The sequence below is a fragment of the Dysidea avara genome, chromosome 1 (genome assembly GCF_963678975.1).
Source record: "Dysidea avara chromosome 1, odDysAvar1.4, whole genome shotgun sequence".
Classification (NCBI taxonomy): domain Eukaryota; kingdom Metazoa; phylum Porifera; class Demospongiae; order Dictyoceratida; family Dysideidae; genus Dysidea; species Dysidea avara.
Genome location: NC_089272.1, coordinates 27,643,059 through 27,702,669, shown reverse-complemented (window position 1 = coordinate 27,702,669; position 59,611 = coordinate 27,643,059). Strand labels below are relative to the sequence as shown.

Genomic DNA, 59,611 nt, shown 5'->3' with positions numbered 1-59,611 from the left:
TCAGCTACAAACAAATTACCTTGTAGAGAGATCGGCTACAAACAAATCAACCTGTAGAAAGATCAGCTACACACAAATCAACTTGTAGAGGGATCAGCTACAAACAAATCACCCTGTAGAGAGATCAGCTAGAAACTAGACACAATGTAAGGAGTTCAGCTACAAGTAAATTACCCTGTAGAGAGTTCAGCTGAAACAAATCAACCTGCAGAGAGATCAGCTACAAACAAATCACCTTATAGAGAGTTCAGCTACGAACAAATTACACTGTAGAGAGATCGGCTACAAATTAATCAACCTGCAGAGAGATCAGCTACACACAAATCAACTTGTAGAGAGATCAGCTACAAACAAATCACCCTGTAGAGAGACCAGGCCTGCGAAAACAGGGAATGTGGGCACAAACTACACCCCGTCACACAACAGGTCATATCTCAGTGCTGGAACTGAATATCTGCATTCTGTAACTTGCATAATCACGCCCATTAAATGTGTACCTAGAGCTAAAAATTGCATTACAATAGCATAATGCTATAGAACGTTATGAGTGATGGACGTTTTAAATAGTAGGCAAAAATCATGTGCCCACATACCCTATTTTCACAGGCCCAGTCACATAATAATATATATGGTTTCAGTTTATTTATCACATTACCTGAAATAGCTTATATCCCACACTATACCATCACATATGTGGTTTCAGTATGTTTAACACATTAACTAAAGCCTTACATGAGATTGTTTTGTTTTTTTTTGTTTTTTTTTTGGGAAGACTGCATCTGTAGAAAACTACTGCTTTTCAGCAATGCCCATACATAACATACAATATAACTGTATACACATTAACATACATGCAAGTAGAAATTAGCTAAAATGAGATTTATATAAGTGTTTAAATTGTCCAAGAGTAGCTGCAGTGTATTGCTAGTATATTACAGGTTATACCAAGCTTTTATGGATTCAATAAGCCACTGGAAATACCATCTTATATTCCTCATTTTTAAGTGTTGATGCTTAATTACCTCTACTCTTACTACCCCTCCACAATTAGATTATGGAATGGTTTATCCATGCAGCAGTGCTGTCAAATCACCTAACATAAGCAAATATTAAGTAATTAATTGTATTGTGATCATTGCTGTACTATATACTCCATATGGAGGTTCCTGTGCAGTAAAACATACAAATACAATACAATTTTATATAGCTATGTATGCACACACAGTCACAGAAAAAGCATCTATATAGCTAGTGCACATTAACTAAGCTTGTAACACTATGGTAAATAAAAAACGCCTTTCGGAATGTTCTATGTCCATAAACTGCTCCTGATATTGTACATACACCATGTACATATAAGGGGTACATGTGTACGTGCATACATACATATATAGCAGGCTTTGTGATGCCAGCACACATTCCAAACAAACCATACCACTTCCATGTGTTGTCTAACATTAACTATAGAACTACCTTGCAAAGTTTATTAACAAAAGGCATTTCCTTAAGGTGCGACAAGTAATTAGATATATACGCTGAAAGTTAAAAGAACTACTAACAAGAAAGGGTGACAGTCATAAGAAATAGATAGGCATAATTATACCATTGATGTACGGAAATGAGACTATATACTTTTAACAATTTGTTAGAGTAGCTACATATTTGCCTGACTCCAAAAAAGTAACTAATCTGTTAGAGTATCTTGATCTTGATACATAGCTAAAACGTGTAGAAAAAATCCCAGATCCACGTAATTTAACTATCATTACATTCCACATTCTGTATGATTACCTCATAGATTGGTAATAATTATACTGTAGATCATCATCTTTGACAATAATTAGTTAACTGGATGTCAGTGTACATGATGTCTGACTCTGACTGTCTGGCCGACACTTTCATAACATTTCAAAGGATGATATAGTTATTATGTCATAGAGGTACATATTAAATATATTACTGATTTTTTGAAGTTTGGTGAAAACCATATTTCTCCCTGTTACAAATATTCTTATACTAATGCACAGAATGTCAAGTCAATGTAGATCATCAGAGCCATTTTGGCTTCAAGATAAATATTGTATATGTAGCTATATAGGTGCTGGCAATTATTTCTTTAAAAGACGGTGCATGGCCCACTGAATGAAAGAAAAAGGCTTGCATTACCTGATCCAATAGTTCTCTAACACTATCTTGTAGTATAAATTGACAACAGGTAAACTTACATATCTAACTGCATGTGGAACGGCTAGTCTGTATTGGTATTGGCAGTTGTAGATACAGACAATATTATTACTCTCTACTATACAAAAAAGGAGGAGGAAGACATCTTATTGATCAAGACAATATACATACAGGGGGAGTGTACCATGCACTGACAGCCACAGGCCAGGGTGGTCAATACAGGAGCCCTGGCAAGGCTTACACTAAATTACATTATTAAAGAATATATATAGAGAAAAAGTTCAAATCAGGAGATCCACTAGATCCCAGTCCAGGGAGGCTCTAGAGTTAAAAATTCTATCTGAACAAGGCACAGCAATATGAGCAGCCTGCTCAAACAATGATCTTACAGTCTTCTTTGCAAAACCAGAAGCGCTAGCCACTTGAACATGCAAGTGTGTCTGACATAAAGTGACCTAAACATCCAATCTCAATAGAAATAAGATCAGCACTTAACCCAGAATGTTGGAGGTCATGTAATAAAGAGCCATACCGATCTTCCCTCCGAGCCTTGCAGCCAATATGTGACCGGATCTGTTAAAAGGGGTCTTATAGCCAAGTTTTATGACTATGATGAGTCATAACTCATCATGAGTTTAACCTATTGTCTTAAAATTACATCCAGAAATAGTACTGTAAAGTGACAGGCTGGTACCATACTCACAAGTCAAGTTATGGATTGCCAAGTACATGCAATTGGAATGGTTTTAAGACCTCTTTTTGCAGATCCAGTCACATTACATGTTACTGGGTATTAGTGGGAATGGTTAGTTCAAGGATTAGTTCAAACAAGTAAGGGTCTACAAAGGGTGGTAGAAAGATTGGTAGGCGGGATAGTGCTAGGAGGGTTGACACTGGCTGTTGGAGTCCATGAAAAAACCTGCAAGACTGAATCATGCCTCCAGGCCCTGATCAAAAGTAGCTCGAGGAGTAGCTAACAGACTCTGACATACAGTCAAGATATGGTTCGCCTCGTTTTGGGTTGGGGAGCAGAATAAAAACACCTAGCTCTAGCTACTGCACATACCGTTAGGGTTTTTTAAAAAAAATACAATCATGACATTTCCACGAAAGTTATTACGTGGGGTTGGTATACGTCATTTTACGTCTAAATTGCGTACTTCAAAACCGAAATCCCTGAGCGTATACGGAGATGTACGATCCAATTCCACGTATAAATTTGACTGCTCTTTTACTAGCTAGCATGCAGCTGAAACAAATAGTTACAGAGAGGCTTAACTAAAGTTGATCATGGAAAATTCAATAACCTACGCTAGAAGAATTGCTAAGACGTTTGATGATGAACGGAACTGCAACATTCACTTAGCTTACATTAAACTATGGAGAATGTACAATGCTTCACTCGTTACAAGTCCCACACAGAAGTTTCAAGAAAGAAGGGTACTGGAAGCAGCTCAGAACCTGTTAAGCATGAGAATGAAATCACCTGAAGAGGACCATTGGGCAATCAAAATGAAGATTTGTACTAAAGAAAGAGCCCAGCTAATTGACAATATGAATGAACTGATATTGAATATAACCTTGAAAAACACTTTAAACAGAGTATTTTTATAGAATAGCTACGGTAGCTACATGCCTTATCTATGTAGTTAGCTACTGTTGCTTTACTACAGAACGCACCGGTTGTAATTCAAATTATCATGTCATTGATATCGCTTATATATAAATGATAAGTATACTTTCACTACACTAGCTACTGCTTCATGCATGAGCACATGGCTACAGCAAACACGTGCCTGTCACAGATGTGCAACTTGCTTCGGTTAGTTTCTCTAGCCTCCTCACTGTTTAATCCCATGCATGCACGCATGCAGCACACAGAGTCCTCTCATTTTAGCTGTGATAGTATATAATTATTATATCATAGTGTGGCAATGTGTGCATGTACATGTGTTTCTGTGTCAAGTTGTACACATATAGTTGTAATTTTAACACTTGTAGAGTTTTTCTGAAAATTGTGCATAGATCAGACATCATCCTATAATGGCATCCTTACAGCTATACCTGGTATTCTGTGACAATTGAATTCATTATCTCACATGGATATTGCGTGGTACTGTCATCACTTCAGTAGAAGAAATCATGATCATAGTAGTTACACCTACTGGTGTTAACAAACATAATAACAATATGTTACTTAAAGCCTCTGAGTTTCATTCACCAGTTTGCTAGTGTTGTTTTGATAAAAGACTATTATATACTGTTAGGGAGATATTGTACTGTATATTTGGTTATGCTGTATTTATTTGGGTCTTCCACACACACATCCAATTTACCAACTTCATAACTACAGATTGGAAAATGCTATTGACTTGACATTTGAGCTAAGTAGATGAAGAAATGTTGTATGTCTCCAGTGAGTTATGGTGTTCTGAGTTCATAGAATTGGATGTGTGTGGAAGACCCTTTTGCAAATCGACTCACAATTATAGGAAAGTTGGTATCGGTTGTATCAGTAGCATTTGTAATCTAGAGTAATTATTATGTTCTTGATAATGTTTCATGGTTGAGTTTCAGACCAGGTTAGATGTTGAAGCCAGCATTGAAGTGACTAGTTCTATATCTACCATAATCCATCACTACGGTGGTTATCATTGGGTCTTTTCAAATCTGTTTTTATCAGCATTGTAAGATTGATCACAACCTATACAGCACATTCCATTTGTGACCAGCTTGTTTACTTCTAGAGAACAATTACTCAAGTTACACTTAAAGAAACCATACAGATATGTGGTGACGTGATGCTGCCCAGTTAATGCTTTTTTGTAAGTATGTCAATCTGCAGTTGAGTGTTACGACAATTCATAGTAATGATGTGGGTGTATGGTGATTGGTGAATATAATCTGTTGTATACAATCTGTTGTTACAATCTGTTGTATACAATCTGGTGCATATAATCTGTTGTTGAATATAATCTCATTACTGCACACTTCAGTTGTAATGTATTATCTAAGTTGTCATTCTACATCCATTCTAACACTGCAGCTGGTCAAGAACTTGAATTAATGTTTTCCCTAAGAATGAACTTCAGTCTTGGTTAGTGTGTGGAGTCAAAGTGAACAGATACACTCAGTTCATGTTGTGTATACGTATTTTCAGTTGCTAGTACACATTGGGCTAAGTCCTGAGAAAACAGCTATAGAAAAGACAAGTGGATTTTCCTCAGAGAAATAGCATGTTAGTTGATATGTGATGGCAGTAAAGGTGTCAAGAGCAGACATTTTGTGGTTTGCAACTGGCTCCATTATAAGCTCAGGAAAGTGTTGTAACCAACCATACACTTTAGCTTAAAACCAGTAAAAAGTAGATTTGTATTATAAAGTTTGTGATTTGATCATTAAATATTTTAGGTGTTAAATACACCCATAGGAGTGATTTTCCAAAATTCAGTCACGTATTTAAAATTAGTGATGCTTATACTGTCACATCAATAACTGACTGTCATATTCCAAACAAATCACTAGTATACATACATACATACATACAGTGTATAGAGTTAAAAGCCATTTCATTGGAAGAAACAACTGGGATATGCTCAAAAAAAAAAAGAAGTAAAGAAAATTGTTAACCAAGAATGGATGACAGTAGTAGAAGCTACATTGATTAGTATAATCTAATTGTATGATTAGCTCACAGATTGTTAATAGTTGTTGATGTATATTGTACATAATACAGTATCTTGCTGTGAAATTCTACATACAACTGTATTTGTTAATCTCATATTAAACTCTGAGCTTGAATGATATATTCATAGATAACAGAGTACATAATTAAGTCTCTGAGACACACTCTGACTATTAAAGTCCCAGATTATAAGAACATTCAATTCTTTGATTATTACATTTTGCGCTAACACACAGGATGTCAAACATACACCCTGTACACATGGAGTACATATGTACATGCATGCATACTTAGCAGGCTTTGTGATATCAACACACATTCTAAACAAGCCATACCACTTCCATTTGCTGTCTAAGATTAACTATAGAACTACCTTGCAAAGTTTAGTAACAAATTAAAGGCATTTCCTTAAAGCATAAAAAGTAATTAGATATGCTGAAAGTTAAAAGAACTACTAACAAGCTTAAGAAAGGATGACAGTCATAAGAACTAGGTAGGTATAAGTAAATCAATTGGTGTAGTTTAACTATCACTGCATAACACATTCTGTATGATTACCTCATATAGATTGGTAATATACTGTTATTATCTTTGATGTTAACTGCATGTGTACATGATGTCTGGCTGATACTTTCATAACATTTCAAAGGATGATAATATATTATATACATAAAGTTATTAGATCATTTTGCTGTGAAATTCTACATACACCTGTATTTGTTAATCTGAATAATCTCATATTAAACTCTAATTGGCTAAGCTTGAATGATATGTTCATAGATAACAGAGCACATAATTAAGTCTCTGAGTCACACTCTGACTCTTTTTAAGCCCAGATTAAGAACATTCAATTCTTTGATAATATTACATTTTGCACTAATGCACAGGATGTTACATTTTGCACTAACACACGGGATGTCAAGCATTTCTCAACGTGATAAAGCCAAGTGAATTGCATAGCTAGCTTTTAAGATACGCATATTGTAGAAGGAAATTGGCTAGGAGTGATCGATAATTTGCTAACATGCTCTCCACCATACAAATTATTGTGTGTAATACTACAACACAAAATCATTAATGTATATTCAAGTCCCCAAGTTGAAAGTGGAAACTACTTAATCTAAACAGAAAGCTGTACGCCGGACCATAACCTACGATTTTCAGCCACACTCAAGAATTGCACTGTGAAAAGGGTGGGATATATATGGTATTTCCAGTGGCTTATTGAATACAAATAAGCCTTATGTTTAAATCCTGTATTATACTCATTTTATACTTTAGTATAATCCATACTATACTATTGTATATGTGACCGGGCCTGTGAAAACAGGGCATGTGGGCACAAACTACACCCCATCACACAACAGGTCATATTTCAGTGCTGGAACAGCATATCTGCATTCTGTAACTTGCATCATCATGCCAATTAAATGTGCACCTAGAGCTAAAAATTGCATTACAATAGCATAATGCTATAGAATGTTATGAGTGATGGAAGTTTTAAAAAGTAGGCAAAAATCATGTGCCCACATGCCCTATTTTCACAGGCCCATCACATATATGGTTTCAGTTTATTTATCACATTACCTGAAATAGCTTATATCCCACACTATACCATCACATATGTGGTTTCAGTATGTTTAATACATTAACTAAAGCCTTACATGAGATTGTTAATTTTTTTTTTGGAAGACTGTATCTGTAGAAAACTACTGCTTTTCAGCAGTGCCCATACATAACATACAATATAATTACATACACATTAACATACATACAAGTAGAAATTAGCTAAAATGAGATTTATATAAGTGTTTAAATTGTCCAAGAGTAGCTGCAGAGTATTGTTAGTATATTACAGGTTATACCAAGCTTTTTTGGATTCAATAAGCCACTGGAAATACCATCTTATATTCCTCATTCTTAATAAGTGTTGATGCTTAATTACCTCTACTCTTACTACCCCTCTGCAATTAGACTATGGAATGGTTTATCCATGCAGCAGTGCTGTCAAATCACCTAACATAAGCAAATATTAAGTAATTAATTGTATTGTGATCATTGCTGTACTATATACTCCATATGGAGGTTCCTGTGCAGTAAAAAAATACAAATACAATACAATTTTATAGCTATGTATGTACACACAGTCCGAAAAAAGCATCTATATAGCTAATGCACATTAACTAAGCTTGTAACACTAGTAAATAAAAAACGCCTTTCAGAATTTTCTATGTCCATTAACTGCTCCTGATATTGTACATACACGATGTACATATGGGGTACATATGTACATGCATACATACATACATAGCAGGTTTTGTGATGCCAGCACACATTCCAAACAAACCATAACCACTTCCATTTGTTGTCTAACATTAATTATAGAACTACCTTGCAAAGTTTATTAACAAAAGGCATTTCCTTAAGGTGCGACAAGTAATTAGATATATACCGGTGCTGAAAGTTAAAAGAACTACTAACAAGAAAGGGTGACAGTCATAAGAACTAGATAGGCATAATTATACCATTGATGTACGGAAATGAGACTATATACTTTTAACAATTTGTTAGAGTAGCTACATATTTGCCTGACTACTAAAAAGTGACTGATCTGTTAGAGTATCTTGATCTTGATACATAGCTAAAACGTGTAGAAAAAATCCCAGATTCACGTAATTTAACTATCATTACATTCCACATTCTGTATGATTACCTCATATAGATTGGTAATAATTATACTGTAGATCATCATCTTTGACAATAATTAGTTAACTGGATGTGTACATGATGTCTAGCTCTGACTGTCTGGCTGACACTTTCATAACATTTCAAAGGATGATACAGTCATTATGTCATAGAGGTACATATTAAATATATTACTGATTTTTTGAAGTTAGGTGAAAACCATATTTCTCCCTGTTACAAATATTCTTATACTAATGCACAGAATGTCAAGTCAATATAGATCATCAGAGCCATTTTGGCTTCAAGATAAATATTGTATATGTAGCTATATAGTTGCTGGCAATTATTTCTTTAAAAGACGATGCATGGCCCACTGAATGAAAGAAAAAAAAGGCTTGCATTACCTGAACCAATAGTTCTCTAACACTATCTTGTGGTATAAATTGACATCAGGTAAACTTGCATAACTAACTGCATATGGAACGGCTAGTCCGTATTGGTGTTGGCAGTTTTAGATACAGACAATTACTCTCTACTATACAAAAAAGGAGGAGGAAGACATATTATTGATCAAGACAATAATATTATACATACAGGGGGAGTGTACCATGCACTGACAGCCACAGGCCAGGGTGGTCAATACAGGAGCCCTGGCAAGGCTTACACTAAATTCCATTATTAAAGAATATGTATAGAGAAAAAGTTCAGATCAGGAGATCCACTAGATCCCAGTCCAGGGAGGCTCTAGAGTTAAAAATTCTATCTGAACAGGGCACAGCAATATGAGCAGCCTGCTCAAACAATGATCTTACAGTCTTCTTTGCAAAACCAGAAGCGCTAGCCACTTGAAGATGCAAGTGCGTCTGACATAAAGTGACCTAAACATCCAATCTCAATAGAAATAAGATCAGCACTTAACCCAGAATGTTGGAAGTCATGTAATAAAGAGCCATACCAATCTTCCCTCCAAGCCTTGCAGCCAATATGTGACCGGATTTGCAAAAAGGGGTCTTATAGCCAAGTTTGACGACTATGATGAGTCATAGCTCATCATGAGTTTAACCTATTGTCTTAAAATTACGTCTGTACTATATTAGGAATGTAAAGTGACCAAATTTCAGGCTGGTACCATGCACACAAGTCAGGTTATGGATTGCCAAGTACATGCAATTGGAAAGACATTAAGGCCCCTTTTTGCAGATCCGGTCACATATATGTTGCTGGGTATTAGTGGGAATGGTTAGTTCAAACAAGTAAGACCAAGTCGAGTCTACTAAGGGTGGTAGAAAGATTGGTAGGTGGGATAGTGCTAGGAGGGTTGACATTGGCTGTTGGAGTCGATGAAAAAACCTGCAAGACTGAATCATGTCTCCAGGCCCTGATCAAAAGTAGCTCGAGGAGTAGTCGACAGACTCTGACATCCAGTCAAGATATGGTTCGCCTCGTTTTGGGTTGGGAAGCTGAATAAATATACCTAGCTCTACTGCACATACCGTTAGGGTTTTTTTTTTTTGTATACAATCATGACATTTCCACGAAACTGTATTACGTAGGGTTGGTATACGTCATTTTACGTCTAATTTGCGTACTTCAAAACCGAAATCCCTGAGCGTATACGGAGATGTACGATCCAATTCCACGTATAAATTTGACTGCTCTTTTACTAGCTAGCATGCAGCTGAAACAAAGACCTACGTAGTTACAGAGAGGCTTAACTAAAGTTGATCATGGAAAATTCAATAACCTACGCTAGAAGAATTGCTAAGACGTTTGATGATGAACGGAACTGCAACATTCACTTAGCTTACATTAAACTATGGAGAATGTACAATGCTTCACTCGTTACAAGTTCCAGACAGAAGTTTCAAGAAAGAAGGGTACTGGAAGCAGCTCAGAACCTGTTAAGCATGAGAATGAAATCACCTGAAGAGGACCATTGGGCAATCAAAATGAAGATTTGTACTAAAGAAAGAGCTCAGCTACTTGACAATATGAATGAACTGATATTGAATATAACCTTGAAAAACACTTTAAACAGAGTATTTTAATAGAATAGCTACGGTAGCTACATACCTTATCTATGTAGTTAGCTACTGTTGCTTTACTACAGAATGCACCAGTTGTAATTCAAATTATTATGTCATTGATATCGCTTATATATAAATGATAAGTATACTTTAACTGTACTAGCTACTGCTTCATGCATGAGCACATGGCTACAGCAAGCACGTGCTTGTCACAGATGTGCAACTTGCTTCGGTTAGTTTCTCTAGCCTCCTCACCGTTCAATCCTATGTATGCATGCAGCACACAGAGTCCTCTCATTTTAGCTGTGATAGTATAATTATTATATCATAGTGTGGCAATGTGTACATGTACATGTGCTTCTGTGTCAAGTTGTACACATATAGTTGTAATTTTAACACTTGTAGAGTTTTTCTGAAAATTGTGCATAGATCAGACATCATCCTATAATGGCATCCTTATACAACTACAGTATACCTGGTATTCTGTGACAATTAAATTCATTATCTTACATGGTTATTGCGTGGTAGTACGTACTGTGTACAGTCATCACTTCAGTAGAAGAAATCATGCTTATAGTAGTTACACCTACTGGTGTTAACAAACATAATAACAATATATGACTTAAAGCCGCTGAGTTTCATTCACTAGTTTGCTAGTGTTGTTTTGATAAAAGACTATATATACTGTTAGGGAGATATTGTACTGTATATTTGGTTATACTGTATTTATTTGGGTCTTCCACACACATCTGATTTACCAACTTTGATGACTCATAACTACAGATTGGAAAAGGTTATTGACTTGACATTTGGTAAGTAGTGAGCATCTGCTTGGCTAAGTAGATGAAGAAATGTTGAGATTAATATGTTTCCAGTGAGTTATGGAAGTGTTCTGAGTTCATAGAATTTGATGTGTGTGGAAGACCCCTTTTTGCAAATCCACTCACAATTATAGGAAAGTTGGTATCGGTTGTATCAGTAGCATTTGTAATCTAGAGTAATTATTATGTTCTTGGTAGTGTTTCATGGTTGAGTTTCAGACCAGGTTAGATGTTGAAGCCAGCATTGAAGTGACTAGTTCTATATCTACCATAATCCATCACTACGGTGGTTATCATTGGGTCTTTTCAAATCTGTTTTTATCAGCATTGTAAGATTGATCACAACCTATACAGCACATTCCATTTGTGACCAGCTTGTTTACTTCTATAGAGAACAATTACTCAAGTTACACTTAAAGAAACCGTACAGATATGTGGTGACGTGATGCTGCCCAGCTAATGCTTTTTTGTAACTATGTCAATCTGTGGTTGAGTGTTAAGACAATTCATAGTAATGATGTGGGTGTATGGTGATTGGTGAATATAATCTGTTGTATACAATCTGTTGTTACAATCTGTTGTATACAATCTGGTGCATATAATCTGTTGTTGAATATAATCTCATTACTGCACACTTCAGTTGTAATGTATTATCTAAGTTGTCATTCTGCATCCATTCTAACACTGCAGCTGATCAAGATCTTGCATTAATGTTTTCCCTAAGAATGAACTTCAGTCTTGGTTAGTGTGTGGAGTCAAAGTGAACAGATACACTCAGTTCATGTTGTGTATACGTATTTTCAGTTGCTAGTACACATTGAGCTAAGTCTGAGAAAACAGCTATAGAAAAGACAAGTGGATTTTCCTAGAAATAGCATGTCAGTTGATATGTGATGGCAGTAAAGGTGTCAAGAGCAGACATTTTGTGGTTTGCAATTGGCTTCATTATAAGCTCAGGAAAGTGTTGCAACTAACCATACACATTATGGCTTCTCTATAGGAAATGTACAGTAAAGATTTTGATTGGTCATAATAACATGTCAGAGATTTTTAAAGTCCTTTTAGTAGGTCAAGCAGTACTGCAATGGGCCAAATTTCAAGAACTTGTATAATTCCATCCATGAGTTATTAAGGGCTTAGCTCAACATGTACATGCAGGTACTATTATAGTTGGAGGAATTTACAGTATTGTGAATTATTTTTACATTTGCTGAGAAAAGAGATGTGAGGTGGCTTGTTGTACAATAGAGTGCATGGATACAATTTACAGATCATTATATACATAATGTTAAATACACACCACTTTGACTCCTCTGATCAAGGGAAACCAAAGGGTTATTATATATACAGTAAATTTCCCTGACCAGGTTAGGCAAGATATACGTAGCTTTTTGATGCTGAAGTAGTACAAAGCATTAGTCCCCTTTGAATACATTGTTGGTATGAGTTTAGCATAACCTATTATATTAGTTAGGCCACTGTAAGTTTTATCTCAAAGGAAGAAGTATTGTGTTGTGTATTTATTAGTTCAGCACCGAGGGGTCCGACACTCTTGAAATCTCGTACGCTTCGTCAGAAATCACATTTGAAATCACGAAATCACATACTCAAAAGAAATCAGAAATCGCACTTTTGAAAATGAAAATCGTAAAACTCCGTATATTTCCGTAAATTACAGACGCATTGAATGACGTGATATTATTAATTGGAACATAACAGAAGTGATTTAAAGGCTTGAACCACTTGATCTGGCACTGGTTCGGCTGCCAATCTCTTGAATTTTACAGCCCAAGCTGAGTCCACTAATGGTCAAAAGCTTCCATTACTGGAGCCACACGAGTGATCAGAGAATCTATCTCGGAAGCTTTTAAGTGTGAACTAGCAATTTAGGCTCTATTCGCAGCCACAAGTGACAGTACATGACTGCATGGGTTAATGATGAAACGGGTAGGGCTGCAAACTATAAGCACACTTTTGCAAAGAAAGTAGTTCCCAGCATTATATTAGCTTCAGGACAAATATGCAGCATTGTCTAGAAAGCATGTATGTCAGTACTTTTTTTTTTTTTTTTTTAAAGAAAGAAGAACCGGCCCAAGTTGGCACTCCCATCCACCACACTCTATTCTACGCTAAGATGTTCTATAAAATGGGTTTAGCCTTTTCCTACACCTACAGAACTACTGAAACAGAACCTACAGAACACAGAATAGAAAAAAAAAGGAAATGGGGCTTAAACGGCCCCAAGACGCCCCTCCCTCAGTGCAAGGTCAATTGATGCTGGAACATGACCCTTAAAGGGATGACCAGAGGAGGAGCGAGAACCCCTTATGCACATGATGGCAGACTGGTTAGTAACTAGCTACTAGATGCAACTTTTCAAAGAATAGCTCACATAATATGATTCTGCTTGTTCAGCTGACCCACTAAACACCTTTGCACAACTCGCAAGCAAACATTTCGTATAAAACAATCCCAGCATACACAATGAAGACCATGGATGATCAGTCGACTGTGTACTAGAGTGTTTCCTGCCACTGTGGTTGTTAGTCAATATGAAATGAGATCAGGTTTGTTAACAGAGCGTCATTCCAGTTTCCAATACCATTGTGAAGGAAGGGATGTGCATGTTACTGATGTTAGCAGAGTTATTGTTCATGTCAACTTTCAGGTGCGATATAATTTATTGTGTATTATCAAACTGGTAGGTAGTATATACAAGTAGCTATCTTTCTGCATAAGTCAGCTTCATGCAGATTAAATCACATATTGTTCAGATGAGGTATACATTCTTATTTCTTGCTAATAGCTATTTATGAATACAATCATTGTGCTGTATAAGGTTTATAAGTTCTGCTAAATTTTGCAGGTATATTCATTGCTGTCAATTCATCATACTGGTTAGCATTATATTATCTGAAGAACTGATAACGCAGCTAACAGTGTGTATGATAACGGAGCTAACAGTGTATAACACATAAATTTTGCTGAGTGTATGAGAACACTTACCTAATCATTACTGATTGAGTCCAAGTCTATCTACCTACCAAAGATACTGTTTTAAAATTCATCATGACTCAGTGATAAAAGTGTAACTGAAATCATGTGGACGGTCCGACCCACGGGTGACACATAACCATGTATGTAATAGTACCCATGGCCAATTCCAATATACTTAATTAATTACATGCATCACCATCAGCTACTTTTATTATTATACTACTGGGCATGCCGATGTGCCAAGGAGTGAGTAATGTTCCAAGGAAAAAAATTACACAAGATAACAACAGTACTGCTTAATTATATCTATCAGTAAAGGCAATGCTGGCTATACCATTTTTACTTTACAGCACAAGTATATAGTAACTATATGCTAATGCTTTCTGACTCAATTACTGAAATTGGCAAATTATTCCAGTCAATGACAGTTCTTGGAAAGAAGGAATGCCAGTCCATGTAGCTATGTACCTGGATGAAGTGGTAAGGGTAGTGGTGTCTAGTTGAACATTGTGTGGCTAAGAGGACAATGGTATTGATAGGCCAGAGAAGTTGTGGATTGCCTCGTAAAAAAAATCTCATTAAAATGCTAGCTATATAACCAGGCCAATGCGGCATCCTTCATCCACGCCTATTATTTTTCACCCTTGTTAGAATATAGCTTATGCACGAAGTTCTGGGACGGCTTCTAGCATATTAAATCCATTTTTAGACAGCCTTTTTACACTGTTAGCTTGCCTGTTAGCACTACCGTACGACCACAACCACGAACCATCACCACTACTGGTGCCGCGACTGGTGCCTGGAACTCGGCCTGGAATCATCTCAGCCAGCCGGCTATGCATGGCCCCAGCATCTTTGCTTCCCAACTAGACTCTATAAATGATAATATAACTTTTACCATCCAGTTTACTGATGACGAAGCCTCTGGACCTATTCTAGCTCCATGAGAGTCAACCATGGTGAAATCACGGAAATCATGAAATCAAAATTGAAATCACGAAATCACAACTGAAATCATGAAATCACAACTGAAATCATTGATTTCAGAGAAATCACTGTGATTTCGAAATCTCGTACGCCCTTCGAGAAAGTGGCGGACCCCCCGTTCAGCACTGAATAATTGTTTTTGTGATGTGGGGATGGTACCACAAAACAGCGAAACTTATAATATCTTGTTTAATGGAGAAGTACTAGGTACAGGCTGTATATGTGACCGGATTTCATACAACAAGGCTTCCACACTCACAAAATCAAACTTACGATTTTACCAGAAATGGATTGCTGGTCTAATACACTATCATATTTCACACTGTACTTCCTTCAGCACTGGCAAGTCTGGTTTCTTTAGCAGCTTTCTTCCGACCCTGTCAAAGCCACGAGTGGGAGATTGGCGCCATTGAATGGCCATGGCTTTGTGATAATGGTGTGTAGTGAGCTGGGACTTCACAGAGAGCTCGCCAATAGTGTTTCCAGTCAATTTGGAGTAATTTGAGGGCCATGGAGAGCTCAAACTTGGCCTCTGAATTCCAATCGTCTTCATACTTCATTTTACTGATACCCCTATATTAAGACCACCGTCCACCCCCACCCTCCCACCCTATTACTTCCCCCACCCTCCCACCCTATTACTACCACCTGTGATATTATTACCCGCTCGAAAAAAGCTGCCCAAAACAGGGCAAATTTTGGGTATCAGAAATGTATACACCCACTCAGTGATAGCTAGTGAACAGACGAACAATTGGTGCAAATTTTGTTTGCACAGCTGTAGGCACTGGGAAGTTATTACACAATGATTCCTTGAAATCGCCATATCTCCTAACAAAGCTTTGTGCGTAGAAGCCTTGTTTTGTCAAATTCAGTCACATATGTAGAATATGAATAAAAGATTGGGACACTTTGGTATTCACCTTTTTCTTTAATCAATCATGGGTTGAACGCATTGACTACAGCACACATGAAATGTCAGGTCAGTTTATGCACTAAAAAATGTTTGCCTTGACAAAGTACATAATGATCTGGATTATGTAAGTGTCCTCCAATGTCCACAATAAGAGATTTCACACTGATTTTAACCTCTCCTCCCTTCCAAGCAGCACACACTAGAACCCAAACCACAACATTACAAAGGTACACTTTGCTGAGCTGCTTCTGGATTTGTCTAGCCATTGACAAACAATCGGAATTCAGTGTGAATAATAGGAATACAGCTAGGCACCAGCCTATAATGCTGGCACAATTTTGAGCATAATTACAGTATATAGATGCACTGAAGCAGCATCAAGCATAACGCTAAGCATAATAGGTAGAATAAAGTTGATATTGCTTGTGAAAATGCCTGTCATGGATTAAAAAATTGATGACTCCAGTATAGTTCGTAACAATGTAGAACTACCAAATGTATAATTTTCTATTTATTATTACTCTTAACAGTTGCCGACAGATATATATATATATAAATATTTAACCAGAAAGTGAGGATTTTTTAATACGAATAAAAGGAATTAATATTGAGCACAATAGGTTAAATTTTTGTGCAATACAGCATAAACACAACAGGCTGGTGCTTATCCACAGGAAGAAATTATTAAAGGCCATAGTTTCCAAATGTTTTACTAAACAATTTCCTGAAATAATTTTTCCTTACAGTGGCTAATGTACTAACACCAATATAGCACAGCTCAGGATCTTGTTATAAGCTACTAAGGCACATTCCTTTTGTGACCAGACCATCGATAATTTTCCATTTACTCCTTTAGAGCAATTACTCAAGTTTATCATTAAACAAATTCAAGGTAGTGGATGCCATGAATGCTATTTTTCATCTGCGTATGTGATGACATGGTTAACACTTTGATGTGCATAGTTACTGATTAACTGTTAACCTCATGATGCCATAACAATTATACGGTTGATGACATAATGATCTGTTACATCTTGTTATTGCATACTTAAGCTTTGTAGTGGTAACACTTTAAGTTGCCAGTCATTATATAGCCATTTGTAACATATCTATTATATTTCAGGGAATTAACTTGGTTATTCTGTATCAACTAACTGATCCTCAACTTGAGGTTACTATTATGGAGTACACATTGTGTATGTTTAGTTAAGCACACTCCTAGGTGAAGAATCAATCTGAATTATGTTTTCACTTTGTTAGGAGTGTATTCCCATACACACAAGTACATTATATGTACATACAGTACAAAATTACTGCATGTAGAACATATAGTACCTACATGTACTGGGGTGTATGTATAACCCATAATGATTGAAATGGAAGTACCCACATGGAAAAATTATAATTATATAATGAATTACATTTACTAAGAAAACAGATGTGAGATAGCTATAGTTGTGTAGAAGAACATATGAATATAATTTTTACAGATGTATGGATTCTATGGATAAGTAAACATTGAGAATAACTAAAGACGTCATGTTGACCAAGTTTAACATACAGTATATAATGACTATAAACAAGCCGCCTGAACAAATATTATGATTAACAGCTGCAGTACTACTCTAATTAAAATGTTTCTGTTTTCTAGTGTCTGCAGTCATATGTGGCGAGGGTTTATTCCAGCTAGGTTAAAGCAAAGTGATACCACTTTAGTCTTAGGTATTTCAACAACCAGATATAGCAGTATAGAAAAGCCATAGGAAACTGCCATAATAAATACCCACAACATGTTAAACACAGTGTCTGTGAATATCAAACTTGACTGGAGTGTTCCGGCAACATATACAATGATGATAACATGGAACAAGTACACTCCATAAGATAACCTGATTAGTGGATCCCATCCAGGCCAAGAGAGAACACTGTTCACTACTCCTCCATAGCCAGTGTTACAGAAAAAGATAATAATGGAGATGCCAATACTCCAAGCCAATCCTGAAAACATTAGGAATATTGCATTCTCCCATTCCGTGAAATGTTGGGTGCCACGCATGTCCTCAAGTGTTCCAAACATAGTAACCTTCAACAAGTACATTGCCACAAACCACAATGCCATACATATAAGATGCCTTACGGACTTTCTAACTGGTAGATCATCAATGCTGTATTTCTTGTAGAGAATGTAACCCAAAATAATGCCAGTTAAATAAGGAGGAAGTCTGAAGTGAACCTGATCGTGCAACCATTGAAACTGAACTTCATAATGCGGTCTCATATAAATGGATGCCCAGTAGCCATTTTTGATAGATACAACTCCAATGGCAATTGTACTTCCAGCCATGCACAAAGTAATAATAACCAGTCCTGCAAGCGGTGCATAATATAAACTTAATATGAATATCGGGGATATAATAAACAGCTGCATGTTAGCACCCAGAAACCATGTAGGAACTAGGCACATATCGTCAACAGGAAGTAAGTTGCTAATGAAAAGTAAATTATACCACCAGTTGGATTGACAACTAACAAAATTGGGTGAATGCCATAATGGACCTTGTGAAAAATGTACTAGCAGTTTGAAATGCACAAATGTAGCTAGATAAAGCAATGGTGCCAGTCGAAAATATCGGTGAAGGTAAAAGTATATTACTCTAAATCTTTTGTGTTTCTGGATGTCCTTAAATGTCAGATAGGATGACAGTGTGGCACTCACAACAAAGAAAGTATCAACAGCAAATGTCGTGTTCATAAAAAACTGATTGAACACTCTAGAAGGGAAAATATTAGTATCCAAATACTGTGGTGTATTTTGACTCAATTGTACATGAAAATATGCAAAGACAATGTAGACATGAGATCCAATAATACAATAGTTGGAAAACAATTTTAAGGAGTTCACTGCTTTAATTGAGGAGGGAGACTGCTTTGTAGAGAGAAGGTCAGGAACTGTCTTATACAAAGAAAAAGCCAGAATAAAACTTAAACTTATGCTAATTTCTTTGTCATCATCTTTCTTATTAATATTTCCTGAATCATATGAGAATAGCAACCGCCATATAATATCCAAACAAGTTCCCAGTATTACAAGCCCAACTAGGGCTCCACAAAACACCACAAGTGTTACTGCTCCCATATCAAACTCCACATCAGTTTGCGGACAGAATGTAGGGGAATCACCAGTATTGGTTAACTGTATAGTAACAGTTTGTGTACTATTACTAAATGGATTAACAGTCATGCTAGTAACACTGATAATATTCATCCTTGACAACACTAATGCAAATTCATTTGGAGAACATGTTGAAGGATAACACACTCCAACCTGAATGTTACTGGACACACTAGTATTTATTGGTACAGGACAGTCTGAAGAATAGCACACTTCATCTTGATACTCTGATGGGTTATAAAATGTAGTGATATTCATTTGCATTGTATATATACAATAGTTTGTTTCACCCACTGGTGTGTTCTTCAAATCCATACACTCATCATAGTAACCAAGAAAGGTAGTGTGACCATATACTATACCATCACTTGGTTTACCCCAGGAGTCCCAATACTGAGCCATTAACTGGGGATGGATTGATTGTAGTGTTGACAGCCTCTGAATTGTTGCTTGACAGTTACTGCTCACATCAATAGTAGATGGAAATTTCTGTTGTAAAGCATCGACTGAAATGTAATTCATTAATATGAAAAATAGGATCAGTAGATGTATCCGTGTTGTCAGCATCATCACTGCACACAAACACAGTACATGTATATGCTTAAAGTTAATGTTGTCAGTACAATATGCATTACTAATATGCAACTCTCTGCTGCTGGACCTATTACTGCTTGTACAATATCAAAGAGTCTACAACCATATTAGCACACTTTTAAGAGATAACGTTATTTTTTAGTTTAGTAAAGTAGTATCCATGAAACATAAGATTGTCTTATGGCCTGTCCTAAGGGGTCTACAAGGGTCTAGATTAGTCTTTTCATATACTTTACAAACGTTGACATAAAATGCAAACGTGTGATTCCATTACATTGAAATTTGGTACAGATAAAGAGCACAAGGTGAATTCATGAACTAGTATAAGTATGCAATGAATCTAACAAATATCCACAGTGCTATGAATATTTATTCATGTAAAAAGAGATCAAACTTTTGTCATGGCACAAAGTAAACAGGTTATAGGAATAACATTTTCAGATTTTGTTTCATAAGTATTAAGGGGTGTAGGGGGCCTAGAGTATTTGTTTCGCACACCTTGTAAAATGTTATAAAAATTAATGTGATTCAATAATTACCTTGAAATGTGGTACAGATAAAGAGCATGTAAAGGTGAATTTACATGCCAAGTTTGCAATCTGATAAGTGTCTATGGTGCTATGAATGTTTATTCGCTTTGAAAGATCAAAATTCTGTCATGGCTACAGGGTAAACAGCACATGGGTATTACTTGAAATTTGTTGTGTGCATAGCCTAGCCATCATACAATAGCATTGCCTTTTGCTGAAAAATAAAGAAGAAACAGTTACAAAGCTACAAGACAAATCCCAAACAATTGTAAATCACTGAGACAAGATACTCTAATAGAACAGTCACCACAGGGTAAAAATGAAAAACTTACCAGATTTGAACTAGGGACCTCCATACTGAACAATCAAGTACTTAATTGCTGAGCCACTGCTATGGACTGTATCACTGCTGTTCACTTCTGAAAATTCCAGCTACTTAATAGTATAAGTTTATAATTTTGTAGATCTTCCTAGATTGTTCTAGAACACTCTATGTGCATTTTATTAGAATTCCTCAAAAATGTACATTTTTACAGAGAGTATTATGATTATAACTTTACAACTGATCACCATTGGTTGCTGGCCACTCGTAGTACTCATGCACATGCATTGGATTGAACAATAGATCTTTCTGTGGACCATGCATGGCTCTGTCTACATTATGATTGAACAAGCTACGACATTGCAACTGACAGCTGTTGCTAACACACTGACATGCTGGTAAACCAAGCTAGCTGTATGCTTTTTCATTCATTACTAAACTATTAGTTTTGTGCTTCAGTATTCCATGGAGATGTATTGAGCAACACCTGCTCTGGGTACTGTGACGAACCTGAATGATGATTTCTGGCCTCTGTAGCTAAGGTCCTGGCTGGATCAAAGTGGTGATACAAGGGTGGATGGTTTTGCACAGATCGCCAGACAACCTCTGTGTTAAGTTTGCTACATTACAGCTAGTAAAGAGCCACCATAACTCTATAATTTATCTATAATAATTACTATATACATGTATGATTCAATTGTTGTCCCCATCCATTTTGAAGCTTAGGTGCACGCATGGTACCCATTCTGATGAGTTAGCTACGTATATGGCTTGAAATATTTATCTCAAAACTATTCAAGTACAATTTTATCTGTAAAATCCATCTGGTTTCTATGGAGCCCAACCTTCAGAAATTCGGCCAATATTTGCTAATTTAATACCTTGTTTCCTGTCACCCACCCGCATCCAGTTTTGTCACCCGTATTGGTACTTATTATAGTAATTGGCATTTAAATAATTAGAAATATTTGTAATTTGTATGCCTCCAGCATTTGTCTATAAAGCTAGCATATCTTAGCACACAAGTATGATTGTTTATTGGAGTTTTACAAGCATTTTGCAAGTTGCTTGACCCTACAGACTATGGTCCATTTCTCTCACTGAGGCAGCCAGCTGGCTATCTGATGCTTGTTTTTGCAGTGTTTTTGACGATTTTCAAAAAAAAAAAAATTTTTTTTTGTGATAACCACCCACCTGGCACTAGTTGAATGTTCTTTTGGGGATAGGAAACAATGAATTAATAAATGTTGGCCTTACTGCTGACTCTGATACATAAACCAGACATCTTTCCAGTAGTCAAATAAACTTGGTAGGTAACGTGATCGCACATGATGCCCCCATATAGCTATAAATTTATACAACCAGATTTTACAAAACCAATTTTAATCGTAAGAGTACCATGCATGCACCACAGCAATTAATCCTCAAACTAAACAAGGCTACTTCTAAAAGCAACCTGTTCTGGGTGTTGTCACAACAAGCTTGAATGATAATTTCTGTATTTGGTAAGGACCTGAAAGTAGTGATACTGTGGTGGGTGGCTTTGTACAGTTGGCCAGGTGATTTTTGTGTACATCAGTTTTGCTGAACCAGTAAAAAGCCAGCACACCCATCTTCAATAGTTGTTCCTCAGAAACCTATAGGTAGTTATTGTAGATAGTGTCCGTCCTCCACCCAGCTGGGGTGATACAAAAGGCAGCTGGGAATGCTCTAGCACATACTGAACAAGTGCTCAACTTGTAATAAATAATTTTTTTACTGAGTAGGCATATTTTAACAATATAAACAATAAACAACAATCAATTGCAATGTGATGGAAGCACCTGACCCTCAGATATTGCAAGGTCAAGTGCTCTGACAGTCACTGGGCTGCCACGATGAGACCTGGCTCCACGCAAGCAGGTTACCGAGCTGACCTCAGTAAAGAAAAACTGGTGGAGCATCTAATCCAGGACACCACACTACTATAGCTCTGGTCTCTCTTAGCAGCAAGCAGAGGGGCAATTGGAAACAGTGGAAATGGAAACCGGAAACGGAAAGTGGAAATGGAAAACGGAAATGGTCAAATCGTCATATAAATATACCCTAGGGTAACACATTTGTTTAGTGGCCACCTCTTAACAACCACCTTCTTATAAAAACCACCTCTGTACAAAGACCACATTGTAATTTAATCTCAAAGATGGCTAAGGACCACTTCATGGTCGCCTTTGATAAAGACCACCTCTTTTTTACATGTTAATATTTGGTAAGCTTCAAACATGTATTTCATGACTCAAATCAATGTCATCTCTTTGTCCACACTTCACTCAAGTCATATACCATCATCGCTTAGTTTGTACCAGCATAGATATGGTACCATACAAAAAATATAAGTGAAAATATGTAGCTAGTACACTACAACCTACTGTATCAACAAAAAATGAGGTCTCATAGGAGATGATGACCTTAAGAGCCTGGTCTTTTTAGCTGTATAGATAAAGCGGTCATGACATACGTAGGATATTTGGAACCTACTATAGCTATTATTACAATGTGAAGAGATGGTCTTTGTAAAGAGGTGATCTTTGACCATGAAGTGGTCTTAGCCATCTTTGAGGTCTAATTACAATGTGATCTTTGTAAGAAGGTGGTCTTTAAGAGGTGGCCACTAAACAAGGGTTTTACTCGAGGGTGCATTTATATGACCATTTCTGTTTTCCATTTCCATTGTTTCCAAATACCCCAGGCAGAGATAACAATAGCAAATTGATGCCTAACGACTGTGGTATTGCAACTAACTACATATTTGGTGCATGTGATCATGAAAACATGTCCCTGTGTAGTTACTGTTATTTTTCAGCCCTTCTAGGTATTTGTCCCATTTCACTTTAGGATATTTAGCTCAAAGATTTTCGCTTAGGCTCCTAGGCTATGGGTAAACACCTCGAACAGGCTCAGCCTTCCGTGTACACCCTCCAGTGCCTAACTGGTAAAGTAGATAATAACAATAATAACATTAACGACTGTGGTATTGCATATTTGGTGCATGTGATCATGAAAACACGTCGTTGTGTATCATCGCGTTGGCGTTACATTCCAACTCAGCTACAGTGACTGTGGCTATATTATACTGAGCTAATGCTTAAGTATTAAAGATGGGCCAGCTCTACTTAGTTTATGGCCGAGTTTATGGCACTAAAGATCATATCATCATAGATATTAATTCCGGTTGGCCATTCCGTATACGTGCCGACGGGGCAAGCTGATAAAGTATCGAAACGAAATAGCTAAATGAGAAGTTTATATATAAACTGACTTACTAATCTAATTCTAGGTATTCCAGCACGCTACCAGTCTCACTCCGGCATCCCACAATGAGTGATATCCGCAATTACGTTTCTTGACGTAGCGTGCATTATCTGTGATGTCACAAAACAAAAATGGCCGCTGTAGTGTGGGGACTTTGTACATGGAAGTATTGGGCGAGATGGTGTTTCCCTATGATAGCGTTTATAAATTCGAATAAGGGCGGAGGTGAGGCTTATAGTATATAAGGCAATACAAATAAGCTTGTGTGCGATTTTAAAATTTTCGGTCTGCTTTCCTTGTTGGAGCTCGTTTTGCACTGTCACGGTACGTGTACTACTTCTTACCTTCATTATCTCGTAGTTCCATGAAAATATACAGACAACATTGATTTATTTGATTTATAATTTAAACTCAAAACCAGTCGGCCCCAGCCGTTCTTCCCTGGTTCAGTACACACACAAAAAAAAAAACACTACAAACACACATACATTATGGTATATAGTACATGACACATGATACAACCACAAGAATACAACACAACATACAGAAAATAATTACAAAATCAATTCATTTCGAATACTGTGTGCCAAAGTCTCTAATGCCCCCACACTAACACGGCCATTTTGTCAATTATGACATCAAATTTTGTAATCGTAACGTCATTGCGGGTATCACTCATTAAGAATCTGATTTAATTAAAGAATTCAGTCTAATTATTACAGCTAAGTAGTAAACATAAGATAAAAAGAATTAAAGGATCGATTGTGGGTTCTTGTTGGTTGTCATTAGTAATGAAGTATTAATTGTGGGATGAGCTGTATCAGTGATGTTCATCCATGGTTCATCTAAGGATATATCAAGAAGGGCACTTGTTCTTACCAAAGTTAATAGTATGTGAGCTTTTTTTGACTTTAGAAAACAGTTTCGGTTGGCTTCTCAAGTCATAGGTCAGTGTACAAATAAAGCAAGCAGGAAGACACCGGTAACAGGAAGAGCCAACTGAATTAAAACTTGACAAATTTTGTGCAGTGTGTGAGGAGCAAATATTTTGGCACACCATAAGGAGGCTATATTCTGCAAACATCATTGAAGTGTATGCATGGAGTTATTAACAGCCGGTGCAGTGGACTAATGCCAGATGTATTCAATAGTGAGCTGATTTTTTTTTTGTTGCATATAAACTCAAGGATGAGTCTGACTGCTAGCCTTGAATCAGGCTAAATGCCAAAACTCCGATCAACCAGATCTCAATTATAAACCTTCTATGCATGTGAAACCTTGCCCATAACCACCAGGAAAACGTGATTTGGACCAAGATGTGTGTGTGTGATTTTAATGTATCTAGTCAAACCTGAAATGGAACGCTCACATTAATTACATATCACCTAAGAATCCTTAAGTGTAATATTTCACATGCTTCACTTCAAACAAAACAGGTTAAATTGGTTCGTCTATTTTCAAGTGATTCCCACTCCAACTGGTCCATGAAATTACAGTGGTATTTGTTACAATGTGGGCTGCTTTGTATTGGATCTACTCTAGAGTTGAGATTTCAAGGTAGACTGCCAATGTACTGACACTGTTGTAGCATATTTAAGTGGAGGATAAATGAATACAGTAATGCTAGATTATTTACGTGTATATACAAATTTTTCATAATGAAATTGATATCCCATTTTGATTTGTACATACCTCCACTTTGCAACATATACCACCCTTTAAATCTCCAACCACTGTCGTCAATTAACCAATTGCAAGATCTCACCAGTCTTTGTTTTTTCCATCTACAATTTTGCTTTGGAACAATTATCTAAAGGCTAGGCTATAATTCATATTAAGTGTTTAAATCTGTAATTCACCTTATTGTAGTTGTACTAATTTTATTGATTTATCTGTATTTTTCTTCCTTTACCCTTGAAATTGTACAGTATAGGTACACAAAAATAAGTTTTCTCTCCCATGTTATTGATTTCTATTGACTAAGAAAAATTTAACTATTTGTATACAGGCTCAAAATTAGAAAATATAAAGAAAGTGAATTAACATTATACAGTCAATTTGCTTTTGGATATTTAATGTCTCCAACTGTTACTGACAGTAACAAAAATTTGATGAATCCATGCATCTCATCGCTGGTTGTCTGAAAGTGGAAAGTGATACCTCACTCAATCAACCATATATTCTGTTTACTAGACTGAATCAAGTCCTATAGCCTTTTCCTGTCACCAGTAACTTTCTAGTTAATTTCTCTGTGGATACTGTGCTCTGAAACTGAAGAAATTGAGTGGTCTTCTAAACTATTTATCTTGTCAAGATCAGCAGAAAAACTGACATCCACTGAATCGACTATTGTATTGTAGTAACAAAACTTGCCTTGGTCATGCAATAAATGAATTGAAGAGACATGCTTGATATATCAGGTAGTAGAACAATCACTGAATGAGACAGCTATTAATATTTTATTATTATCCTATTCCATTTTCCTGGAGGTTCCACTGATAAAATGCAATTTTAGCAATGATAGCGGCTAGCCAAAATGCAAGTTTTGATTCAGAAAGCATTCCGTTCTGTAGAATAGATCCCATCCTGGATTCAACTCACTACTCAGGCTGAGATATCTGGCATTAGTCCACTACACTGTTAATGAATCATTGATGTTCACACAATGTAGCCTCCTTGAGGTATCTGCTCCTCACACACTGCACAAAATTCTGCTAAGTAGACTGAGCTTGTCACCATACTTGTTTCCTTTGTAGTGTAGCTAGCTAGCTACATACTGATTTATGCCAGATTGTACATTCTAAAGTCAAAGTAAGCAAAAACAACTCACATACTAGTAAAAACAAGTCATGCATTAAGTTCCCTACTTGATACATCCGAAGATGAACACACTGAGTCGGGTATTCCCACAATTAGTACTTCGTTACTAATGACAACCAACAAGAACCCACAATCGATCCTTAAATTGGTTTTATCTTTCTTGGGGTACGTTTGATTACCTGCTGTAGGTGCCACCGATAACTTGTACAGCAATGGTAAGCTGCAAGCTTCAATTTGAGAAAGCATTCCTTTCCGTAGTTTAGTCCATCATTCCGTTCCGTTCCGTAGAATAGACCACACTTCTGTGTGTGTGTTTGTCGTGGTTTTCTTTACACAATATCTTTAGTAATTCTTACTGGATATACTATTAATTATGCCAGCTGTCTACAACACAGTTATTACACTTTCATACACAGCAGGTGAAAGCAAACTATAGCTAATGAATTGAAGGTCACTACTAAATCAATGTCACTAGCTACTTATGTCTGCCACAATACCGGGCTCACTATTTTTGTGTAGTGGCATTCACTACTACTTTTGTAGTGACCATCATTACCATCTAGTGACATCATTCAGTACTATGTATGTACATAGCTGAGTAGTGAGGATCACTACAAAAGTAGTGAACATCACCACACAAAAAAAGTGAGTATTGTGGCAGAAATTAGTAGTGAATTCATGCAGTACTAATTTTTTTTACAGTGTAGCTAAGAGTGAGATTTTTAGCAGTCTATATATACAATCAACATTTCTCACAGGCTAGCTAGACTCTAGATGTTAGATAGACTATTTAGACATGAGAATCAGTCTGGTAAGTGATTTGCATGATTGTTATAGTTTGCTATTACTTAGACTAAGTCTTACAGACATGCCAACTCTTACGCATTAGGCGTGAGTCTCACTCCTTGGCTAGTGATCTCACGCTCTCACACCTAACCCTCTGTTTCTCACTCTTTCAGCTTAGTTATCATGTATTTATCACGTCTGATCTGCTTCATAATTAGCCCTGTGTTAAAATTGGACAGCCCTGTGCTTATTTAAATGTAACATGAGCATGCAGCGACCTTTTTCTTTTTTTTTGGTCTTCACTACCAAAAATTCTGGAGCTGCACTTGAGTCTAGTACACATTGCTGGTAGTGTTTGAAGTCTCACTCCTAAAATTGTTGAGAGGTTGGCATCTCTGTTACTAATGGCTTCCTCCTGTGCAGAAAGAAGATAGCTTCAACTGATTTCCAACACAATTTAATGTTTTTTGTGAGTCTAGTAATAATATATGATTGCATTTCACTGCATCATATTAAATTATGTGTTTAGCTACAAGCTAACTTCTGTTTGTTCTAATAAAAGTGTACAAATCCACTAGTGATTGTATGCAGCTTCTATTGTTATTGAGAGCTTTTCATCATCAGTACAGTACAATGTAGTTTATGTAGCAAACAAACTAGTACAATGTAGGTGTACCTGAATGTGATGGTCAGCATTAGCAGCTACACATAGCTACAGTATACTTTGAATTTATCAGCATAATTATAGTGTTGTTCATATATCTCACAGTACTGTATTGTCTTTTATTAGGACATACATCGTGACCACTTATATCACAAGGTAAATTCTTGGTCCAATACTAGCGGATTATCTGATAGGTTCGTCTTAGATATTGACTTTTGATCAATGTTATTTTTTATCAATAATGCAGGATTAATTATTGAGGAATTTGGTTAAGGGAATTCTTTCATCTCAAAATATATGAGTAGTTACACACATATGCACTTACATTTCTTCTTGACTGCCTGTCCAAGATTCTTCTTCAATCTGGTCCCCACCCTCCATATACCCACCTAGCCAAGGGATGCTGGGTAACCAAATTACAAGAGATTTATTTAGGCCAGATGAATGAATGGACTCCCAAGGAGGGTGGATGGGCCACTGACAATAGCAGAGACCTGAGCCTCTCCTTAGTCCATCTTAGATGCAATGTATGCAATGTGTACATGGTGTTAACTCTGTCGTTGGCTTACAAGGCCAACTCAAGGGCACTCTGACCCTGCCTGGTGTCTGCCACAGAGTCAGGGCCAGGACTGCTACCATTAGCCACACCACCAGAGTGGCATGTTACCAGACCCTCCATGAGGAGGTTGGTAACATGGGCACCACACACACACACACACACACACACACACACACACACACACACACACACACACACACACACACACACACACAGAGCACAAAACATAATAGTATAGCAAACATAAAAGGCACAACACTGCTATGTATGCACACTACTAAATCAGGTTGATTGAAAATATCAAGCTTTATACACATGTACACATGATGCGACAATGGCAGATAAATATCAAGTCTCAGAGGTGTCCAGAAACTTTATGGAGTCTAGGGCAGAATATATAAAAACATGGCACTACAACATGGGGGAGTATGGTAAGGACACAGACACACACTCTTGTCACAAAGGCAAGCTGAAAGTTTATTTTGTTACTGATCAAGCCAAAATTCTGATTATTATTGAGAAAATCAATAATGAAGACACAGACGCAACATTTTATAGGGTATATCTCGTAAGCTTACGTCATTATAATTATTATTTATTGAAATGTATTAGAATGTTCAAGTCCAGCTAATCTCAAGGATAAGCGGATTGAGTCATTGAGCCCTCACCAGGCCCCAATTTCCCCCTCTCTAGGTGGCCCTACTGAGTGTTAACAATGAAGGCTACAGTGTATTATAGTAAACATCATTAAATATTTTAAAAAATTTTTAATTTAAAAATGAAGTAGGGATCTATGCAAAAACAGTAGTGAAATGATGGTATTACAGCATAGGAAATTCCCTACTTTGGCACATTAGCTATAGCATTACTTAGCTCAATGCCAAAGTAGGGATTTTCCCACTGAGCTATGTTGTAATACCATCATCCATCTCTGACTTGTTTCATTACTTTGTTGCACAGATCCCTATTTCATTTTTAAATTAACACTTTTTAAAGATACTAGTTAAATAAAGGCTTTATACACTTCCACTCACCAAGCAACTACGTAGCAACAAAATTACAGCATATAATAAAATCAGATAATCACAGCCATAAATTTTATTTTATAGAATACCATACCTCTGGAATGCATTACCAATCATAAACCATGAACCGTTGTGTCTTGCTACAATCAAGTATGTACTAGTAATAGCATTGGTAGCAGTGAAATTTGGGATAACTACCACGAGTGTTGCATTGAAATTTCCATTTTCAATGCAACAAGAGTGGTATTTATCCCAAATTTCACTACTACCCATGCTATTCCGAGTTAATACCATACTCGTACTTTGGTTGGACAGTGAAACAGATATGGTATTAGTGACTGAATTTCACAAAACAAGGCTTCCACACACATCCACTTTTATGACTTTGAAGCACAATAACCCAATATAGGAGTGTGCCATTAGTTTCAAAGTTTGACCCGCTATTTTACAATGCTACGGAAGAATGGTTGAAAAATTTTAGGTAATTAGCTTGCTGAGCAGCCAAGTTACAGTTGGTTAAAGTCAGATAATTGGATGTATGTGGAAGCCTAGTTTAGTCAAATTCGGTCACAATTATTATAAACTTCAGAATTATGTTATGACCACTTTGAGCAGAATTTTATATCTACTAATCCATGTACATACTGTTTTCTGTGTCCATGCAGTGGATGTAGCAAATCACCTACTGTATCAAATTTTGATAACTTATAGCTTTAACACTTTTAGCTAATTCAATTTTATATTGTACTTAATTAGCCTGGCCACTACTACTACTACAGGATACATTAGCCTGGTCACTACTACTACTACAGGATACTGGTTTAGCCTGGCCACTACTACTACTACAGGATACTGGTTTAGCCTGGCCACTACTACTACTACAGGATACTGGTTTAGCCTGGCCACTACTACTACTACAGGATACTGGTTTAGCCTGGCCACTACTACTACTACAGGATACTGGTTTAGCCTGGCCACTACTACTACTACAGGATACTGGTTTACCTTCAACACATTTGTACGATCTGTGTAACAATCATGACCGTGCTTTAAATTGTAATTTTGTGTGTTGAAAAACATTTAAATAATAATTGGTGCAGCCAAGGTTATAATATTATTATGTGATTTGGTAGTGCAGCTCCCAGCCTTGCCACATGCATTTAGCTAGTCCTTTACCAACATGCAAACAACTATATGCAAATTATATAATACTGGTGAAGTCCATTCAGCTTGCTATACAGTACTGATGGTGCTGTGATGTTATAATTGCATATCTCTGTCTGTATATTCCCATCAAATTCCCAAAATGACAGGGTAAGTGTATATTTACTGCAGTGTCATTGCAGTTGATGTTTGTTGTGCATGAAGTATACACAGAGAATTTGAGCAAATTAAAAGTGTAATACGGACACACCATAATGTTTCAGTTCACATCCTATAGTAGGGCAGCAGAGTATGGACAATGTGCTATTTGTGATACGATTGTGAAACTTTCTACTGTGCTCCTTATGACAATTAATTTTTTGATGTACTGTAGTACCATCACAGGTTTGACCTTTGATGATCTTTATAGCCACATGCATTGAAATGTTTATCTCAGTGAGGCATTATTTAAATTGTCAAAACATGGTTACACAAATTAAAAATCTTGCTGAAAGAAACAATTCGGAACTCATTATGTTAGTAATATTGTTATATATATTAGCCATGAAATTCTATAAAGTTATACTTGGCCTGTAATATATACCACTTTAATGTGGGTATTCAAAGGCACCACTTGGGGTTAACTTGACAGTTGCTAAGGCCATCTGTAGTTAATTTTATGTTTTAGATCCCCGCTCGCATTACCATGTAAATTTGATTATTATTACCATTATTTCATTATCTCAATGTAAATGAGCTTGCATACATAGCTAGGCATAGGGAGATGGGCTGAAGACCAATCTTGATGTCAGAAGAAGGGAACCCTTTCACTTCTTAATAAGTTAAGATAAAGATTTATTAAAGATCGAGATACTTTAATAAAGCATTCAGCTAACTCAAGCAATCAGGTGCATGTAAGACTGCATTGAATAATGAATAATGAGCTGCCTTCCCAAATTGCTTTAGGCTAATTTTCTGATCTGAAACAAAATTAACAATGAGTAGCCTAAACGATGAATGATCAGTAAAATAATTGTTTGGGCAATGCATGGATTAGTATTTCTACCTACCATGTGCCTGCCATTTAGCAGACCACAGAGCACCACAAAGAGGACAACTGTATTAAATAGGTGAGTAACTTATAGTCCTAACTACTTAATTTACTATATTAACTTATTACTGTCCCAATATAGCTACTGTCCCAATAGTAAAGTTAGTAGGCTTAATGTAGTATAAATGCAAAACTAAAATAAATTTAAAAAACATGATCACACAATTGCAATTTTTCTGGTGCTGTGTGTAAAGCATAATGGCGTACACTGTAAAAGAATGAAGTGTGTCTGACACACCAAAATGCCACAATATTCACATCACTTGCCAGTTGGTGTGTATATTAAGACATTTTGGTGTGTATGCAGGACACACTTCATTTTTTTAATAACGTTCTAACAGATATTAGCCCATGCTATTAAAATCACTATCGATCATTAGATACTGATGCATAAAAGGAACAAGGTGAATGCTCTGTAGTTCTTTCAGAATGCACCCATAAAGTGACATATTTGTGCTTTGGGTGTATCAGCAAAATCCCTTGCAGTCGTGGTATAACTCTATTAACTACCGTAATTCACTTTATTTTTGTGCAAAAAACTTTTGTGATAAAAATTTTTGTGTAAAAATATTTTTGCATGATTTACATGAATGACCTACTATCTCGGTTAACCCCAAGAGTGGAAATTCAAGGTAATAAAATTGATCATGACTTTGGAGTGGAATAAATTGTTCACTTCAATATTATTTTTTAGGATCAAATTCTTTATTTGAAACCATGCATGTTTGAACAATGTAGCTAAACCAATGGCTTCAGGAGATAAAAACAGAATTTTGAATGCAAAAGATGACTGAAAGGTCATCAAAGGTCAAATAATCATAAGGAGTGTATTTGTGTGGAAAGTTTCATAGCTATATCACTGACAAAGTATACAAAATACTTATTTTGCTCTCTACTGATACTAATAATATTTATAGGTTGCCATATAACTATCACTGCAACGTGCATGTACGTTATTCTGCAGAAATGTTTGTATTGTAACTTTATGTGAACATATCTGGTCTGCACAAACTCTATTCCACCTTGTGGTCCTGTCCAATAATGTCAAAAATCATTTGCACTCTAATTACCATAAATGCACAGGAACAATAACATTGATAATCATTTGTGAACTCATATATATCAGTGCCTTCCACATGTTAAACTTGTGGTTCTTGCTATATAGCTAGTAATGCTATTATGTATGACTTCATCTTGGAGCCATTAATGATTTCCACTATAATAATATTTTACTAGGCCAAGCAAGCAGTACACTAATTTCAAGAACTTGCCAGTGTGAAATTCTATAGTATGTATGTCACGTGTTGAGCTGGATCCTAAAAAAAAACCTAATAACTCACAAATGGAATAACCCACAATCTTGATATTTGGCTCATTTGTAGCACTGCTTGCATGACCTACTAAAAATATTTCAAAATCTTTTTGTGACAAATGCCTGACACAATATTACAGTCGATCAAAATTCTACCATACATTTCCTATAATGAAGCAATATAAGTGCACTCACTATCCATTACAGCCCTTATAATGGAATCAAACCACATGTGTCTGCTTTTGACACTTTTACTGTCACCACTGATTATCTGGTAAGCTGAAATGTTAATTTTCTTGAGAAAAAATCCACTTTTAATTTTAGTTGTTTTTCAGGATCCAGCTCAACTAACTGAACTTGTACGTATACTATATCATACAGTACAATAGTCCTGTATAGTACAATAGTCCTGTATAGTAGGGACCACAAATGAGTGGGCGTGGTCCACGAAATAACATCACCCAAAAACCAGCCTCGATTTTCCCAGATGACGATGAGGCAGTATTGGTTAGGTAAAACTAAGCCCAAACAAGCTTTCAGATCAACCCGAAACACTTTCAACAAGTTGCTACAGAATTTTTTTAATGGAATTTTCACTGACTGACTGAGTAATGGACTGATTCCTTCAGACAAGCATAACTCGACAATGGCTAAGGCTACGGTATTGATTTTTTCACTGTTTGACATCGCTTCAGCCCGAGAGGTGCCTTTTGGTATACTGCAGTATGTACAATGCATTTTTCATGGACATACCAGTGTCCTCCTTTGTGTCCCATTCATCTTTACTGACAGCAAAAAGTATTGATTTGGTGGTAGCACGTGATGGCTTCCCGGAAATCATCCGTATTTTTCATAGTGGCTATTTTGATTGCAGAGGTGCTTCTTGATTTGTACTACTGTGTAACAGGTTGAATATAGCTGACAATGAAGCATAATTTTATACTTCACTTTTCAGACAGTAATTGATATAACTGGGGTGCACATCGCCATTTCTTTCTTTCTTTCAGTCTGAGTGGATTGCAGAGGTACTTTTCCATTATGGTATCTTGAGCACAGTAGGGATATAACACTTCTTATTGTTTTACTGTGATTTAATATTGTGCACTACTCCAGCTTGTTTCAGTACTTTTTATCGGTGTGCTATATAGTCCCTACTCTAGTTGAAAATTCCAATATCTTTGTGTACTTGTATATATATGAGCTATTCAGGACTCACATATTGTACTGTGCATACATATTTTGTGTATTTTCTATATATGATCAAAAGTATTAGGTACAACAATAATTAACAGAGAAGATTATTATCCTACAACAAATCCTACATGTTCCATACTACACACTATATAGTCACTAATAGTTCTAGTCCAGGTAGATATCTACCACAATGTATTTAATACGATATTTTTCCAAAGGACTATGGCGGTACATCTCAAGGTATAATCCCTTGGTAAGGTCTAGGAGACGTTGATAGTTAGCAATATTTGTATATCCTGCATCATGTTCTGTGTGACAGGATCCCCATTTCTCTGTTGGTCTGATATGAATCTTTATCTCACCAGAGTAACGCCGAGAAGCCACTAGTGGGCCACTTCCTCCAGCACCATTTTGAAGAATTCCTGTACTTATGTCAGCTTCTCGAAGGACGCATGGTGAGAGAGAAGGATAATTGTCCTTATCATAAGCTAAAAATCCCACAAAAGAGGCTTCATCACTTATTCCTATTTGCAGGTCATGGTCTGCACTATTAGCTACTTGAGTGTCCATGGCAACAGTGATTGTCACAACAACACTATCAGTAGATGATAAGACATTAGGAGGTACCAGTTGCTGTCGTAACATTCTTTCATAACTTATACCAGAAGGAAACTCAATATATTGAGAATAAAGGGCATGTGGTGTGGTTAATGTGGCATGATCATGTATCCATTTTGGAGTCATCAGTTGATGGTAGGGTAGAATGGTGTGTACCTCCTGAACCTGATCATGAGAATAGGAACATTAATATAGTTACTGTACTATGATATCACATTGTAGCAGCAGCAGTAAGTGGCAGCAGCAAACAACATTGTATATTTAATAGTTATACCATGGCCATGAGGGATTTGCCTGATATATAATCCCAAGCCTGAGGGCCACAGATATATATGCTCAAGTGGCCATGGTATAAGCAATATATACCACTTGGGTATGCTCACCTAACAGGTGAAGAGACAAACCTACATTCAACACATTACTTATATACAAAGGTATCTAGATATCGATTGTGGGTTTAAATTTAGACTGTGGTATTCACTAAAAAGAAATGATTGTGGGTTTTGCTGGTTATAGTGGTACCATTTCTAGCCAAGTAACTCAGTTAAGGATGTCTAAAATACTAAAGTAAGTGCTGAATAGTATAGGTTACTGATGGTTGAAATGTGCTGTATAGCAAACCATCCCCAACACTACACAAACAATTATTTAGTGGTATTTAGTAGCTGGTGATGACTCATTCAATTATTTTTCCTTGAAGAGAATGCTTGGCCAGCTAAGCCTATATGCTAAACTCAAACCCACAAGCAAAACATTAAGCAGCTCAATAGAATCAAAAAGAACTGATGCTTTGTGGTTGCCTCAACATCAAAGGCATTTGTGGTCAGGGCTATATCATGATATTGCCCTGTCTTCAGGGCAATAAAATTATGTGAATATAACTCTGTGGTTTCCTTTGATCTCAGGTGTCAAAGTGGTATATAATTTTATGTACCATGAAGCCACCTAACTTCAAAGGCAAATTTCAGGGTACAAATCTTATTAACCCACATACAATGTAACACACCTGTGGTTATAATTTGTACTGATTGCTGCACAGTAATTATTATACTATAATATATAAACCCTTGCTGGCCATGGTACATTTAAGTTAAACCATGGCTGGCTATGGTACATTTATGTACCATGTGGGAGCAGTATTGCCAAATTCTTTATAATATAAAAACTCTAGCTGAAATCGGTTGTGGGAATTTATCATTGGTCATGTGATGAAAACCATGTTTTCAATTTTGCGTCCTACAGCACTCAGACAGAAGCAATTTTTCACCCTTGCCATCCTATGAGTTGAGAAATGTTGGTTTAAGGTAAGAACTAATCACAAGCAGTTCATTGCATTTTTTAATATGGACACACCCACTTTTGAGTAACATGAGATAAACACTCTACAGTGAAGCTTACCCCTATAGATGTTTAGTAAATGCAGTAAAGTCTGTAAAATGATGCAGTGGCTTTAAAATGCTTGTAAAATTGCTTAGCTGAACTTTTCTGTGATACTGTTAGGATTTCTCTGTTCATGTTAACAAACATAGTCACAATGTTAGTTGCTGCTGTCCCATAATCGAATTTCACAAGTTGGTCTATATAATGAATTCAGAGGTCGGTCTCGTATTGGTTTGGGTGATTAATTGCCCACCAGCTCTTAGCCTGCATTGGCATGATACATATCAGTTGTATCACGTTCCCTCATGATTTGCCTGATATGTACACCCATGCTCTCGGGCCTGATAACTCTCGAGCTTGGGTGTACATATCAGGTAAATCAATTGGGTACATGATACAAATAGTACATATACACTAAGCATTATTATTACTAACATTGTTGTTAGCTTCCCCTCCACCAGGCAGACAAGTTGTTCCCAATAACACAAGGAAAACTACTAGTACTAACATAGTGTAAAGTGACTAGTAATAATTGATAACAGTTGATATGACTGAATAGGATGAGACTAGTAACTGATGACGAAGTGTAGAAAGTGGTCAGTTTTGTATGATGTTTACTGTTTGGGCTGGTCATATGACAATGGTATGTAGTAGGAGTTAATTGAGTACCTTATTTGGTGTTCTTGGTTTACATTTGGTTTCTAACATGTGACTGATGATGGCATAGTGTGGCTGATGAGACCAAAGGGCATTGTTAATACACAAGTAACTGCACAAAGTGACAAACATTATAGCTATATACCCATATCATTGTAGTTGCATTGTGCAAGGATAATGCTTTAGATGACACATATGTGACAATGAGAATAAACAATCTATGTAGCTAGCTACATACTTGAATTTTAGTCATTGTATGTAGTCATTGTTGTTGTTGGGTGTAATTGTTGTTAACTGTTTTACTGTTAACATTACTATTAAATATGCGCTGTTATGACTGTACAACAATATACTGTGACAAATTAAGGAAGCCATGTGACACGTACAATGCCATGCTACACATTAATATACAATGTTATAGTCTGCCACATAATAGTGTATTTAATTTCCATATTAGTTGATGCTAGTATACACATACCTGTGGGATTTCAACAATCTTAATTTATTAGTACTTTTAATTTAAAAATGAAGTAGGGATCTATGCAATAAAAATTAATGAAACAAGAGATGAATGATGGTATTACAGCATAGCTCAGTGGGAAAGTCTCTACTTTGACATATTAGCTCAATGCCAAAGTAGGGACTTTCCTATCAAGTTATGCTGTAATACCATCATTCATCTCTTGTTTCACTGCTTTTGTTGGATACAGATCCCTACTTCATTTTTAAATTAACAATTTTTTAATACTAGTTTGTTTAGCTTTTTTGTTGTAGCACAACTAGCTACAATGCAACTTGTGACTGTTGTATAAGAGTGACTGTTGTATTAGAGTATATCTAGATTCAGCCAAGAGGTGTGCAGATAGCTAGACCAATAAGGGGTGAGGCCACTTGTTTACTGTTAAGTAAACAGCTAGAATAGTTAAGTGGTATGGTCTCTGTACTCTATCGCTATTAGTCCACCTAGGTCTTTAATTGATGGGCGTGGTTGCGAACCTAAAAAATAATTATTGCAGTCACCTAACCATAAATACATGCCTGCTATAACAAATAATACAGCTATGAGTAAAATACTGTTGGTCATTTAGATGAGGCTCCTCTCCAGCTAGCTTGAAGCAGAGTAATAAACTTTTTGATAGGGGGATTTCAACAACAGCACATAACGGTGCTGAAAATGTCACTGACAGTACCATAGTGAACATATAGAATATGTTACATGTAGCACAGTGTCTTTGAATACTAAACTGGAATGGAGCGAACCAATAATGTAATAAACGTATGTAACAAGTATACTCCTTAAGATAACCTGACTAGTGGATCCCATCCAGGCCAAGAGAGAACACTGTTCACTACTCCTCCATAGCCAGTGTTACAGAAAAAGATAATAATGGAGATGCCAATACTCCAAGCCAATCCTGAAAACATCAGAAAAGTTTCATTCTCCTATTGAGTGAAACGTCTAGTATCATTCATATCCTCAATTGTTCCAAACAACGTATTCTTACACAGGTATAGTGCAGCTAGCCACATCACCAAACACAACAGCTGTTTAAAGAACCTACTTCTAATTGGTAGATCATCAATGTTGTACTTCTTGTAATAAAACATAGCCCAAAATTACACTAACTATACTTCTGAAGAAGGGAAGATTATATAACCTTTGCACATGTTCTTCATAGTTTGGTCTGATAAATATAGAAGCCCAGTAGTCATTGTTGAATGCCACAACTCCGGTAGCCACTATGCATCCAGCTATACACCTGCAATCGGTGCATAAAATAAAGTAAACAGGAATATTGGGGATAAAATAAACAGTTGCATTTCAGTGGCCACGTGCCAAACAGGAACATGGTACAGGAGAAAGTAAATTGTTAATGAAGAGAATATTATACCACCAAGTTGACTGACAAGTCAGGTGAATGCCACATCGGACCTTGTGAAAAGTGGACTGGTAGTCTGAATACCACAAATGTTGTCAAGTAAATTAAACTGTAGTGCCAAACAAAGATACCGACCGACACAAATGCATAATACCCTAAACGTATTGGCATTTTTCCATATCTTTAAATGTCAGATAAGATGACAGCTTAGCATGTACACACTAATAAGAAAAAACGTGTCAACTGCAAATGTTCTATCGAAATACTGTATTGAATTTTGACTAAGTGGCAAATAGAATAACTACGTAGACATTAAATAAAACAACAAGAAAGTTTGGAATTAATTTCAAAGAGCCAATCACTTTAATTCTTTTAAGATAACTCTTTTGTAGATAAAAGCTCAGGAATCATTCTATATACAGTATGTAAAGAAAACATCAGAAAAACTTTAGGTAGGATATCATTGCAAGCTTTACAGCAACTTTCTCGATCACACAATGCCCAAATGAAATCTAAACATGTTCCCAGTATTACAAGTTCCATAATTATGATCGGTTAGTACTATTGTTCCCGTATCATACTCCACATCATTTTGAGGACAGATTGTGGGGGAATCACCAGTACTGGTTAACTGTATAGTAATAGTTTGTGTAGTATTACTAAATGAATTAACAGTCATGGTAGTAACACTGATAATATTCATTCTTGACAACATTCATTTAGAGAACATGTTGAAGGATAACACACTCCAACCTGAATGTTACTGGACACACTAGTATTTATTGGTACAGGACAGTCTGAAGAATAGCACACTTCATCTTGACACTCTGATGGGTTATATACTATCCTACACTATGAACCTACTGCATTATTTACATATGTGACTGGGCCTGCAAAAATAGGGCATGTGGGCACAAACTACACTCTGTCACACAATGGGTCATATCTCAGTATTGGAATAGAATATTGGCATTCTATAACTTGCACTATAAAGCTAATTAAATAAGTTATAAGTGCTGAAAATTTCATGGCCATAACTTAGTGGAATCAAAGTTACGATGCATGAAATCTTGAAAAATTAGGCAAATTTTATGTGTCCACATGCCCTGCTTGGTCACATATACTGTCTGAGATGCTATATAAATAATTTGCTTTAGTGTTTCGGTATTGAATCAAAGGTACCCATGTTTTAGCTAATCCACCATACCTACATGTGCAATGTTATGCATGCAGTTCACACCCTGAACTCCAATCATTCAAAATCACTGTTGAGGACTGAGGTGTTTACCTTTCTTATTAATAAACAGTTGGATGATTTTAAGGTCACAAATCCTAAATTATATATATCCACCCATGGTATTGAAAATAAATGGCATACAAATTACAAATTTTAGCACAGTGTGTCTGTCCTTCAGTCGCAATATTCATGCACAATAGCAGTAAGTGAATTTGCTGATCAGCATTACAGTGTGGTGATGTTACTTTGATCACACAAGATCTATTGTTCAGATAGCAGTTGATGTCAAACTACCAATGAAGATGACAACCAACTGTTGATCAGGAAACTCAACCTCTGTAACTATCCAGTTGAAACCTTTTTTGCATTCCTAACTCACCTCATTACTGGAGCTTAAATTATAAAGCCTAATAATAACAAGTCACCAGTTTAGTAGCTGTCTTTCAACCATAAAGGGAATTTTCCTTGGTGTGTTAAATGATAACAAAAATAGCTAGCTGATAATTCAACTAGATAGTTATATAGGTTGCAGGGGCGGATCCAGGAGCTGGCAAGGGGGGCACAAACAGGCCAAGGTGTAGTTGGTTGCGGAGAGCCAGATTCTCTAGTTCAGTGCTGCATTTTTGAAGCAGCAAATGATCACCTTTTAGTAGTGTCTCAATGTTTTTTTTTTTTTTTTGCCATATTTGGTCTTTTCAGATGGTTGTGAAGTCTTAAAAACTGTTTAAAGGTAGGGTCCGCAACGTGAAAAATGAAGTAGCAAGAAACAAATCCCCGACTATCGTAGTATGTTACCCTTAGTGCCCCATCACTAATACTACCCTTGGTTTGGAACTGAGTTCCCTTGTTGGAGAGGCACGCAGATTTTAATATCTCACGTGATTCATCTTTATTTCATGCGCTCCAAAGAAGACGTCCAGAGCTCCCAGATTCTGAGTGTGATATCAAGTGTTGTTGGTCTACCAAACCATACATAGAAGTGAGTAAAACTTTGCTTGTATTTTTCACGGAGGCTGACTTTCTGCGGATGAATCGAGAAAATTTTTCGTTCGAGGTGCTCTACCAGCCAAGAGAAGAGAAGCCAATCCTATCACATAAGATGGTAATGAAGTTGGATGTATAAGTATTCTACTGAAAGAGCTGCGACCTTTCTAACCATCTGGCTGGCAGAGATGAAATTTTCAGTGCAATGATCTTCAATGATTTTGGTTGGTTGCATCCTTCCTACTGTTACAAACTGTCTTCCTAGGAGCTTTAAATCAGGGAAAGATCCAAATGAACATCTGAGGATTCTAAGAAGTGGTCAAATCCTTGACTTTTAAAGTTAAAAGGTCATTGGAAGCTACTACTCTAATAGAACATTCAGCATTCTATTAGAACAACCATGTAGTCACTATATTTACCATCTGCTTTTGATTTAATTGTGTCAGTTGAACAGCTGTATAGATTGCTTGGCAAGTGTACGTTTAAATCTTGATATTTTAACCTTGTGATGATGCAAGCAATGCAGTGTCCAGGATGCTGGAGAGTCTAATAGTATTTGAAATCCATTCATTTGTTATAAAGTAATCATTTTGTATGAGCTGGAGCACTTTATTGCAGGACCAGCTCATTAACCTCACATTTTACATATACCTGGTTTTCTATATGAAAATTAACAACAATAATGTATCTTGTGCAACTGCCTAAACAAATAACAACTCAGTGATGCAGGTATAGCCATAATACCCTAATGCTGCTGTGTATATGTCCTATGAGTTTGTGAAATTATTGATTCATGGCTAAGATAGAGGTAAAGCTTCACAGTTTTATCTGTCAATGTGTTCTATTAGTAGAGCTGGGCGATATACTGGTATTGTTAGTAAATAAATCTGATATTTAAGTCATACTGGTTTTGATACCGCCTGTTTTTTTTAATACTGCTATACTGTCTGGGCACTATGGCCTCCCTGTGGGCTTGTTTCATCCCATATTTAGAAGGTAACCAGACATGTGACAATGTTTGTAGGCAGTTGCTGATGTAGTCAGCTAACCAAACTATGTAAACAAGTTTGTTAGTGGTAGTTGGTACCTGAGGCTTGCTGAGCTACCATGGGTATTTGGTACTTTTGTTGAGGTAAATGGCAGTTACTTTAATAGAAATGTTTAGATGATGCTGCCTACCAAAGTATTCTAGCCTCTGAGAGGATATTTTTGGCTAGGAATAATAAAGAGTGGCTGGATGTGACTAGTATTAGTTAATTTATATAGTTTCTTTTATTTAATTTTTATATTCAAATCCTTGCCATGCCCACGCAGGTTCTTCTGTAGGACCATACACGTGGTCGTATGTGACCGAGGACTATCACACTTTCTGTAATTTATGTACTTTCATCACTTCATAATTGATGGTTTTCTCTCCAATGGCTTTTACATCAATACCGTGATATTTACGTAGTAATACCGTGATATTTTTTATGGAAGATATATTGTTTGCTATTTTTTCAATACCGCCCATGCAGCATTATCTATTAGAGTAGTTTATTACTTTATAGGTGTGGTAGACCAATAGATTACACACGTTTTTGCAGTGTCCTTTTATCATGTTAAAAGGTCATTGGAAGCTACTACTCTAATAGAACATTCACTCTATCAGAACAACCATGTAGTCACTACATATGCCATCTACTATTAGTTGTGTCAATTGAACAGCTGTAGACAAGTTGCTTAGTTAATAAAAGTTGCACAATCATTATAATATTATTGTATAAATAATATAGAATATAGTTTCAGATCAAAAACCTTGTGTATCGGTGTGTCAATAATCCTTCATAACCTAGCTAGCTAGCAAATTCTTCAATGTTTAGAGCAAAGGCTATAGCTTTGAATCATACTGAAAAACACAATTATGTATAATTTGCAATGTTTGAGGTGCATATTGTGCACTTTGATATCCTCATGCAGTGTGGTTGGGTGTTTTATGTACAAGTAAAGTAGTCCTCCAGGGATGGCATCCCAGACATCCTGCAATGTACATGATGATAGAATCGCTGCTAGTTTTCACTAATTGTTGACATGTGTACTCACATTACTTTGGAAAGCATCACCAAAACTGAATCATCCATGATAGTTGTCAATCTAATGATAGTTCATGGAATGATTGGCAGTATGATTTTAATGCAGGAATAGCAAGGGCGGACATTATGTAAGGGGGGTCTAGATTGATGATGCCATGGTCTAACTGTAAGGTGAAGACCAAAGAAGGTTACTACCTGCTGGCAATATAGTTACTACCTGCTGGCAATAGTTGCCCTAGACTATATCTCCTTATTATAACTATACATACATAGCTTGCTACACTGCTCCTCTAAGTATACTGTGACTGCTCTATTAGAGTATATACTTCAATCTTGACTGCTCTATTATAGTATCTAAATTATTGATGCTATTGAGCTAGGCTCTCCATCACAGCTACAGATAATTTTAGGGGGGCTAAGCCCCCCATAATTTTTTCACAGGGGTTGCAGCCCCCTTTCTCTGCTGCCCCTGAGGAATAGACTGTTTTATTATAAAGTTGTGTTAACAACTTTCAAGTGTAGCACAATAAGCACATGCTAAATTTATAATTATGAGCATGAGTGATTTATAAGCATGTTTATCACTCCTTCATAATCAACTCTATAATAATTATCTATATTCACAGTTGCATTGTGCTCAATAAGTAGACAAACTGCCAGGTCTTTCATTTCCTATTCCAGCTCCTGCATACATTTCCCACATCCTATTAAGCTATATAGTAAGGCATACCATATATACTTGTACATTAACCTACTCACATTCTATAGGTCACTTCAAGAACAAATTGTGTGAGTAGTCTATTACATTACACACATGTAGTTAACAGTAAACAAATCATACATGTGCATGACGATACGATTAAATAAATTAGGTCACATAAACTCAATCACCAGTTTATCATCCATCAATACTCAAAATATTGCACAAGCTTATAGCCAATTATTCTTTACAAACTAGTTGGCTGAATTGATACCCCAAATGATCTGTAATGATACGTTTTAGTCTGCTCTAGCCATGCATTTATTAACTTTGATGACAGCTTCATACAGCTGCACTCAACAATCAATGGAACAAACAATCATTGATATGGTAAGGGAAACAATGACATAAGCAGAGATGCAAAATTAATAGATCTAAATGAACAGAAGTTTGGCTTTATAAAGCAGATAACATTGCAGATTGATGAGTATTTTCAACGTAAGTTTGTTATTTTGAACGGGTGTTGTTACACAGAGCAGTCCAATGCATATGGACCTGTGACAAGCAGAAATCAATATAACAGGATAAATGTATTCTTTGGACAATAAAATTCACTAATGTGTTCAAGGAATTATTCAACCACGCACATCTCCTTACAAAGTACTTGCAATTAGGCCTGTGCCAAATATGCCAGCATAATAGGCTGGAGTGCTATGCTGTATGCATAATGCTAGCATATTAGGTGGATATTTCAAGCTATGGGGCTTAATTTCATGAAAATAGATTGATACTCTTCAATAGAGCAGTCAGTGCATGGATGCTGCAAGCTGCATGAGCACTCAAATGCATTGTAGATCAATACTATCTAATATAACAGTCACTTTTAGTGAAATACTCTAACAGAGCATTCACTGATTAAAATGTTCAAAGATAATTGTCAGATTTATTGCTAACTTAGGAGCATAATGCGAACATAATGGGAACATCTGATGAGCATAATAGGTGAAAATTTAGGGAAATTCCTGAAAGCATTTTGGGCAAAATTTTGAGCATATTTGACTCGGGCCTACTTGCAATTGAATGTAAAAAGTTCTTTAATTAGCCCATATAGACACAGATTCAATCTGGATGCATGCCCCAGGTTTCTGAGACAATACTTTAGGTGTCACTTTAAAAATTAAGCAGTTTGTGATTGCTCTATTAGAATGATTAAAAGCACGTTGATCTTTTGCTACAAGAATTGACCACCAAAACTGGGGGACCATGCATGGCCTGAGGTTCCCTGCCCTATTTTCACTACCTGTGCAAAACATGATAAAAGGACACTGCAAACATGTGTGTAATCTATTGGTCTACCACACCTATAAAGTAATAAACTACTCTAATAGATAATGCTGTATGGGCGGTATTGAAAAAATAGCAAACAATATACCTTCCATAAAAAGTATCACGGTATTACTAAATATCACGGTATTAATGTAAAAGCCATTGGTATTAAAGTAACTGCCATTCACCTCAACAAAAGTACCAAATACCCATGGTAGCTCAGCAAGCCTCAGGTACCAACTACCACTAACAAACTTGTTTACATAGTTTGGTTAGCTGACTACATCAGCACCTGCCTACAAACATTGTCACATGTCTGGTTACCTTCTAAATATGGGATGAAACAAGCCCACAGGGAGGCCATAGTGCCCAGATGGTATGGCAGTATTAAAAAAAACAGGCGGTATCAAAACCAGTATGACTTAAATATCAGATTACTAACAATACCGGTATATCTCCCAGCTCTACTAATAGAACACATTGACAGATAAAACTGTGAAGCTTTACCTCTATCTTAGTCATGAATCAATAATTTCACAAACTCATAGGTCATATACACAGCAGCATTAGGGTATTATGGCTATACCTGCATCACTGAGTTATTTGTTTAGGCAGTTGCACAAGATACATTATTGTTGTTGTTAATTTTCGTATAGAAAACCAGGCATATGTAAAATGTGAGGTTAATGAGTTGGTCCTGCAATAAAGTGCTCCAGCTCATACAAAATGATTACTTTATAACAAATGAATGGATTTCAAATACTATTAGACTCTCCAGCATCCTGGACACTGCATTGCTTGCATCATCACAAGGTTAAAATATCAAGATTTAAACGTACACTTGCCAAGCAATCTATACAGCTGTTCAACTGACACAATTAAATCAAAAGCAGATGGTAAATATAGTGACTACATGGTTGTTCTAATAGAATGCTGAATGTTCTATTAGAGTAGTAGCTTCCAATGACCTTTTAACTTTAAAAGTCAAGGATTTGACCACTTCTTAGAAACCTCAGATGTTCTTCTGGATCTTCCCCTGATTTAAAGCTCCTAGGAAGACAGTTTGTAACAGTAGGAAGGATGCAACCCACCAAAATCATTGAAGATCATTGCACTGAAAATTTCATCTCTGCCAGCCAGATGGTTAGAAAGGTCGCAGCTCTTTCAAACTTGGTGTGTAGAATACTTATGCATCCAACTTCATTACCATCTTATGTGATAGGATTGTCTTCTCTTCTCTTGGCTGGTAGAGCACCTTGAACAAAAAAATTTCTCAACTCATCCGCAGAAAGTCAGCCTCCGTGGAAAACACAGGCAAGTTTTACTCACTTCTATGTATGGTTTGGTAGGCCAACAACACTTGATATCACACTCAGAATCTGGGAGCTCTGGACGTCTTCTTCGGAGCGCACGAAATAAAGATGAATCACGTGAGATATTACAATCTGCGTGCCTCTCCAACAAGGGAACTCAGTTCCAAACCAAGGGTGGTATTAGTGATGGGGCACTAAGGGTAACATACTACAATAGTCGGGGATTTGTTTCTTGCAGCTTCATTTTGATATCAACTGCTATCCGAACAATAGATCGTTTGTGATCAAAGTAACATCACTTACACTGTAATACTGATTAGGGCTGGGCAGTATTGAAATTTTACTATCACGATATATCATGGGGAAAATATTACGATATTACTAATTATCACGATTTTTTTTTATATTTTGACAGATAAAACTACACCTACCTACACAAGTGATATGTCCTGCAGCAACATGAATGGATGTGCAAAAATACATGTACATGGTATTATCCATTAATTGAACTATACATGGATATATAGACATTAGCTAGACATACTATTAAGCATGGAGAGGATGTGTCTTACACACCCAAGTGCATGACATAAATTCAGGAGTTCTATATACAGATTCTCATGCATGACTAAAACCCTGCTAATTATAGCAACAAAAGCTCATTCACCCATGCACATTTTATTAGCTGTAATGCCACAATGTGCAGAAATGTTTTTCCTCCATAAAAATCCAAAATAATAAAGTCCTTTCAGTAGCTACTTTCATATACGCATGAATGCTCTATAGAGTTACTTGACTGCTCTATTAGAGTATATAGGTGACTGCTCTATAGCTTCTATTAGAGTATCTCGATCTCTTTCCTGGAGCTACTATGTTTACAGTAGTTAGCTAATACGACTATTATTGGAGAAAACCGTGGAAATCACGATAATTATAGCGATAATATCGTTTCCTGACGATACTGGTATCGTTACATCAGAATATCGCGATTAATTTTTACGATATAACAGAGATACTGCCCACTCCTAACACTGATCAGCAAATTCTCTTACTGACATAGTGCATGAGCAGTGGCGGAGGAAGTAGTTGATATGAGGGGGGTGGGGGGGCTGACCGGAATATAGAGTGTCTGCTTTCACAATGTCTCAAAGTTCACCAAAATCTATTTTATAGGTAGCAGTTTAACCAAATTTTATTCAAAACTATTTAAAACAGGCTATTTTCCAGTTAAAAACTTTTTTGGCAAAGCTTTTAGCTGTTGACTACAGGGTTAATGGACATAATATTATATAGCATTTATAAGCAGTACAAAACAGCCTGTAGCCACCTGGAAACACTTTATATAGTGGTAAGACACCAACTCGTAAAGTAAGAGGTACCTGGTTTGATTCCCGCTGTAGGCAACTCTTGGTGCGTTATTTTTAGGAACATGTTTTCATGAAGGCCTTGGCTGCTCTATTAGGGTACTTGAGCGTTTTATTAGAGTATAGCGATCTTTATTACGGTTTTCAGCCCCACTCCAAAAAGGAAAATTTCGGCGTGATATCATTCTGAGGGGGGGGGGGGGGGGCTAAGCCTCCCCCCACCTCCTATGTACATGGACACTGCAGCTGAAAGATAGGTATACATTATGATCACACAGTTGCAATAGATCACTTTTAAACTAGAGATTTCCAACTAAATTAAATAACTAACATTCCATGCATTCATTAGTATGACAAATATTGTGCTATTTTTCAGGGTCATTTTAGTGCAAACTCCACCTCAATCGGTGGTTCCTATTGAAAGATATAAGCAAAAGAAGTTGACAGTTTGATGATTTTTGTGTACAACATTTTCAATGCTTTTTATGTATATCACATGGCACCAAACACAATATTCAAAGTGTCATAAATCTAGATAGGAAACTATTAATAACATGAAATTTTCACCACGTATCTATTTTATGGAGAACAGCATATGAGCTAGGTAAAACCTCTCAAGAGTGACCACTTCTTTGTAGACTGACCACTCAGAATATTACACGAATAAAGCAAGTGATTCACAAATAAAACTGTGTATATTGTGTAACACTAAGTATACACAGGTACCCAATACATTTTCAGGGATAGCTAACTAGAAAAATCAGTAATACTATATAACATGGTAAGTAGTGACATCACAAGTCACCATCAACAAATACTTTGGAAACATGACAATCAGATAACAAAATATACGTAAGACCAATATTATTTTAAAAATTGATTTGTTTGGACACTGTTCAGCTTTATTATTATTATTATTATTATTATTGTTTACTGTGCAAAACCTCTTACAAAGAGTATATACAAGCACAGATAGCAAATCAGCAAAATTAATTATGTGGTTAATTGATGTTCAGCTAGCCTTGCTTTAAATTGGTCTAAACTTGAACAGGTGATGAGGTCGTTGGGTAAGTTATTCCAAATCTTTATACTTGAAGGGAAGAATGAGTTAAGGTATGAGTTTACTCTTGTGTTTGGCTGTAACAGCCTCACTGAATGACCTCGTAGAGAGTAGTTAGATGGAGCTGGTATGAGTATGGTATCAGCCGGTATATCTATTAATTGGTGCATGATCTTAAACATTGTGATCGCTTTCAGCTGGTTTCTGCAGTGAGCCAGAGGTGGCCAATTCAAATTTTGTAACATGTTTGTGACACTTGCATATGAAGAATAATTATTATACACAAACCTCGCACACCGTCTTTGAACTGATTCAATAGCTAAGATATCCTTTTGTGTATAATGGTCCCAGACCACACAGGCATACTCTAGGATTGGTTTACTTGTAACAACTCACTTTGACCGAGATTGGGCAGCTATGAAGGTTACGTTGTAAAACTCCTTTGATACTGTTAGCTTTGTTAGTTATCTGTCTAATGTGTTCAGACCAGGATAGCTTCGAGTCAATAGTAAGACCTAGGTACTTGGTGTGCGTCACCTCCTGCACAACAGTGTCATACAAAGTGTAATGGTAAAATATGGGCTTTTTCTTGTACGTTATTCTGATAAATTCACATTTCTTAACATTAAATGCCATCTTCCATTCATTTGCCCATCTTTCCAAAATAGCCAGATCTCTCTGAAGTTGGTAACAGTCTTCTTTTGAGTTAATAGGGGTGTACAGAATGACATCATCTGCATATAATCTTACTGTCGATAGTATGTTTTTTGGTAAATCATTTATGAAGCATAAGAACAATAATGGAGCAAGAACGGTTCCTTGTGGAACTCCTGATGTCACTTGACTTACGTCACTTTGCTCACCATTAACTAGTACCTGTTGTCGTCTTCCAGTAAGAAAATCTTTCAACCATTCCAAAGTGTTGCCCCGGATACCATAATGATGTAGTTTATGGTAAAGATGTTGGTGTGATACCTTATCGAAGGCCTTAGAGAAATCTAAAAGGATTGCATCAGTTTGTCCATTGTTGTTTAAGGATTCAGCAAAGTCATTGATAGTAAGTAGAAGTTGTGTCTCACAAGATCGACCATGGCGAAAGCCATGTTGCTCATCACACAAGATGTTGTGTTGAGAAAGGTGGGAGAAAATGTGTGAATATATTATATGTTCTAAGATCTTGGAGCATATGCATGTTAATGATACGGGTCTGTAGTTGCTGCAGAGGGTACGGTCTCCCTTTTTGAATACTGGGACAATATTCGCTTGCTTCCAATCAGGTGGGACTCTGGATTGATGGATGGATGCTTGAAATATAAGTGTCAAAATGGGAGCTATTTCAGTGCTGCACAACTTCAGGAAATGGGCAGGAATTTTGTCAGGTCCAGGTGCTTTAGAGATATCTAACTCATTTAGTAAGTTGAGAACTCCGTTGGCGTCTACAGAAATGGTGGAAATAGCAGGAAAAGGTAAATCAGAGATAGTTGGAGGAGTTTCTGATGAATGCGGTGTAAAAACTGAGGTAAAATAATTATTCAGTAGTTGTGCTTTAGTATGGTTGTCGTTATATATGTTGTCATTATGTCTTAAGGAGGCAACACCAAAATTGTCCTTCCGTTGTCTTTTAATATAGGACCACAATCGCTTGGTTATTGCACCATTTTTATCAGTGAGGGATGATATATATCTGTGATATGCTCTACGGCTTTCTTGCTGGACTGTCTTTTTGAAATTTCTATATGTTTGCCATTTAATTGGACAGCTGGATGATTTTGCTAGGTTGTATAGGCATTGCTTTTTACGTGAAAGACGTTTGATGTGAGAATTAATCCATGGTTTCTTATTTCCAGTGTTGGAAAGCTTTGTAGGTATATATGATAAACATATACAACACAGACATTTAAATTCCTCCCACAAGGTATTAATTGAGGTAGATGTAGAGTATCTGGTGAAAAAATTGGAGCTAAATTGTTCTATAATGGATCTAATAGATGGCATATCGGCCTTGTGCCAGATGTAGATGGTTCTTGGGCTATGTTGCTGAGGAGCAAAAGAGATTAATGATTGTATAACAACTGCTTCGTGGTCACTAATTCCAGGAACAGTGTGACAGGATTTGACTAGAGATGGTCTGTTAGTAAAAAATACATCGAGAATATTGTTTCCTCTTGTAGCAGAGTTGACTGTTTGGGTAAACCCACATTCTTCAACAAAGTCAATAATAGTATCACATAAACTAGAAGGGTACGGGAAGTTACTGATATGATTAGTGTCCCAGTTGATGTTTGGTAAATTGAGGTCTCCAGCAATCCAAACAGGTGAAGTAGGGTAGCGATCAACAATACTTTTGAAAAAGTGACATAGATTTGTCACGCTGTCTGGCTGTCTATTTGGCGGTCTATAGAAGGCACATACAATTAGAGTCTGTTGATTAGCAAGGGTGAGTTGACAAGCAATAGCTTCTGTATCAAAATTTATATTCAGATGATGACAATTCAGTGAGTTACGGCAGGCAATCAAAACACCACCATATCCATCTGGCCTATCCCTTCTAAAGATGTTATAGTCTGTTGATAAAAACTCACTTGACAAGACTTCAGGTTTAAGCCAGGTTTCAGATATTGTAATAATGTCAGGATTTTGTTCATGTAGTAAGTTGTCAAAGGAGGCTTTTTTGGCCATGATGCTCTGAATATTTAAGGACAATAATTTAAGAGAATTTTCAGTTGAATTTTGTGGTGGGGAATTATTTGTAACTGTATAAGTTGTTGAAGGGGGTGGGGTATTATTATTATCAGTGCAGAAGGTAGTTATTGCTTCCTCCGCACTATCTTCCCGTTTTTTATCTGGAAAGCTCGGCCCCCTCTATTGCATTCTCTCAATTCTGCTCTAAGCTGTTTGTTGTGCTCTTGTTCTTTGGGGGTGAGGTCTGGTGTTATAAAAATACTCTTGTATACAGGTGATGCATCGGAGCTTCTCAACTTCGTGCTATTTTTAAGGATAGTTGTCTTTTCAGTATCAGAGGATAGACTAATCTTCAGCAATCTGGGTTTTGCACCTTTCTTCCCTAAGCGGAAGGCTTTATTTATCACCACTTTAGTACTGAACTGAGTTTGGCACATTTTGGTTACAAAATCAACATCATGATTTTTTCTAGTCAGGCCGTCTTCTGATGAAGATTCTGGGACATTGTGGATCATTAAATTCAGACATCTCTTAGCCTTTTCTTTTTCTTCATTAATAAATGTTGCTACTACTTCTTGTATGTTGTTATTAGAAGCAGTAGAGGGCTTGTTGTTCGAAATACTAGGATTTTCACTGGTAGAGGTAGTTGGTGTGGGGTTGTGCAAAGGTGGTTTATTGGTAGGAGTGACATTCTTCTTTTCTAACTCTGACACTTTCTGCTCTAAGGAAGCAATGGTAGATTTCATGCCCGAAATCAGATGTTCATATTTGTTAATTCGGCAGGAAGGGCACATAAATGGGTTGTTGGAGGTCTTATAATTGATCAATGCCTTCTTGGGTAGGCCAATGCAGCGCCTATGTACCCAGCTGTCACAATCTCCTTCGCAAAATATTGATTCATCATCATCACAGTCATCTGACGCTTCACGATGTAATACTTCTCCTAGACAAACCGGACAACAAAAGGACTTACCTTCTGTGGTCAGCTTAGGTTCCTTTCTTCCTTGTGTTTTCCCGTCCGGTGATTCTATTTCATCTGCGTTACGTTTGCTGGGACGACTATCCATCTATACTCCAATTACAGCACTCTGTTACCTCCAACTCGAGGTTCAACAGTAGTAAAGTGACAAATACTTGAGATTAAGCCAAGCCAGACCAAAAAGCAAAACTAGATGGTAAAAATCACGGTACTTGGGTCTGTCAAAGAACCAGACGAGACCCCAGCCACAACAATCACGTGATTTTTTTTTGATTTTTTATTTGTCACACTGTAAGCACTAAGGATGATAATTATTATATAACACAATGACATCAGTATACTACAAAGAGAAATTATAAATAGTTTCTGACCAAAATTACAATCACTGAAGCTGCTATAAAATGGATCAAAACAGCAATAAATACACCAGAATATAACAACAGGTAAGTGTGAAGCCATGCAAGGCTGGTATCACGTGCCAGTCTCCACTTTTGAAAAGATTACGTTCAACCTTGAACCTTATATTGCAATTCCGCACAAGACAACAAACTGCTCACCTTCAAACTATACTTGCATCGATGCAGAGGGATGCCTTGAAGTCCCGGGTGATTGTAATGCTGGATTCTGGCGATTTACCTTTTAAAGAGCCATATTTTCGTCGTAATCCAACTTCAATCGTCCTCCAATCAAAAAACACATGGCAGAATCGAAATCAGCGTATAGGGTTTGCCCAGGAACACTTTTTTCGTCCTCATCAGCCATAGGTTCACGCGGAAACACTCGGAAACTTTGGCTATCACCGGTGCCGCATTTTTCCAATTAGAATTACGTATGCAATTATTTGTATGGGATCCCTATGGGGATTTTTATTTCTCAAACTTTGATTTGACATATTTCAATAAATACCGCATGGATGTTAATCCAGTAAAGTGCATTACGAAGTACGAAGCATTGACTACCATTAACTGGAACGGTAGCTTGTGAAACATTTGTTGAAGGTGTGTAATGTAAGTAGCAAAAATACGTGCGAAAAATTGGTTGGTTGGAAATCGCTATGGAGCATTTTCAACACGTGATCTGCATTACGTAACTTCAAATATCGCCTACGCGTCCGCCATACTGGTGAACCAAGCACTGGTGAACCGTATAATAGTTCGCTCAGTATAGTGTGTTTACAGCATTCTTCTGGTGGTGGAGAGAAGTTATGGTTGCTGTGAAAGAGAATTGCATCGTTGGCAGTGCTTTAGAGGCTAGGAGGGTGATTAATAAGCACGAAAGGCGCCGGGATTGAGCTGAAAGAAACCGTTCCGGCTTTATAAAGAATCTCGAGGGAATTTCTCGTGTTAAACAGCCGTTTCTTGGTATCCCTGACAAGAGTGATCATTCCAGTGTATAGTGGTTCAATGTCAAAGGACTGGGATGGGTAAGGCTGTTCAACATTTCCGCGTAAGGAGGGCACTATAGCTAGCTACGTTTGTTATATTGCAGCTGTTCAGCGCAACAACCTTGTTGGCCTTCTCTGCACCATATCTAGTTTGTAAATATTTTGTTCATGGTATGGAGACCAGCCTGTATATAGGAGTGAGATGAACACATGTATTATAACTGCTAAAAACCAGACATTTTTTAATGTTACATTGTAAAAGACCCCTTACTGAATCTGCCTTTGCAGTGATCATGTTGATACCTGTATGCTGTCCTCATTTTAGGTTGCTGTCCAGCAATAACAACACCCAGGTACAGCACTTAGCATGGCTTACTAGGTGTTGGATAGGCTTGGGTTGTCAGAACTAACATGAAAGTAAGGCAACAGTAATTATGACTGCTGAAGTATGCCCAGCAAATGCAAATCTCAATAAGCTGGATTTTATTGAGTGCCACATGTGTTCTGTTCTTGATAGCTATGCCGTGATGGTATGACTGGACACTTTGTCTTATTGAACAATTAATTTTACAGATAATATAGTTTGTTTCTCCATGGCAAGCACTGCACACAAACAAACGGAGTTGTGTGAAGATCTTCTGCACACCTGCATACAAACTCAAGTGTCATGATCAACTACAAAATTAGAGTGGTAGACTAGATCGTAGATGTCCAGAAAATCTATTATGTATTTTTATTGTTAACAACAGATGGATCAGTCCACGTGTTTGTGTTGTTTGTAAGATTTGTTGTTGTTTTGTTATAGAAAAACAGCCATATTCTTGGGTTCCATGCACTGTTTACCAGGAAACCAGTATCTGCAATTTATGACATAAACAGTACACACATCAGGGGAATCAATCACTTCTGATTAAATGTTGTCATGTCTGTCCATGTGTCCCATCAGCACTACATAAATGTAGTTTAACTTCTCACATCTACATACACTGGATAAGCCACAATTGTGACAATCATGTCAGAAAGGTATATTGTATTAACCACCACTGAGACTCACCACTTCACAGTTGTGAAGTGGATCAAAAATTATAATTTTCATGAAGTTCTTGCATTTAGTGTATGATTATTTTACATGTTTGGTTTTGTAAGTTTTTACATTTGTATACATCTGAGGGGAAGAGAAGATTAGTACAGTGACCCATCTACTATCCGAACCCAGAGTATGTTCAGATAATTGAAATGAAATTGAAGCTCATTCATTTCTGCACAGAACTGTTCAATTAGTCTAATAGAATGCACACTTACTGTAACAAAACTATCACTTCTACAGTTCAGATATGGCCGTATAAAGGAAGGACCACTGTAATAAGTCATCAAACATAAAGACAACTTTAACATATTCAGTCTCATCATCTCAGCAGTAATACCTAAAAGTATAGCATTCATTGCAAGGTCTGTGAAAGGCACCTTTCAGAGTCTTCCTTTCAGCAATCCCAATTGCAATATGTGCACTGAGTATTTCTAGGTGGCAGCTGGCTACATATACAATGGACCAAAGAATCATAGAACATCATAGTTCTATCATGGAACAGTTAGTAATAACATTTACAAAGACATACAGAGCTCATATCTCACTAAAACTGAATCAGGCTGAGCCTGAACCATTCACACTGTAGCTCGAACTCAGCTACAGTTACTGTAGATCTGCTGAGTTAAATCGCGGGCGGTACTCCGGCCAGTAGCCAATACCTTTAGTAACAACAGCAAACAGAGTAGCGAAACTTGTCCGGGATAGCCTTTAAGAGAAATTCCCTGTTGAACGGCTCTATTCGGGGCGTGTGTATTTATCGGATCACGGATCGGCGGATCACGTGATATGCATGCTCAACTCGATTTTGAGCACTGGGAAATATTTATACCCTAGTGTAACATACAGCATATGGTGTCGAATTTATATTTATCCACAGGTAGGAAGCCTGAAGAGATTTCAATCGATACTATATAACTATAATAATTAGAGCACGCGCGTATTAAAAATTTAACACACGTACAGAGTAAGATTATTTTAATTCACCTTAAAACTGAATCACTGATGTATTCTTTACACCAACGCAATATTCAATAGACTAGTTCTGTATTGCAAAAACAAACGACAAAGGATACGCTAGCGCACTCACGTGTGAATAGGCTTCTAATATGTTGGCGTGTATCCTTTGTCGTTTGTTTTTGCAATACAGAACTAGTCTATTGAGTATTATGTTGGTGTAAAGAATACATCAGTGATTCAGTTTTAAGGTGAATTAAAATAATCTTACTCTGTACGTTTGTTAAATTTTTAATACGCGCGCTCTAATTATTATAGTTATATAGTATCGATTGAAATCTCTTCAGGCTTCCTACCTGTGGATAAAAATATAAATTCCACACCATATGCTGTATGTTAGACTAGGGTATAAATATTTCCCAGTGCTCAAAATCGAGTTGAGCATGCATATCACGTGATCCGCCGATCCGTGATCCGCTAAATACAGACGCCCCTCTATTCGAGGATCTATTTTGAGTCCTTGCCCCTTCGAGCAGTTACTAATCAACCTTGTAAAGAATTGCCAGAGTGTACTTCTCTTCCACTTCTAGTACGAGTTCTCTTCAACACCAGTAGAATACTGTAAACACGATACACTGAGCGAACTATTACACAGTTCACCAGTACAATGGTTCACCAATATGGTGGACGCGTAGGCGAAACTTTAAATTACGTAATGAAGATCACGTGTTGAAAATGCTCTATTAGAGTATCTCGATCTTGTATGCAATTTCTTGAAGGGGGGGCATTTGCCCCAAATGCCCCATCCTGGATCCGCCATTGTCTGTTACTTGCATCATAAAGCCAATCAAATGCTTACTAAGTGCTAAAATTTTCACTGCTATTAGCATATTGTTATAAAAAGTTACGAGTCAAGGAAGTTTGAAATATAATAATAATAATAATTATAACGTATTTTCTACATCTAGTTGTAATTCCAGCATTGCTGTGTGTATATTTAATAATAATAATAATGCTTTACAGAATAATAATTCTGAGGGTCTACCAGTGACCTACACTGATAGCCTAACATACATTAAAAAATAACTATTCACTAACATCTACATACTTAGTTACAAGTGGTTAAAATTGTTAGATGCAGGATTCTTGGAACAACGGGAACAGGGACAAAGGTAATGGAAACAACAGAGTGAATTGTCAAAGTTAGCTAGGAAATGATTCCATAATTTCAATTTTTGTTTTATTGCAGCTAGTGATTGTGTATGATCAATTATTGGCAAAGAGTTCCATAGTCTAGGTAGGCAAAAAAAATAGGAGTTCATAGCTGCATTGGTATGGGCTGTCTTGTGGTGTAGTTTGATTCCAGAAGATCTAGTAGAACCAGTATTGAAGCTGACATAGTTCAGGATATTGAACTTATCTGTAGGAGTTTTAAGTGATTTGATGAAAAAGAGGATGTCAGATATTTCATAAATATACATCAATGGCAACATACCTAGTTGGGTCAATCTAGTCCTGTAGTCTGAAGTGTAATCAGAGAGTATGAATTTAGTAGCACGCTTTTGTACTTTCTCAATTAGTTCTATGTCTTTCAACAAATGTGACTGAATTTGACAAAACCCGGCTTCGACGCACAAAACTTCGTTAGGAGATATGGCGATTTTAAGTAATCATTGTGTAATAACTTCCCAGTGCCTACAGCTGTGCAAGCAAAATTTGCACCAAGTATGCATCTATTTACTAGCTATCACTGAGTGAGTGTATACATTTCTGATACCCAAAATTAGCTCTGTTTTGGGCAGCTTTTCTCGAGTGGGTAATAATATCACAGGTGATAGTAATAGGGTGGGAGGGTGGGGGTGGATGGTGGTCTTAATATACGGGTATAAAATGGAGTAAGAAGACGATTGGAATCCAGAGGCCAAGTTTGGGCTCCCCATGGCCCTCAAATCACTCCAAATTGACCGAGAACACTATTGGTGAGCTCTCTGTGAAGTCCCAGCTCACTACACACCATTATCACAAAGCCATGGCCATTCAATGGCGCCAATCTCCCACTCGTGGCTTTGACAGGGTCGGAAGAAAGCTGCCACAGAAACCAGACTTGCCAGTCCTGAAGGAAGTACAGTGTGGAATGTGATAGTGTATTAGGCCAGCAATCCATTTCTGGTAAAAACGTAAGTTTGATTTTGTGTGTGTGGAAGCCTTGTTATGTGAAATCCGGTCACAAATAAGGTCTCCACAATGTGGAGCAGTATAGCAATCTAGATCTCACAAATGATATGTATAAGGATTTTCTAGCCTGAGGACAATGCAAATCCTTGAATACTCTGCATAGTAGTCCAAGTGACTTGTAGGCTTTAGAGGAAATCATTTCATAATGCTTTCTCCATGACAATGAGTTAGTGAAAATAATCCCTAGGTCTTTGCAACTGGGTGATTCATTGATTATATGGTCATTTATGATGTGAAAAAGTAGGCAAAAATCATGTGCCCACACCCAGTCACAACACTGCTTGAAGTTTCTTAGAGTGGTATTTCCCCAGTATATGGAACAGTTAATTGTTTGTTATTTTAGTAGTTTTTCAGTAAACCCGCATTCACTGATGTTTTACTGAGAGTTTAAAACTTAGTAAAACAATTATGTTCCATATACTTAAAGTTACTGACACTTTACTATGAGTATAATTGGGTACAACTACAGTAAAGCAGCTTAACAAATTAGTAATCTAAGAACCTTCAAGCAGTGCAAGGACTTTTCACTATTCTGGGGATTAAACTTGTCATTGTGAGTATATAGTGCACTTCACAACTTACTTTTCCAAAACATGTTGCTCGAATTTCCATTGCAAAAAGTGATTTGACTAGTCCAGTCTCTTATGTCAAATTTTAGGCAATATTGTGGTTCACTGGACCAAAGCACAAAACTTGATACAGTTATTCCTTAAGATGTACAAAGTGATTTTAGAAGGGGTGCCACCACAAAGTTATCCTGCACCCTTTGTATGACAGCTATTTGAACAATCCACAAAATTATCACTCATTTTGTTTACTATGTAGAATAACATCTGTTTTTTTGAACAGATTGCCAAGTTTAATTGTATATGTG

General features: G+C 36.8%; 2 protein-coding genes across 3 annotated transcripts; both read right to left on the bottom strand.

Annotated features, from left to right (window-relative positions):
- Positions 1 to 17,239: 17,239 nt before the first annotated feature.
- On the bottom strand, positions 17,240 to 24,326 carry LOC136260646 (nose resistant to fluoxetine protein 6-like). 2 transcript variants are annotated; one of them, XM_066054479.1, is made up of 3 exons: positions 24,223 to 24,269; positions 21,431 to 21,551; positions 17,240 to 20,046 (listed from the first exon to the last, which is right to left on the bottom strand). In XM_066054479.1, the coding sequence occupies exon 3, from the start codon at positions 20,042 to 20,044 to the stop codon at positions 17,963 to 17,965; it is 2,082 nt and encodes a 693-aa protein (XP_065910551.1). In that variant the 5' UTR covers positions 20,045 to 20,046; positions 21,431 to 21,551; positions 24,223 to 24,269; the 3' UTR covers positions 17,240 to 17,962. The 2 variants fall into 2 exon arrangements, with proteins under 2 accessions (XP_065910551.1, XP_065910543.1); XM_066054471.1 differs by lacking the exon at positions 21,431 to 21,551 and having other exon boundaries at positions 24,223 to 24,326.
- Positions 24,327 to 34,863: 10,537 nt separating this feature from the next.
- Positions 34,864 to 37,500, bottom strand: LOC136249395 (uncharacterized). The gene is made up of 2 exons (XM_066041382.1): positions 37,259 to 37,500; positions 34,864 to 35,608 (listed from the first exon to the last, which is right to left on the bottom strand). Exons 1-2 carry the CDS (start codon positions 37,331 to 37,333, stop codon positions 34,991 to 34,993), a joined length of 693 nt encoding a protein of 230 aa, XP_065897454.1. The 5' UTR covers positions 37,334 to 37,500; the 3' UTR covers positions 34,864 to 34,990.
- Positions 37,501 to 59,611: the final 22,111 nt, after the last annotated feature.

What these genes read in the sequence shown, in the direction of transcription:
- LOC136249395 (XM_066041382.1), bottom strand. Translation starts at nt 37,333, where the DNA reads ATGTTAGTACTAGTAGTTTTCCTTGTGTTATTGGGAACAACTTGTCTG. An exon ending in GAGGGGAAGCTAACAACAAT is followed by an intron (nt 35,609 to 37,258) that starts GTTAGTAATAAT and finishes TCTCATGATCAG; the next exon opens with GTTCAGGAGGTACACACCAT.